At 37.5% G+C, this 72,089-nt stretch overlaps 5 protein-coding genes across 5 annotated transcripts in view; 3 read left to right on the forward strand and 2 right to left on the reverse strand.

Annotated features, from left to right (window-relative positions):
* The window catches only part of LOC145766956 (uncharacterized), a 5,114-nt gene extending 3,894 nt beyond the window's left edge, over positions 1-1,220 (forward strand). The window contains exon 4 of the mRNA XM_082578675.1: positions 1-1,220. This exon is cut by the window's left edge and continues 1,190 nt beyond it. The gene's annotated coding sequence lies outside the window, so the exon portion shown is untranslated.
* Positions 1,221-14,168: 12,948 nt separating this feature from the next.
* LOC145767282 (WW domain-containing oxidoreductase-like) lies at positions 14,169-41,724 on the reverse strand. The gene is made up of 10 exons (XM_082579071.1): positions 41,587-41,724; positions 39,363-39,427; positions 38,526-38,583; positions 37,322-37,503; positions 35,850-35,956; positions 35,295-35,383; positions 26,977-27,162; positions 25,777-25,887; positions 21,182-21,326; positions 14,169-15,540 (listed from the first exon to the last, which is right to left on the reverse strand). Exons 1-10 carry the CDS (start codon positions 41,679-41,681, stop codon positions 15,343-15,345), a joined length of 1,236 nt encoding a protein of 411 aa, XP_082435197.1. The 5' UTR covers positions 41,682-41,724; the 3' UTR covers positions 14,169-15,342.
* On the forward strand, positions 29,274-35,559 carry LOC145767283 (uncharacterized). Its single transcript, XM_082579072.1, has 7 exons — positions 29,274-29,357; positions 30,184-30,417; positions 31,728-31,858; positions 32,230-32,406; positions 32,993-33,108; positions 33,660-33,768; positions 34,345-35,559. The coding sequence occupies exons 2-7, from the start codon at positions 30,219-30,221 to the stop codon at positions 34,636-34,638; spliced, it is 1,026 nt and encodes a 341-aa protein (XP_082435198.1). The 5' UTR covers positions 29,274-29,357; positions 30,184-30,218; the 3' UTR covers positions 34,639-35,559.
* Positions 41,725-44,336: 2,612 nt separating the features above from the next.
* Positions 44,337-47,259, reverse strand: LOC145767281 (dynamin-like GTPase OPA1, mitochondrial). Its single transcript, XM_082579070.1, has one exon. It carries the CDS (start codon positions 47,202-47,204, stop codon positions 44,337-44,339), a length of 2,868 nt encoding a protein of 955 aa, XP_082435196.1. The 5' UTR covers positions 47,205-47,259.
* A 410-nt stretch (positions 47,260-47,669) lies between these two features.
* LOC145766800 (protein FAM200C-like) lies at positions 47,670-48,899 on the forward strand. The gene has a single exon (XM_082578506.1). It carries the CDS (start codon positions 47,670-47,672, stop codon positions 48,897-48,899), a length of 1,230 nt encoding a protein of 409 aa, XP_082434632.1.
* Positions 48,900-72,089: the final 23,190 nt, after the last annotated feature.

The raw sequence follows: 72,089 nt of genomic DNA on the forward strand, positions 1-72,089 counted from the left end.
AAGTGCTGTGGGTCTACTTAGCGGTGCTATCTAATAGCCCACTGCAATCAATCCAATTTTTCTTTTATGCGTACAGATAGCGAAGACAATTGAATTATGCGTAGCTACAAACAGTAGCGTTGACAGGGGTGTTCTGGATACTTTTGCACCCGAGAAGGGGATGAATTAAGGGGTGATAACTTTTTTAAGGGACCCAGAAGTTTTAAGAAGCTACTGCACATTCTTTAAACAAAGTGTGTTTTTTTAGAAGTGTCGTGATTTAAGGGGCTTAGAAGGGGCCCGGGGATCGCATTGGTACCGGGCCCAGATTATCTCCTTAACGGCCCTGGATATGAACAATCTTAATTCCATGACATGTTCCGATAGTTTTAAAACTGGAAAAATAGCTCAGTATAAATTTAGTGCCTTGAAAACCCGTGATAGCCGTCAAACAGTTTATCGGTGCATTTAATAATGTGGTAGCTTAGCGGGCTACAATAAATTAGACACATTTTAACAGGACTGCGCTTTTGAAATTTCACTCTGTCGTTATTTTTACTGAATTAAAAAAATTCTAAACTGTGCTTTCCTCTTTGCTAAAATCAAAATAGACATTCACGGAAAATCGACGAACTTAAAAGCTGACGAAAAATCTTCAAAATGAAGGCTTAGACTTGAAAAGCTAAACAGGGTGGGCGTAAGGTCACAATCCCCATCTTTATTATTATTATTGTAACTGTCTCCGCCGCCAGTGTAGCCAAATCGTTTGGCATCCGCTGGCTTCGATCAGTCTTTCAACAAGGTTGATAGGATCTCCATTCTGTTTTGTCCTTTGCGATGTTTTGCAATCGATGGAGATGTGGTGTGCTGAGCAGGGATCCCAGGCCAGCTTTTCTGATGTCAGATCTCAGCAGTTGTAATAAATTGGTACGGTGACGTCCGGTTCGGCCTTGGTACTTTTTGCTGCCAATTATTGCAAATTCAAGGGCTTTCTGGGGAGGTGAAAGCCCTTGAATTTGCAATAATTGGGTATCTTATTGTTGTAACTTATCTTTGGGTATCTTATTGTTGTAGTTTATAACCTTCAACCTGCATTCGAATAAAATTCGACCAAAATCGCAGTCCTGAGGTTTCAATTCTGTTCTTTGCCAATGTTTGCTTTTGAATATGTACGAACTGTAATGTATACGCTTTTTGCTGCTCAACTTGAGTATTTGTGATCAAATAAATATTTGCTTAATTTACAATAATCCAACATTTTGACGTTTCAAGATCGATCTATGAAAAGTTGCAGTGTCGAACACTTTTTATCTACAGACTCAACAGACTTAAATTTTACCCCACCAAGTAACATTACGAAATGAATTTTTTTTTTGCGTTTCATTACGGATTAGTAAGACGCAATCAATCTATTAACAAAGATTTAGTAGTAAGTGAATATAGTATTATAGTGTAGGACACCAGTACCACTAATCAGGGCCGTGTGAGCACCCCTCCCTGAAAACCACTAGTGGACCCCTGTGTTTAGTAATGGTTCTTAAAATTAGGACAAGAAAGTGTTGGGTTATGGACACAAACTCTTTGAATGAAGGAAAAAAATTCGCATTTATCATATCAGCAAAGTCAGCAAAGAGAAAACAATTAAAAAAGGAAATATGCAGACAATGCAGTACCGGACCTGAAAGAAAGTTGGAAAGGACAAAATTTTGACAAAGCAAATGTTATAAGATAAATGGACATTCCAAAACTTAATGTCTGCAAAAGTAAAATTGGATAAGCACTTGCCACCCGCAAAATGTTGACACATATAATTTTGTTTAGGTCACTTTTTAGGCATGTTTTGGCGCAATGATGTTTTGTTTTATCAAGATACACACTTTGTGTGTAACCATAAGTCGCTTTGTGTGTAATCAAATTTATCAAAATATAATTAGATATAGGTAGAAAAAAGGTGAGTCCCATGCTTGATATAAGCATCGGAGGATGAGAAGATAAGGTTCGCGCTATACTAATCCGTCGGCACTAACTAACAGTTCCTTTCTCTCGGCCGCCTTTCCGTCAGCAACTACAATACTACACTCACCCAATTAATTAGGTACACTCTGGGTAGAGGTAAGCGGTAGTTTTCAACAACCAGCTGAAGTCAGAAATCAAACCAAGATTGCATGATTGGAAAGCAAGCGCCTTATCCGCTGCGCCAGGCCATCGCCTACGTGGTTAAAAGGTTTCGTTTAAATTTAAGTTACCATTTCAAAAAAACTTTATTATTCACGATTGGAGGAACAATGACAACAATTTATTTCTTGAAAATTTGCAGTGTGTAGCATGGTGTATGTATAGGCTTTTTGAAGTTTAACTATGTTTTTAGTGTAGACTTTTGCTTATTGAGAGACTCAAGACAAGCCTACATGTATGGCTTTCCAGCAGCTATAGCTTCGAAAATCTATCTGAAGTGTCCTCGCCTTCGCTTCATTTGTTGCACTTTCACGCACATTTTACTTTATAATAGGGGTGGGCAACCTACGGCCGGTGGGTCGGATTCGACTCGCGTGCAGGTTTAGTGTGGCCCGGGACAACATTAAAACCCGCTTCATGCATCCGGCCCATGACCGTATTAAAAATTGTCATTTTTTTCCTGGTAGGGGGGATGTAATTTATGCTGTTTATTCCTTTCATGTAGGCTATCAACGAGTTTTAAAGATTATGCAGACTACAAAAAGAGTTTTTGAATTAACCACTATAGACTCACAGACATAGGCCTAGTAGTTAGTCATATGAACGTGTTCAGAACAAAGACAAAATTGCTGTGCGTGTGTGTCATGTCCTTAGGCAGCATTGGAACTGTGCCATGGCGTTGTGTTGAAGTTTGCAGTGTGACTGCGTTTGATTATATTAGTAGCCATAGCAAACTTTCCCATGGAAAAAGGAAGAATAACCTCAGAAAGAATAACCTCATTTTCAGGGCTTTCTACTGGGAGGAAGCACTTTTTACTGTGATTATCCTAGTCGCTTGGGGGCTTCGACTCTAAGACTCCCCAACACTTTTTCAGAAATCCAATTCGAGTTACATTTTACCTAAAAAGTGGTTTGGTACAGATAGTTTAACTTTTGTGGTAACGTGTGAAATAACTTATTCACCGGCCCGCTAACAATATTCAACTTGTCAAACTGGACCTTTGTTAAGATTAGTTGAGTAACCCTGGCCCAGGCCCTATTACGTAACTCGACAAGAATTAATTAAAAGTAGGTTGAAAGCATTGTCAGCTGCGTAGGCTATAGTGACGATATTACAAAAAACAATTACTGGCATAATTGGCATGTTATCAACCTTGTGTTCACCGCAGAACGTGGTTTAGCTTATGGCCTACAACAATCTCTGCAAAAGGGATGTTTGTTCTTGCTGCAAGTCTTTTGCTACCAGCTGTCACTCAAAGTAATCCGAGAAATCACAAATTAATAAAGAATGTTTAGTAAAATACGCACAAACATTGGTATTCGAGGAAACACAAAGCCTATTCGTTGCATTGCAATAAGCTAATTGCTATTTGAAATTCTGCAGACTTAGAAACTTGGCAGCCCAAAATTGGAAAATTACTTTGTAAACTTGTTTCTCTCTTGCTATGACAGAGGACTGGGCAGTTCAAAAATGTTCTGAAAATCTTATTAGGCTACTTTGGTTCATGTAACCCAGTTGTTATCGAACTGTACGTCCCGACGCCTTGGTTTGTTGCTTAAAATTTGTTGGAGGCGCCTCGCAATAATTTCATGTCGACTTAACTAAACCGAGCAACCAATACGCCTAAAAGATTTTGCGGTTTCAATTCAGTGAAATGTTTGAGGCCATAGCCTACTAAAAAACATACAGATTTTAATACATACAATAACTTTATTTTTTATCCAATTCTTGAAAAAATTGTTTCGTGTAGTGGGTCATCTCAGTAGGCCTATGGATTTGATTGAATCTTTTATCTTCGGACTAGGAAAGCTTCTTGCAGAGCTTAATCCTGGCAGTTTCGCATAATTGTAGAGGCTTTGAATCACTGACGCAGGCCCGGTCACCGAGATTGACAGAGTGAAGTTTCCGATTGTTGAAGTCTTGTTGCCGGGGAATTATTCCATCCATTAGATGCCGCTGAATGAAGAGCAGTCCTTAACGTGCGTTGCTCAAGCGCACACCCTGAGAGTCGAACCAGCGCAGCTTGATCTTGAAGCTTCTTCGTACCAAAAGTGACGCGCTAACCAATTGAGCTATCGGGGCGAGCATTTATTGATATAGAGAAGACTGAACCCATTATGTTTCATTTGACAGCGTGTGATTTATTCAAAATAAGCTTAAGACATTTGCACAATTTGTTAGAATGTCGCATCAAACAACCTCAGAAGATACCGATGGAATTTTCCCAAGAGTCACAAGGCAGGCACTAGGTTGCCAACAAAACTTCCACGCATAATTGTTTACTGTTTATAATACTAATACAAATAGTTTTGTTCACACAAGTCATCAAATATAACTCTTTTTCTGCTGTCATGTCACGAGCTCACGAGCCAGTTATGCGTAGCCAACTTATCAACTCGCCCAAAGCAGAAGTGTTGCCAAAACGTTGGAAATAGGCTAGTGGTTCACGAAACAAAATCATTAAATACATTTTTTAACATCTTAAAGCCGACATTGTAGATATAGCCTACAGCAGCCTACTGGAATTTAAGATACTGCATTTATCGAGTCGTCTAAATAAAATAATTCTATTTCATTTTGCGCACATTAGCCTACTGTGACAACACAGAATACCTCAAAACTTCTAGGGCAAGCGTTCGGGCCCCAACCGAATTATTCTTTTTTCTGAACCTCAAATGTTAAATTTTTATGCAAAAGTTTTGATTTTTCGGAACTTTGGTGTCCCCCGCCAATTTATTGTCTAGATCCGCCACTGTAGACTAGTTGCTGGGCTATAATATAATAGGTTATGTAGGCTAACTTCTACTGCAATGGCACCAAAGCATGTTTAGGATTTTTGTTTTTGAACTTTTAACAATCAGAACAAGAACAACATTGGATGGCTGGTTTCTGTACTAACAACAATAACAAATAAAGTGCATAGCCTAATTGATGATACCATCTGACAGCCAAAGTAACGCAATTAGAAATTTGTAGCCTAAAATGTGCGAAAGCTCTAATTCGCATAGTGCTCTCTTGGCGTAAGGTCACAAATGATCGCACTTGTTATTATTTTTTATCCATGATAAGGCTGCCGTGGTGTAGTTTGGTTACTTACCTTTCGAATTGTTGTACTCGACCATTTCAGCATTAGCTTTGGTGGGATTACTGCATAACCACTTAAAAAAAAGCAGTGGTGCGTTCCCCGTGAACCATACATTCTTCATGAATCCAAGGCATGCACTGCACCGTCTGCACGCATGCCTTTATCAAATCCTACAAAAGCGAAATCAACTTTTTCACTACAGAGTATAAACAATTTGATCCTTACCAAATAGTAGAAACAGAAACAAATTTTTGTGTGAAATTAAGATTCTTGTAGAATTAACCTAGTTTAATGATAGAACTTTTTTTGTGTGTGCAGTTGAAGAATTGAAACAACTTGACATCGCTGCATGCAAAAAACCTTCAAACATTGTCAGCAGATTTTTGACGATAAAACGCTAGAAGTGAGCCAGCAGGCGAATTTTATTTGCATGTGGGTGTCCAAGGTTTTTCAAAACCGTTCATTCGTTTTTACAAAATGTGGCTTGAAATCGGTTTTGGTATTTACAATAACACAATGTTGTTAAAGGTAGATGGGCATGCAATTTTGGAACGGCCCCTAAAATTAGGCCTACCATATTTCCATCATCCAAAAAGACGACATGTTTAGTAAGCAAGTAAAATGCAGTGCATTTTTACATCTTCTTAGATGTCGTCGTATCCAGGCTTAGGTTTAAACCTGGTGGTTGAAGATTTAGATTAGGCTAAGTGTAGCCTACGGGAAGGCAAGGAAGCCAATCTTCATGTCCACCTTCAGGCATGCCTTTAAGTGTCCTGCCAAAGACACAGCTGCCTGCTCATGAGCGGTGTCGAACCGACGCATTTTCGATTGCCGTTCCAGCGCTCTCACCACTCGGCTATGCAGCCGACGTGATTATAGGTTTATGTAGCAAAAGTTCGTTCGTCGTATCCAGGCTTAGCCTACACCCGGTAGTTGAAGATTTAGATTAAGTGGACGGAAGACAAGGAAGCCAATCTTCGTGTCCACCTTCAGGTATGCCTTTAATTGTCCTGCCAAAGACACAGCCGCATGCTCCTGAGCAGTAGTCTATGTCGAACAGGCGCCCTTTCGATTGCCGTTCCAGGACTCTCACCACTCAGCTATGCTGCCGATGTGACAACTAAAAAACAACAGCAAAAGTGACAACTAAAAAACATAACATATTTATTTGTCAGATTCAGTCGATGAACATTTTGCTGTTCATTTGATTTTCCCCACGGAAAACATGCGATTTGCATTTTGAGCCATAGTCTGTTGCAGACGAAGAATTGCTCGATTTTTAACAATTCATTAAAAAAATCTATAGTTCTGCAAGGTTTGAACTATTCTGTCCATTTTCTAATGTGCCATCATTTAAAAAAGCTAATGCAAGCTAGCTATCACGTTTAAGACACCTTTGCACTAGCTTTGGTGTAGATCGAACAGTTTAGCATCATCAATGCCAACATTTTTCTCTGACAGATACTTCTACACACCGCTGAAAAGTGTTTTCCTATTTTTTGGTGTAAGATAGAATAAGCATCCAATCAAAGGATGTGAACTCGGAAAATGAAATTGTGGTCTATTCATTCTAATAGGCAACACAAGAGTCGAACAATAAAAATACATCTGACGGTCATCGAGTATAGCACTATACCTTTGTTTGCCAATTGCCACATAAATAAATGTGACCACCATATCCACAGCAAGTAATGTATTGTCAACTTCAAAGTCAATAAACACTTTTCTTAAACAAGGAGAGCCTACTTCAGCTTCAGCTCACAGAAAACATACTTTTCATACGGTAGCCTACTTCCTTTTTTTTCTATTTGAATAGGCTTAATTGAAGATGATCTAGCTACCAGCTGATGGAAATCGATTTTTAGCTATTTATGATTGAACTGACTCGTGCAGGGCTTACTATATTAGCCTAATATACCGTAGGCTACATATTAATATAGTATTACTATTAGTAAGCCATGGACTCGTGTGAAAATAAATTTTTGTAGGCTATTTTCCTTTTTGGTATCGTTGCTTATCCTTATTTAGCTTTCGTCAAAGGCCACATAAAAATAAAACCCTGTTGAAAATAATAGCAATGCAAAAAAGAAGACATTTGAGCATTTTCAAGTGTCCTCGGAGGACAATTCAGTTTTTATGAAAAAAGAGGACAAATCCTCCTAAAAGAGGGCATATGGTAGCCCTACTAAAATTGTCTTCTGTACCCCCATGTCAACACTACTGTTCACAACCCCACCATAAGTAGGCTAACTATTTTTACGTAGCCTTAGGAGTCTATTTTTCGATGATGTGCAAATGCAAGCCAAAATAGAATTAAAAATAGGAACGGCTAAAAATGAATGTGTGAGTTTTTTATTGCTACAGTAGTTTTGTTTTCGAGAAGTGCACTTTTCTCATGCAGCGTAGGCCTAGTAGGCTAAGTCATAGGCTACGGTAAACTACAGAAGCGACACCAATAAGCAGCTGTGTGTAGGATGATGAATTGATGACGCGGCTGATGTGTAGCATTATGCACTAGCGTTGCTAAATTGCAAGCCTTCGCAGATCAACCAGCACACGCCACCGCTGTGTTTATTTTAATTTTGCAAAAAAACTTTTAAAATTCTTCATTAAATTTAAAGGAAACCCAACTCGTGCATCTTTAATAACTTAGTTAAACCCGCTGAATAAACGCTTTTTTGACAATAAATCCAAGCAGTAGGCGGGGCTACTTTGAAATTTGCAATTTTACAAATTTTCTGTAACTGAATCACTGAGTTAGAAATGAGAGATAAGCAGCTTTTAATTAAAACCAGCAGTGCTTTTTTGCACAAAGCAAACATAAAATAATATATTCAGCCTAATATTGCGGGACTTGTCCACTACGCGATTATAAATTGCACAAAGCAAGAAAAGTCGGTTTAGATTATATTGTGGTTTAAAATGTGGTTCCTGTTTTCGTGTTTTACGTAAAATACATATGCAATGGCAAGAGATATAAAAATGGTCTGCAGTTTTTAGGTCACTTTATGCAAACAAAAATTGTTTAAGTAGTAGTTAGGAAGATTATGTTAAGTAAAAGCAATCAAGATAACTTGTTGTCACTGCACAGCGTCAAAAAAGCTTTGCTAAGGAAATTTTTCGTCGTGTAAGCGACTTTGACCTACATTTTCAAAATTGCCTGACAAACGCTTTTTCAAGATTAGCTATCTTACATCGAAAAATAAGTCAATTTCAAAGTTTTCTATTTTGCGTAGTGGTCCAAAAACTTTTAACTTCTACATACTTTTCTCATAGGCTCAGGGCCGGATTTAGCTGATGGGGGGCCCGGGGCACTTTTAGATCGGGGGGCCCCCATACAAAAAATTTTTCAAGCCTACGGCGCGAAAAACGATCTCTACGTCTACAGTAGCATCACTCCAGTACTGCACAGCATTTTGCAGAAACTTTAAAGACCAAAAGGAAAAAAAATAACACAAAATCACATTTTAACCACATGGGGGGGGCCTTCAAAAGTCGGGGGGCCCGGGGCAACTGCTCCCTCTGCCCCCCCTAAATCCGGGCCTGCATAGGCTATAGATAGTTCAGTTGGTTGGGCGCCTGACTTTACAAACAAAGAAACTACAAGATCAACCGACGCTGGTTCTACACCATGGGAGTGCGCTTGAGCAACACATTTCAAGGATAGCTCCCCATTTAGCGGCACCTGGTGGATAGATATAACTTAAGAGACAATAATTCTGAATTGTTCAAAATGTCGTGAAGCCCTGGATGTGGAGTTTCGAGACGTTTCACTGCATTAGGCAATCATACTGATTGCAAAAACGTCATCATTGGATTCGCATGATAAGGAACATCTCATACAAAAATTGGCAACTCTGATAACTTGCATAAAACTTTACTATATCAGCCCTTGCCCCTTGTCCTTTAGTCTAGTCTAATTTGTGAACATGGCCACGCACTTGTAGGCTCCGTATGACGAAACGACATTACTAGAATTTCAAAACGAATTTCTTTACTGAGCGACTTAATTCAGAATCAAGCCAAAACAAAAGAATTTTGTGTCACAGCGAAAAACTACAGATTTCTAACATAGGCCTAATCTTAGCTGTTAAACCAAGTTATTTAAATAAAGTGGAGCGTAACACTTCAACGCAGGTAGAAAAAAAAATTACAAATGAGATCTTTTGTCAAGATTGTCATATTTCAACAATTCCGTAGAGATCGCTTAAATCAGGGGTGGAGAATATTTTTATTAAATGGGCCAGATAGGAAATTTGATGGTTGGAGTGCAAGTAAGCAGTGATTTATGTTTGCAGCTGTTATTCAAACATTACTAAAGATGTGAAATACTATCATCGCAAATATATTCACATGTGAATGAAGATATGAACGTGTAAAGGTTACCTGGAGAAGGAATGGTCGAGCATAAAGTGGAAAAGGGCCGCCTCGCACGTTGCCAACCCCTGACTTAGACTCAAATTATGGGGTGGGATGATTAGCTGTGCACACAGCACAAACACTTAGTGAATTTAGCCTCTTAAAAAAACGGATTGAAAAATAAAACATAAATACAATGCACAAGTGGCATAATGCACTTCGTGACATAGTTAGTGAAACGGTTTAGTTCCGAGAGCATTTAACAATCAACCAGTCGGGATGAGATCATGCAGGATCAGATACAGGATATCAGTCTTACTTTCAGTTGAATAGGTGATCATCTGACTAAAATTTAGCACGTGAAAGAGACTATTGAAGATACCCGAGTTGAGCAGGGATAACAGGAAATTAGCAACAATTACCGAATGCGATTGTTTTTCAACAAAAAAACTCTTCCTTGTGTTTCTATCCGCATAACTATGAAATATCACGTGACAGGAAACGGCGTGTACACAATAGCTGGCTCGAGAAGTTGAATTGTGATAATTCAGTGATAGAATCAGTCATGTGACTGGGAATATTGACTACTGCTTTTTCTGGAAAATGCACAAACTCACTCTGAATCAAAGTCACTAGATACTTTTAAATTTCCAGCCCAACTGCCAATAAAAAGTAGCACAAACATTTACAAGTTCAAAAAAATACAGAAGTAGTCCAAAATTTGTGTAAATTAAAGTAAAAAAAACAAAGTTTTCAGCTAGAAATTATATTCTTTTGTAACATTACTTCTGAAATGAAACCAAACGAAATCAACCAACACACAACCAGCGGCTGGTAAAATCTTCCCTCGACTACAAAATAAAACTAGTCCAGTTCCGCGAGAAAACCGCATAACTGGCAACCCTGCTCTAAGCCAAGTCAAAAAGAAATTCTCAAATGGTTGTGAACACACGTACCTTCAAAACTAGAAGCCGAGATACCAATTGGCAAGCTAAACAACGAAATTTGCAGATTACAATAACTAATTGTGGAGAATTGGTTGCTGATCTCTTACAAAGTTTTTCCGACTAAACAAAAAGTAGTAAGAGCACCAGCACATTATTTATATTGAGGTGTGCCTTGAGCAAAACGACACAACTCCAAGTAAAAAATTCGTGAATTAACATTACTTGTGGTCTTACAATACAGAGTTAGTCAATGAGCTTTGCTAATTGAACATGTGATAATATTCAACTTAGGCATGGCGGATCAAATATCCACATCTTTGATAACAATTGTTAGAAGACAAATCGAGGCAATTTATCAAAACTATCAGCACAGCCTGCTCAGTGCTCAGCCCCAGCATACTTTATCAAGAATTAAGAGGAAATTATTAAAACATAAGTAATGATTTTAGTTGGTGCGAAGTCGAGATACTTTTCCAAAACGAAAAATGCGCCGGCAATGATAAAGTATTAGTCTATCAGAGGTTAGAAGTTCAACAGCGTAAGCACATTAATTAGAAAAAAGTTGTAGGTCGTATGCATATTCTAAAATCAAAATTCTTCGAACTTTTCTGCCTAAAATTTAATGTTTATGGCTGCAGGCGAAAATTGACCTCGCCATCATTAACGACATAAAATTGTTAAGATTCTTCAGGCTTTTTAAGCAAGATTAGCTTTTGCGGTGTCTCACAATAAAAAAAAATGTGACTGATAACACAATTCAATAGTGGAATGTGGTTTATAGCCTACATCACGCTGATGCTTAAGTTAAAAAGCACACACACAAATATATGACGGGTCTGCTTGTACGAACACATTCCACTCGTCGATCTCTTACTCTCCGCCTCCAAGAAATCCTTCAGATAACAAACAAGCAAAAGTATTTTTGATTGCAGTTTTAATAAGTTATAGGTTACTACTTTTTACTTTTGCCTGCCAAAAACATACTTTTGTCTCTCATTTCTGCGTTTGCAACAAGCTAACTTTCAAACCTCTTGGCAAAGAAGGTTTATGTAATCACGTTCCAATAACTACAAAAAAAAAAGTTAATTTTGAGTAGAGATCAAAAACGAGCTGTGTTGCATTGGTCCCCTTGTATCATTGGTCCCACATCTCCCCTATAGGCTGCACATGAAGGAGATGGTGAACTAATAAGGAACAAAATGTTATAACTTATTTGCTAAGTTAACAAATGTGTTTCTAAAGGGTCATGCCACTAAGAATAGTGGATGAATGAGACCGATAGTATGTAGAAATCCCAAGCAATTGGGAAAGTGTCCGTTAACTAAATTTCTACAAAACACTCAATGTGTCAAGAAAGTTGACACTTAGCACATAGATGGTCCTTTCTATTTCTATAGTGGTGGGATTAAAACCTGGGATATAACTTATGACATTCCATTCTTCCTGCCTGGGAAAACCATTTCAAGGCTGTGTTCTCACGAAAAAGAATTTAGGGGCTAAAAGAAGAAGTTAACAATCATCGAACTAGTGTAGGCTACTGATGAGATCCTACATGTCAAAATAAATGCGTGTCGTTTCCTTTTTTATTCGTTCGATCGTCCTAACGCATAGCCCATGCCCTGCAGTTGCCATCTATCATGAGCAGTGACGTAAAATCAGTTTTAGACTTAAAGGAAAATCGTTAAAAAGATAAAGCTAAAAACGTTAAGGAAGTTGCATTTTGTCACTTTTGAAAGACCGTGTCTTTGATGCATGAAGATAAATGTTAAACTAAAAAATGTAAATAGAATACACACGATCTGTTAGTCAGTACTCAGAAGATTAATTAATTCTTTTGTAGCACATGATTAACAGGCGAGCTTCCATATTCAACAAAACCAGACCTACTGTACAATCTCCCAACGCATAAAAATGCGTTACCTCAATAAAAATACTGCTGTTTTGTCCGAGACCTGCTATTGGAGATACTTTGATCGCGTTTTTAAGAAAACGAAGAGCACTGAAATCTTCTTTAGTGAGGTTGTTGAAACTTTCAAAAATTATATTTGAAACAGCAATCCCCATCTACTGAAGCTGATGGAGTACGTTCAACATTATGTTATTTTTGTTCAACCCTAGATGGAGAAATATATTGCTTTGTAAAAAAAGGACTTTTACTTCAGAAAGCTAAATCAAATTATCTACAAACCTAACCTACGATTGACCACGCAAGTCGTATCGGCCGAGAGCTTACTTTAAACACTGAGCATCAAATACAAACAAAATGTCAATAATAACTTTGAAAGGTATTTGCAGACCGGGAAGAATATGAGACCGACGCAACGGGGAAGTGGAAAAGGCGCTTGACTCACTATGATGCGTCCGGTCTAAATCGTACGACAAAACACCGGCCACCTTTATCCGGTACGCAATGATTTGGCTAAGTGCGGTTGCTGAAGAGGATTGAAAGAAAACGATCGCCCAGACAGTCTCAGAGATGCAACACAATGAAAACTTTCTTCTCACTAGAAGCAATCAACAAGAAACGTTGAATCAACGTAACAAAACCAAAATGCGGTATATAAATGGTTACCATTGTGTGGACGATAGAACAACAGCGAAAAGATTTTAAAGGAATAACATGCAGGAGCACATGACTTCATTTAAGTACGACAGCAGGCGATTAGATATATTCTACTAACGCTGGTGAATAATGTAACTACTGAATCACTCACAATCATCATACATGTGGACGGGGTCAATTTAAATGTAACAATGACTGAACATGAAAAGGTGACAGTGAACCCGATGTTCAAAAAGAAATCAAGCTTTCATACAAAAACAGCACAAGTGGTTAAAGTTAAACACACATTCTCTTATGGTTGTAAGCACGAACAGCAGGTCATCCGCGGAATAACAAAATAAGCTGTTTAAACAGATTAATCTGCCAACTATTTTTTTTATGTACTACCAACCATAATCCACTGATTAGAAATGTCGATTACTGATCCACAGAAGAACTTTGCGCAAACTGGTTATCCATTATCTAATCAGACAATTAATTTAATTGGCAGCTTAAAAGACCCGTTCCTGGTGTGTCCTACCTTTAGAGGCATAAATAGAAATTTTGTCGCAAGGGACCAGTTGGCAATATTGGTCAAGAAAATTTCGAAAAACAATGGCTCGAGTGTTCTGATTTAGCAGATGAGTGAGGAGGCTGGCCCTACTCCTCAATTATGAATGCCCCTTCCTTCCATTCAAAAAGCTGTATGCGACCGTATCAATAAAAAACAAAAAAAAGTTTTTTAAGACTTCTCACTTGTGGCAGAGCATGTTGCGGATAAAAAGTAAAGCAGTGTGCAAGTTTAGTTACGTTTTCTAGTTCTCGTTTGTTTTGATTCGTCTCAGTCAAGTTCACTTAATTTTCCCATGTTTAATCAAACTAGCCACTTCATCGGACCATTTTTTTAACTTGACTTAAACAGCTGATTGGGCTTGATTCAATGCAGTTCGATTGCGCAATGATGACTGGATTCAAATTTGGATCACTTAAAGTTCAAAACGAAACGAAAAAAGATTGAATAGAAACAAAGATAATAGTTTGGCCTGAATTTAATGCAACAGTTCATGCAAGTTGTTTGATAGATTTCTTTATTACAACATTGCTGGACGAAACAAAAACACAAAAGCAGTAAAAATCATGCCAAATAAATAAACAAAATGTCGCAATCAAATAACTTTTAAGGTCAATTTCCTGTGAACATATAATAACGAATAACAACATGGTTAGCACTGATCAAAAGAGCATAAAAATCTCAATGTCATTTTCGTTGGCAGCCATTTCATGCGTACTAAAACACTATAATCGGCGGATTACCTTAGAATAAAATATATACTAGAAAATCTGAGTTTTGAATTCAGTTTGTTGATAATTTAGAAACTGAAAACTTTTCGCTCAGCAAGCAACGACATTTCTTGCAATACGTTTTTTGGTGTCAAATGGGTTCCCTTCTTATTATTAACATTAGAGCAAACCAAGCTAGCCAAACGGTCCAATGTTGCATCGTTTCAGCGTCCGGAGATGTTTATACAGAAGTAAAATGAATGTTTTCCCAATAGGGATTATTCCTTAAATATTGATAATCCTGTGTGGTGTTATTTGGAGACTTACCTTAACTATAAACAGCTGAAAATATTCAAACTGATTAGCAACACTTTCTACTTAAATTTAAGGCTAAAACCGCAAAAAACAAACAACTCTTTCGCTACTGTTCACACTGCACTCAGTTGACCAAAAAATACAAGGAAAATATAAAGATTATAAATCCTTACATTTTTACCATTGGTTCATTAGAATTCAGATGAAGTATAGTTTGACTTTTAAGGGAAATTTTCTGTTAATTGCTGTTTGTTTGCAATTACAACAAAAGAAATTTAATGGAGTGAAAGATGTAATTTCATCGACTCAAACTTTCAACAAACACGTTGGATCAAGTTTACAACCATTTGCATAATAATCTGAGTCAAATCATGCAACAAAATTAAGGGTTTGAAAATTCGAATAATAATAATCGATTGTTAAATTTTGAATAAATAAATTCTGCTCTGAAGCTCAGTAAAGAGAAAACAAGAGTCATTAAAAATCATTTCCGCAAACAAGTTCATCGCTAAATTTAAGAGAAAACTTAGTTTCGTGACTTTGTTTGCATAAGATACAGCAAAAAACCAAGGTACCTAGTGTACATTACAAAGATGAATCCTGCATCATGATTTTGACAATGTCACAACATTGATTGCAAAAAGTTTGAAATAAGGATTCATTTCTTATCAATAGGTTCAGTAGAAATTTTTTCTTTAATAAGCTTATCTGTGAGTGTCCATAAGTTCTTGGCTTCAGCTCGATTCGCAGCCAAGAGAGAAGTTTCACAAGGAAAACAGTTGTTAAGGTAGAGACCACCTTTCCCTATGAGTTCAGGTGCAAAAGCAGCAAACACAGTGCAAGCAGCGCCTTGTTTCTGTAACAAGGCAAAACCAAAGTTATTGAACGAAAAAAAAATGAATGAAAAAATGTCGATGCGAGTTCTTCACCACGTTTTGCGCACAATGCCTCAACCGCTCTTCCTCCACCGTTGCGCATTGTGCGTTTGAAACAAACAAATTAAAATGTTGCCCCAGCACCTAACCAAGGTTTGGCTGAGTGGACAAATGGTAAAAATGTCAAATTCAACGATCAAAAGGACGTTGGTTCGAAACCAACCTCGGGCACACTTTGTAAGCTTGCAAAGCATCGTCAGAATGGCCAAGTAGTGAACATTGTCTACTCCAAAGTTGTATATGTAGCAACACAGTTCATGAAAGTGAACTGTCAGATGAGTTTCTTCGTCTTTCTGCCGCTTTATGTAAACTCTTCTCGATCAGACACAAATATACCATAAAAAAAAAAAATTGACTGGTCCGAAATAACCTAATGTAAAACTGCTAAAACGGTGTGTCACAAAAGCACAAAATGAAAGCATGGACTAAGTGGAAACACAATTACTATATAAGTCTGTTTATAGCTAAATAACGACATCAGCTTATTGCCAGATAAATCGAATTGTAAAGGTGAAACTAGTACGGCAATTAGAGAAAGTGATTTTGACCAGTTCAAACCGGCGCATGTGGAGCTCTTTGACGATTTCCCTGAAATCAGTACACTTTTAAAGCTAAAAGGGCGAAAAACATGAACCTCATTAAACTATCGAAGATAAACAATTTCTGGTTTGCGCTTAACATTAAGCCTTGTATGTTGAAAATTCGGATTGAGGAAAAAGAAAAATAAGTCCACTTTCTACATTAAGCATCGCTTAAGTTAAAATCTTGTTGAAAATACTAACGCCCTTGTCAAAAACCCTACTAAAATTTGGCAAGACGCACGAGATCGATCAAACTGGAACATCATTGTACATCGAGGGCTGTATGAGCCATGATACCTACAGAGAGAGAGAAAATCTTGTTCAGACACAACTATACGCTCTCACTGGGCGTCGAACCAATGACCGTCCGAGCCTGAACTATCACGATCTATCTAAGCAGCCGACATGGAGTTTACATACGTTTTTGTGAATTTTGTTAAAACTTGATAGAAGAAAATCTGTTGACTTGATGCTGCAGAAAACCAATGCTGCAATATCTGCAAACACCTTACTGGACTTTTGAGAGGTATATGAGCATAAATATAACATCAAAGGTCAATTTCAGCATGGCTTTCAACCGACAACTAATTTCAACCGATATTGAGTTTACATACGTTTTTGTAAATTTTGTCAAAAATTGTTATGTTTATTTTGTAAAAAGTTGATAGAAGTGCTGTAGAACCAAACTGCAGAAAAAATGAATAAATGTAACACGAGAGATCAATTTCACCAAGAGCGAAACTTTGGCAAAAACTTTAAAGTTACGGTCGGAGCTTCTGTTTGAATGCGGTAAAAACTTTAACTTAATTGTTAATTCGTCGGCTGCATAGCCGAGTACGTGCTGAGAGCCCTAGAACTTCACTCAAAAGAGCATCGGTTCGACACTGCTCAAAAGCATGCAGCTGTGTTTTTGACAAGACACTGTAAGACGTACGTGTCTTAAGGTGGATACGAGGATTGGCTTCCTTGCCTTCTCGTCTACTTAATCTAAATCTTCAACCACCGGGTGTAAGCCTGGATACGACAAAAAACTTACTTGTATTATTTGACCAGAAAAAAAGAAAACGTTTGGTTAAAATATAAATTGAAAGAGTAGCCATCGTTCCAAAAGTTATGCAGTCAAAAATTAAACAGTGGATAAAACCACTTGAATTTAGTTGCTATGGTAGCGAAAGGTGAAATGGTTGGGAGCGACGCACTAAAATAAACCCAGAAAGTAAGATGACGCAAGAAAAGACATTTTAAAACCTCATTCTTGTTGGAGGTTCCAGTTGCGTACTATCGAAAAATGAGTGATTTCAACATTAATATAACGTTTGCAGACGTAGCTTTGCTCGCCGGAGCTTGACATATTGAAGCATCTGACGGTCTGATACCCGACATGGAATTGACGAAAAAAAAATTTCAAATCTCAAGTAAACAAGGCATGAAATTTTCAAGACGCCAATCAGAAAACGAAAAACAAAGAAAGATCTGCAAGAAATAGCTGTGAGCATTCATTTCGTTACAGTGTGTAGAAAACATGTTATCATCTTTATTTCTTTACTTGTGAGTCAAAAACCGAAACGCCCCTTTCATGAAAGAGAAAAAACACAAGATATCTAAATATTTATCATCAATATTTTGCAGTGATGGTAAAAACGTATGTTGACAAAGTGTTTGTAATGTTTTTCGAAAATAAATATGTTCCAGCTTACCAAAGTATTGGGTGCACAGCAAGGAAGCTGTAAGAATGAAAAAAAAATGACACAAAAGTCCAGTTTGAATAACCTAATGACAACGTCATGTTATTGTTGCCCAACAGCAGCAACATCTTAACAACCAACTGCTTTCAATATAAGGCTAGCTTTGCCGCTATACGCATTGTGTGCGCACATGACTATACGCTGGCTAACAGAACTAGACAGCAAGGAATACATTCGGAAAATTATGAAGTGATGCGAGCTATAAATATGTTCCTCCTTATCGAAACCGGCAAGGAAGTATCGTTGATTGCCTGTGATAGCGCAAGAGGTTAAGTGGTTTAAACCGGTTTGGGGCAGTTTAAAAGCATGCCAGTGGTGTGCAGAAAAAGCGAAAAACGATTCGACTGTCGAAATGAAACGAAATTGCTGCCAAAGTGAATGTAAAATTAATGAAAACGTGGGATTGTAAGAATTCTTTAAAATCAATTAGAAATCACTATCTTCACTTCGCAAACTTGACACAGAATTTAGTGCTTAGCGTTCCGAGAAAATTTGACTAGCGAAAAAGAAGTCTTTCACTACTTTTCATGCCATCGCTTAAATTCTCAGATGAGATAATAAAAGTTCGTTTTGGCGTTTCTACAGTTGACCCGCACCTAGAAAAAGATGGTTAACCCCCTGGTTCAAACTAAGTGGGTGAGATACGGAAGCCAGACTATAAAAAAAGTTTTAATACATCACTGAGCCATTAACAATAGCTTGATATTGTAGATTAATTATAACTAATGTTGTTTTACCAATAATAGATCACACTAATTTATATTTGAATGCATTATCTATCTTTATCCTGAAGCTGAGATCAGCCTAGCTGGCGGCAGTTTGAAATAAACCTACCGTACTTAAAATGACAAAATGGCGGACAAGAGATACAGAAAAAACAACGAGCCTACGAATGCTACGAGCCGGTGGACGTACGCTTGATCTCCGTCGCGCAATGAATGTCGCCACAAGCGTAGGCGTGCGAGATAACCTGCATGAATTGCTTAGTCTGTTTTCATGTGCTGGTAGTGCTTTCAGAAAGCCCCTGATACAGCATAACAATGTATGTTTTTGTATCGCGGACCGAATTTGTCTGTACAATGCGGACAATTTCGGTGCAATCGTATAGAGACGCAGCTAAGTTTTTTATTGGAGAAAATCTATTTCCAAATGTGTGTTGAGTGATAAGTGAAAACAAGACTTGGTTACATTTTACAAGTTTTTGGCATGACCCGACAAGGTACCAATCCCATGTTACCAACTCAAAGACAGTCAAGCTCACTAAGCCATCGAGTAAAATATAATAGCTACCAGGCTCCGGCATCTAAAGAAAAAAAATTACTTTGTTCTCTAAAAAGGTAAAGGTGGTCCCATACTTGATTCAAGTGTCAGGTATGAGAAGATAAGGTTCTCATAGTAGGCTAAGCCTTTGGCACTAAAGAGAGTAGGGTGGCCAGTTCCTTTCTCTCGGTCGTCTTTCCTGCAGTAATTATGTCCATCCAATTTATTACACCCTAGGTACAGGCATGGCCACCTAAAGATACGGCCTGATTTGTCACATTTTGCAGAAATTTTCAGGTTTTTCTAACTTTGGGCGAACGTTTAAATAAATTTTTCTAAAAATTAAATTTTTACGCTTTATTTACTCTTTTCCCCAGATGACACAATAGGTTTTAACATCCTCACATGCAGAAAAACAAAGAAAATTTGATTTCGAAGATTTTAGTCAGACTGCTAATTTTTCAATAACAGTGATTTAGCGTTTTTCAACTTACTTTTTCTCATTTGCTACTGCTTCCCCAAGGCAACAAAAAAGTTTTATGTCATTAGGAAACCGCAAAAAGTAAAAACATCTCAAAAAATGTCAGTCAAGCATTAGCAGTAGCTGTAATCAAAATTTGCAAAATGTGACAAATCAGGCCGCATTTCCAGGTGGCCATGGTACAGGTGAGCGGTGTTTTTAACAACCAGCTGAAGCCGGGTATCGAACCAGGTTTGCATAATTGGAAAGCCAACGCCTTATCCGTTGCGCCATCCCACTTTGTTCTCTAGAGGTGGAAAATTTGGATTAAGTAATTAGCATTCATTGGACTTACTCAAACAGCAGGCTGCAATCACAGGAATAAGTTTACACACAACAAGCTAAATCAATTGGTGGTGATTTTAGCAAAAAGCTGCTTTCATGGCGTTTGTTTATTCAAATTATACATTGATTGATTGTTTTAGCAAGTAAAACATTTATTAACGTCAGGATGGGTTGTTGATAATTTGCTTGCATTTAGCAAAATAGCAAAGAATTTCACCCAGATCTAAGGAAATAAACGTGCAATTGTTATGTAAGCATTTTGCATGACCAAGCAATGAATTTTTGTGGCCGCTCTGATCTCCGGTAGGCCACCACGAAGATATCCGCAAAGACATAAGCTGATAGCGTTAACAGTTAAATAGTAAACACCCGTTCTCAAAAAACAAACGCAGAAGATGGTCTCCTGGCAGTCCTCCATAACAACAAGAATTACTTATTATTGAAATATGAAACCTTTTTGAATCTTGCATCAGGACCACATTTACGATCTTACCGCTACAATAAAGCAAACTAATCCCAGTGGTACGCAAGAACAAAATCGATGCTGTTTTTAACCACGATCAATGTTTTGTTTTATGTTTATCGAGCTAAGTTCTATGGGGGATTCAAGGGGCAATCACACCTTAAAACACAAGAAAATAACTTTATTCACCGATATAATTTTTGTTTGACAAGTGTAGCAATGCGACGGTGCACGGGAAGTGTGAACGTAAGGGCTTTATGTGTTGAGAGAGGGAGAAAGGGAGGATGGGAAGTAATTGAATAAAAGGGAGAGATTTTATTAGTAGTCTTTCAAGTACAGTATACCGTAAGTCAAAAAAGAATGGAAGATAAATACACAAAAAATATCAATAGAAAAGACTGGCAGCATCAACCAGCCTTGCGGTTTTCTGGTCAAGACGCTACCTATGCTGCCTTAGTATAATCAAAAAGAATGCCTTGTTCTTTGTCACGTGACTCTATTTAGCAAAAAGTTTTCAAACAGATGCCGTGACGTAAGAATAAACACAATTAGAAAAGATGTCCTGTCAAAATAAAAATACTGTGACGACATTTTTCTAGAATTTTTTCAAATCCTTCTGAAGTCGCGTATGACACAACTGAATTTCCGGTAAACGTAAAATAAATGAATTTGCAATCCCGGTAAGCCCAACTTGCAAGGAACACTCACCAGTGACTTCGTGAATGGTCGCGCTAAAAACATGAGGGATTTATAAAACCATGATGGATTCGCTAACGACGTATAGATCATGTTTCCCGGATGTACAGCAAAAGAACTGACTCCAAGGCCCTCAAGACGACGATTGAGCTCATTGCTAAACATAAAAGCAAAATAAAATTAAAGAAATTTTAACAATACAAAGTTAAACAAGTGCAAGACATTCAAGCACTTAACGACTTGCTTAAATGCCAGGCCTCTAAGCTCCTTTATTTGTCCGGCGACCAAGCATGGCCTACCAGTGCTTCTTCCCGGCGGCCAAATTCTGGTACTCGGCAGCCAAAATGAAAAAATCCGTTAAAAATTTGTGTCTTTAAAAGTTCGTTAATTAATATCGTGTTTTTGCGTTCACTCAGGTAAGAATAACGAAAACAAGGCCCTGAAACATATTTGCAGTTAAAAAATGCACTGCTTCTCAAGGAGTAGGTGTAGAGTCAGTCCTCGAGTTTTTATCCGTCGACACTCAGACTTGCGAAACTTTCAGCAGCAATATTTCTCGTCGGTGTGTGAGGATGAAGAATACACCGCTTTCCAGGCGGGCTCTGGCTTGTATCAATGGCGACGGTTGCCGTACGGTTTAACCAATGCCGCTCCCGAATTTCAACGAGTCATTGACTGGTTTATCAAAAGCGACAATTTAAAGGGCTGCTTTCCTCACCTCGATGACATCACGATTGCTGGGAAGAACCAAGCTGATCACGATCGGAACTTGGAAGAATTTTTTAAAGCCGCGTCGAAAGCCAACTTAACTATAAACGAGAAGAAGACACAGCACTCTCAATCAAAGGTTTCTTTATTAGGATATCAAATCGAACATCAGTCAATCAAACCAGATCCAGACAGAGTGCAACCACTTCTCGATTTACCAGTACCCAAAACGCACAAAGAGCTCCAGCGCCTGGTTGGACTATTTGCTTATTATGCACGCTGGATTCCTAACTATTCGGACAGAATACATCCGCTTATCAAAGCTTCATTGCCTCTGCCAGAAAGCGCCAATCAAGCCATTCAAGAAATCAAGTCAGTGCTGGCTACAGCTTCGTTGCATCCTATCGACAACTCCCTACCCTTGACCGTGGAAACTGACGCTTCCAATTTTGCTATTGCGGCGACTCTTAATCAAGATGGACCCCCAGTTGCCTTTCACTCACGAACCCTGTCGACGGGTGAACAGCGTCATTCTGCTGTGGAGAAGGAGGCATATGCTATCGCGGAGGCTTTGCGCAAATGGAGACACCTATTAATCGGACGTCACTTCACATTAATCACAGACCAAAAGAGTGTATCGTATATGTTCGACGTCAAACACGCAAGTAAAATAAAAAACGAAAAGATAGCTAGATGGCGAATTGAACTCTCTCAATTTAGTTACACGGTCTTACACAGACCAGGGAAGGAAAATGTAGGTCCCGATGCACTTACACGTGCATTCTGTGGTGCAATTAGTAAAGAAAATTTGCGTGAGCTTCATGTTGCTCTGTGTCATCCTGGCATTACTAGAATGACTCACTTCGTGCGAAACAAGAATCTTCCTTATTCCGTAGCAGAAATACGAGACATGGTTTCCAAGTGCTCCGTATGTGCTGAAGTCAAACCACGCTTTGTCAGATCGGACCAATCTCAATTAATAAAGGCTACCCAAGTATTCGAAAGACTCAACTTGGATTTTAAAGGACCTCTTCCCAACGCAACGAAAAATAAATATATTTTGACCATCGTCGATGAATATTCCCGATTTCCATTTGCTTTCCCATGTGCCGACATGACGCCAACAACAGTAATCAAGTGTTTAACGGAACTGTTTGCTACTTTCGGAATGTGTTCATATATTCACTCGGATCGCTGGTCTTCCTTTCAATCTCAAGAATTAAAATCTTGGCTGCACTCTCATGGGGTAGCTGCCAGTCGAACGACCAGCTACAATCCTAGAGGAAATGGACAGTGTGAAAGATACAATGGAATTATATGGAAGGCGGTCCAATGTGCGTTAAAATCTCGTCAGTTGCCACCTTCCCATTGGGAAGACGTTTTGACCGATGCCCTGCATTCAATCCGTTCATTATTATGCACGTCGATCAACTGCACACCTCATCAACGATTCTTCCAGCATGCTCGACGCTCGGTCAACGGAACTACTATTCCGTCGTGGCTTAAACCAGGTCCAATTCACGTCAAAAGACACGTGCGTAATAAGAATGATCCTTTAGTGGACGAAGCGGAACTGCTTGAAGCAAACCCAGGTTATGCTCACGTTCGTTTAAGCAATGGAAATGAAACCACCGTGTCTATTAGAGATCTCTCACCATGCAACAGGTCTGCCGACGACGCTGCTGTAAATCCGGCGTGTAATTCTGAAAACGAATCTTTCGCCGAACCTGATGCTACTACTCCAGAATTCTTGTCCATCGTACCTCGAGAAAGTAACACTTCCGAACCGTCGTCTTCAGAAACGTTGCAGCCTGATGATGGACCAAGCGAAACTAATGAGAACAGCGTTGTCACTCCAAAGCTGCGCCGCTCTGAACGGAGACGCAAACCTGTCGATTACTACGGTGCTGTGCCTTACGTTTGATACAATTTGTGATCGACTTCATGCTATGGCATATGTAAACAATAGATGTTGTAATAACGGTGTATCTTCAATTGCAATTTTAAGTTCCATTTGTTCTCTTTGTTTTTTTCAATTCTTGGTGTTGTTCAATTTTTATATGGGGGAGAATAAGCTGTAATTGAACAAGTGCTCTGATGCCTAAAGCTTGTGCCTGAAGCCGACGTGTTGATTCACCGTTCACTGTTGGTGAAATTGAATTTCTGTTCGCAGTTTTAGTTTGTGCAAGTTGGAGTGAAGGGTGTTGATTTAGCTGGTCTGCTGTTAGCTTGAGTTGTGTTATAGAATGATTATTTATTTTGCAGATTCGAGTTTTAAGTTTAATAAAGCCAAATAACGGTTACAACAAGACGTTGACTTTGCTTGTGATAAAAGGTTGCGAATGCGAGTAAAGAGAAAAAGGTTTCACACACAACCGCGAGTGAAAAAAAAATGCAAGTATAGGCTACGAAAGGAGTGGAGAAACGTTGCCTTGCGGCCGGCGACGAATATGGCCTACCGCGCGGTAGTTATGGAGGCCATGACCACCGGGAGCTTAGAGGCTTGAATACGCAGTTTGTCATGATAAAATTTTCATTTCGTATTGCAATGCTAAAAATCTGAGTTATTTAGACCAAGTAAACGCAATTTTGAGGAATAATTTCATTTAAAAATTCAGAAAAAAGGTTATCTGTAGCAGGGATTGAAATTTCAAAAATATGAAATAAACACCAAGAGATAATGACCAAACAGAGCCCAAATGTTTTGAAAATTTCATCTCGTTTGCTATATTCCCACAAGAATCTATTAAAATTGAAAAAAAAAGATTAACAAAAATAATATGCTTTTCAACGGAAACCAAAAACTATGCCATGAGATGACATCAGAGAATACAATGCAGTCAGCGTTTCTGGAACACTGGCAGAAGAAATTTTGTGCTACAAATACACAACTGATCAATCAAGCTTTTCTAAATCGTCGAAATACACGAGTTTTTACGAAGACTGTTGTGCAAATTCCAACACAAGAAATTCCACGTCGACTTTGCAAATAACTAACCAAATGCGGAAATGAATTTTTCTCTCTCCTTCTAACGTGGCGGCCAAAAATAGATAACATTTTTGGCAAATTTGAAGAGGTTACAAAGAAAAGTCGAACGATTTATTTGCGCACTATGTCAAAATATATTTTTCTACAATTAAAATGATGAAGTACAAAAGGCCGCTTACGGCATACGTTTAATATTTGGGCTATTGGCATTTACTCTTTACGTGAGTCTTCAACAATAACATTCCTTATCTGAGATGAACTTGTGTGGCAAATGTTTGAAATAGGGATTAATACAATACTGGATTTCAGAAAATACGTCATTTTTTGACATTGATTCAACGTTTGCAGACTGGAACAATGTCCACTGTCCAGTATAAAAAACATCTTTATTTTAAAACCTTTATTTTACCTTATTTACTCTGAGGACAACAACAGACAGAGAGCACAAAAAAACTTGTAAACATTTTTTTACTGTGGTTACTCGTATTATAAAGAAGAGATTGTTTAAAAACAAGCAATGCAAGTATCAAGAAAATAACAACCTCTAGACTGAAAGTACTTTTCTACCACTAGCTGCGGTGTTTATTCGATGAATGTGAAAGTACGTACAAGAACAAGACATATTTTCAGATTCCTGATGAGGGTTTAAGTTTAGCCGAAAACGTTCGATTGTTTAAATTATTTATAAATACGAGAAATATATTCTTATAATGTTCAATCCTGTTGTGTTACTGTGCCTTGCCTGTCTGTAGTAAAAAAAAAACAAAACATATAACCATTCCGTTAGTGAAGTAACAAAAATGGCTGTTGTGTTTGTACCATAATTTGTCGCACGAACGTTGCAGCAAGTGAAAAAAAAGTAAGTAACCTTGATTCCATGGAACCTGCCAGTGTTTAACCTTTACTGTACCTGAATAAGATGTTGCATAATTTAGACCTGTTGTATTGTATCATTGGCCAGAACTGCGACTTCGGAGGGGAAAGAGAACTTAAAGTCAGCTGGTCTTGACCCATCAGAAACCTTGCATAATAAAAAAAGGAATTATATCATAAGCTACTCGCTGAGAAGTGGCAACATGTAGATATAGGACATGAAAAGGCATATTTATGTTAAGTCAGTGGTTTCCAACTTGGAGTCCCTAAAGGGTCAGTGTAAAGTCTTAAGAGGATTCATAAACACATTGGTTTTAAAAGAAAGTACCCAAGTTTAAGCTCAACAATTAATATTTTAAAGTGTAATTTTTCAAATTGAAACACGACAACAAAGCAAATATGTTCTATGCTTGTTTCTAAATATCAAGAAATTTCCTGAGGTGCGTTTTAATTTAGAAAGCAGAAAACCTCAAAGTTAGTCATTGTTCCTTAATCAGTTTTAACATATTTAAGTTTATTTTACATAAAACAAAAATACATTGTTTAGATATAGACAAAATTACTGTATGCTATGCCTGAAAAGGACATCATGTGATGTCGAAAACGTTCGAAATTTGTTTCATATAGTAGTTTTTTTTTGTTTTCTGAAACATTGTAATAAACTTAAATACCTACGATATATCTGATTAAGTTACTTGGTTTGGTATGCCTATGGTTCAACAAGACAAACTCTCCACCAAAGCCCTAACCATTGTTCATAAAACAAAGAAATATGCCCATTGCTTTAACGGCATTATTAAATCAACAACAAACTAACTTGTTCACTTCAATTCTACTTTTGACAGCAGAACCAAAGCAGAGGTTAGTAAAGTGCTATTTCACTCGAAACCAGTGGACAACTGGACATAGGTTAAGGTGAGTTTGAGTAACCTAACAAAAGGCACTCTAATTTCAACTATTATTATCACTATAGTACGTATCAGACTAAATAAACACGGTTGCTGAATAAATGCATTGCAACAGCCTTGGGTGAGTGACTGAGTGTGTAAATGAAATACTAGACCTACACCATTGTAGCGGATTAGAAAAAAAGCAGACTATCGAGAGTAAAAGGTTTATGCGAAGAAATATTCAACCCATCAGCAAAGCAAGCGCGCTTATTTATTGAATCGAACACACAAGATGTTTCGTTGTAAGACAAAAAATAAAGCGTAGCTTAATAGCACATTAGCGTCACCTGTGTGATTCAGAAGAAAGTACAACTACTCGCGCGGGAGCGCTCTTCAGCAAAAGCGGCGTGAGAAGCTTGGTGAGGAAAAAATGGCCGACGTGGTTGATTGCAAAGGTTTGTTCAATGTCGTCTTCTGTCAGTTTCCATGGCAATTGGAAAACACCAGCGTTTAATATCAGAAGGTGAAGGGGCCTATAAAGTAAAAAGTGTTGGCTTTCAAACCTTCTTTTCAAAATGTGTCAAAACTGATTTAAAGATAAAAAAACGATTTGCTACACACTCATGCTTGTGAGTGTTTCTAAGAAATGTATTTTGTTGTTTCTGTCATGAATTTCGTTTCATTTCGTTTTAAACAAGAAACCCATCTAAATTCGTTTAGATCAGCTCATGTTAAAATACATTTGCAACGTGGTACAACGACACGCCTTGTGTGCCTGTTTCAATCCTACGTCACAAAGCAAACTTCCAGCAAGACAATGGACCTGAAAGTAGCATACAGCAAACGTTGGCATTCGTCAAGAAATCTAAAGACACATGGATTGTACCCGGGTTGGGGTCATGGTCGTGTCAAATGACAAAATAAATGAAAATTTGTAATGCTTGCCATAATAGGGGCAAAAATATTAGCAAACAACAAATCATCGGCAAGACCTTTGTTGTTCAAGTCCTCAGCTAGTTAAAAGCAGTGAATTATGTGATAGGATTTACGTCATATATCATAACCAAGTGTATTTTTTCATCCAAAACATAGAGCGAAAATACGAGAGGGATGGAATTAATAACCAACAACTCCTACTGATTGAAAAGGAGACAGCGATACAAATGGTTTGTGTCAGAGCAGCGGTATACTTCTTCAAAAAATTCACAATATGAGCTTGCATCTTTGTCGTCATAAACTTTATCAACGCTGAGAGAAGGCATCCACAGATCTTCCCACATCATCCGATCTTTCGCTTTTCTCATTCAAACATTGTCGGTGTGTTCTTTAATACTATTCCATTAACTCCTCAGTTTCCTTCTTTAGTCTTCATGGAATCCATTCAGGGTTATTTGAGGCATTCTTGCCTTCCCATTTTTGCAAATACCGAAATCGAACCACAACTTTTCTATATAAGTTCATCTGCTCTGAAAAACTGTTTTTCCTTGAACACGCTTTCCACCGCCAAAAAAAGGATCTGAATATTCACAAACATGATGACATTCCTTCAGTAGTATGAAAAAAAAAAACGATAAAAATACGGAATGTAACGTTTGTTTCGCAAAAATGGCGCGATTTTTATTTACTTCAACCTGATTACATATCTCTTCTGTCACAATAATCAACGATGGAATTAATCTTGTCACAATTACCTTCGTAATCTAGTACGCGTTAGAATCATAGGTCGCAAAAGCACAAAGAAATAGAGGCAAGGCTACAGTCACACTCGTTGCTTTCAATCAAAATACTGGAAACAAGCTACCGCGGGTCACTGGCTTTTGCTATTTAACTCCATTGCGCCGTGGCGGTGCGATGATGTATCGCATGACATCTCTTTGTTTTTGCAAGGGAGAGTAAACTACTTTCAGTGCCATTCAAATCATATGAGAAATTTTAAGGAGTACTTTACGTTTGTTGTTTGGTAAATGGATTAGAATAGTTATGTAAAGCTGTGTGCAGTAATGTGGCATTACCAGTGAGATATTTCATAGCAAACGAGGAAGATGAAAAATTCACCAATTAACTGACTGGAGTTGAAATTTTCTTAGGTGGATGCAATAGAAAGGGGTTGTTAAGGTAGTAATTTTACAAGTGTGAAGATTAGGAAATAAGATAACGTGGATAAGAAAACAAAATACAGTTTCTCTGATGACCCAATTTACAGTTTATGCCAGCACATTGCTAGGTACTATACTACTATAACCTTTGCCACAAATCTTTCCTAAAAGTGCGTGCAGTCAACCACACTTGGTCGGCCCACACTAAATCGGGCCAACTGCAAAAACTGTTCTTCACTGGTCCATGAAATTTAAAAAAACATTTTGCGAGGGTATGAGAAATCTTCGCTCTGAAATCAGAAACATTTTTAGGGTGGACATTTCTCATAAAGCTGCAAAATTAGTTCACGCAGCAGTAAAGTTCCTAAAGTGCTCATGAAGATTATTTGAAAGAAAAATCGCAGAAAAAAATACAAAAGTCTCATACTAGAGATCTGGAAATGACATTTTGAAATTGTTACTAGCTCTCAAACAGATCAACTGAAACCGTGCCACAGTATTTTGAAAACATGCTAGAGCTCTCCGATTGCCGGGAAGAATACCTTACATATTGCTACCACAACTCTTGTTAAAATGTAGTCTTGCACAGTCGTATTGTAGTACAAACACACAACGCTCGGTGACGCTACTCGGTAGGTCTATGTAATATTTACCAACATATAAGTATATAAGTTGTATAAGTATATGATTATAAGTATATAAACTTATATAAGTACGGTATATAAGTTATATAAGTTATACCAACATATAAGTATACCAATATATAAGTTGGCTTATATGGCGTTGGCTTTCCAACAATGCAAACCTGATTTGACTCCAGTCTTAAGCTGGTTGTTGAAAACACTGATCACCTCTACCCAGGGTGTAATATATTGAGTGGGCATAACTGCCGAGGAAAGGCGGCCAGAGAGAAAGGAACTGGCCACCCTACTCTCCTTAGTGCCGAAGGCTTAGTACAATGAGACCATATCTTATCGGAACCAACGAGTACGAATGAGTACAACGAGAACCTTATCCCCGACACTTGAAATCAAGTATGGGATCACCTTTACCTTAAGTGATTTGCACCAGCGGCAGCTGCAACATTTTGACCCCAGCTTTTTCATCAAAATTAAAATAACAGCCTTACAAGGATTATATTCTTCTACATCAGAATATGTTTGATCTTAAATACATTTTGCATTGATTTTGACTTATTGGTAGTGTTACTAAATCTTACACATGATGTTGGGTGATGTTTTGGTTTAAACCCACGAAAGAAATTGTTTAATGCAACTCTTGCTTAGGGGTGGGAAAATTTAACCTATGTACACCAGCCCTGGAACCCATGCAAATTGGTTTCTGACAATAGGCTTTTTATAAGACATGAAACATTCAAAACCATATCAGCGTTTAATGCTTTTGATTTAATTTTTGGTGATACGTTGTTAAGTATTTCATGTAGTCTTTTCATTGAAGGCTATAAATTCAATACTGCAACAGTTTGGATTGAAATGTCGAGTACCAAATCCAAATCAACAGATGGAAGAAAAACCGGTTCAGTGTCATCTCAGTTTAACGCCGAGAGCTTGTCCGAGAGTGACATAGAAAATATTTGGAAAAACTTGGTCAAAAACTCCACCGGAAAGAAAACTAATTCCATCGACAAAAGCAAAGTATCTGCAACGTCCATTGACACAACTCCGACTACAGGTGAGAGAGAATGATGATTATTACACTTGAAACCGTTTTGTGAATCTCTCTTTGGCATCATGGGCCAATCCTACAGATGTTTACAGTTGCATCGCCTCTTTTTCTTACAACTTAATAAAACCCTCTTAACAAAAACCAGCGCGCTAACTAGCAAATTCTCGAATATACTCAAAAAAGTTCATTTTATTTAAACGTGTATTTTAATCAACCAGTGTAATCAATCCTTTAAGTTTTAAAATAAATAAACCAAAACGTCAATAAAGTTTTAAAGTGAATATGAACACAATAGCAATCCACTGAGACCTCAACAACAGGATAGGCCACTTCATATGCTATCGAAAAGGACGCTTAAGCGCAAATGCTTTGTTAGTCCGCGCATATTCAATAAACAAAACGAAACTCTTCACTATAACTGCTTCATAAACACCGTTCAATAATCATATGACCCCCAGTGTTGATTAAGGTGGCAGCAGAGAAATGAGCTAACGCATAATTAATAATTATGCAGTTAAGATACAGAATGGCAAAAGCGTATAGATGTCCGAAGTTAGATTAAAGTAAGCAAATATTATAAAGGTAAACTGTCGTCTCCGAAATGTGTTGTAAGTTATTAAATTTAATTTTAACTAACTGGAATCAATAACCTTTATGCTGTCGAAATGAACATGTAATGAATTCTACAATTTTTAAAATCTTGGCTTTAACATTCACTTTGTTTAACAAATAGGCTACATAAAACTAAGAGCCACAAGGTTTAGATTTATTTTCAATTGGCCCTAAACGAATCAACTAAATCGAAAGTTTTGGGTTTTACAATTTGATGGAGAAACGGTCACGAAAGGTGTAATTGATAAATTTAATTATGCTTGCAAAAACCACCTTCACAATGAATAATGCGTACAAGTGCAAAGGCTGAAGCCGTTATCTTTGTGGGCCAATTCAGAACTACTGTATACGTTAGGAAAAAAATCTAAATTTCAATCTGAAATCTTTGAAGTTCTACAAACCAAACACAATCAACCCTCGCTGGGCAAGCAACAACTCCCAGACAGCAAATCAATCGTTTTTTTTTTACATTTACATAACGGCTACATGTAAACAACGGCTGCGTTGCTGTCTGGAAATGCGCATGCGTACTTCTTCGTTGTGTGGGGTCGCATATTCTCTAACGACGATCAGCTTCAGAAATATTTGCTTGTAGTTGAAACTTTTATTGAGATTTACATGTTGTTTGTGGTACAAATTAAAAAAGTAGAATGTCTTTGATTCATTTTTTACTATAGATTTAATAAGATGATGTTTTCAATCAGATTACAGTGAAAATTTAATTCCTTTGCATCCGGAAACGGAAGAAGAAGCTCTTGAACAAGACAAACAGTTAGTACGAATGAACAAAGTCCTAAGAACAAAGAAATTACAACCCAAGTCTCATTTACCCCAGGTAGGCAAAATAGTGTTGCCATGAAAAAAAATAAAGGCGAGTTGTGTACAAATAACTAAAAAGTATTCTTCCTTCTGTACGCAGAATGTAGTCGTAGTGCTTCCAGATGTTCAAGAAATGAGATAAGCGCAGTTTTAATTTTTAAATTACTTTTAAGGTTTTGAGATAAAATTTTAATCGTGAAATTTAACATTGGCAACCACAAAAAACAAGCAACAAGAAAAATGCCCGTACATCAACATTATAAAAAGCTGAGTGAACTTTGTTAACCCCTTGAATAATTTGCGGCGGCCAGGCAATGGTCAATAGAGAACGTCATTTATTTGCAAGATTTTGGAAGTCGTCAGGCTGATAAGATCTTACCCATGCAGGTGATTTTGTGCGATAATGTAAGCCATGATAGACTTCTTGCCATGCGACTGGAAGAAATTAAACACGCACATGAAGTAGCAGAAAAAAGAGCCAAGCGAAGAGAAGAGACTTTCGTGAAATCGCTAGAGCGAAAACAGAAGGAATGGATAAAACGAGACGCGAGAACACTAGCCAAGGTAACAAAACGATCTGAAACTTTATATACCTACCGGTAGTTTCATTGCTAGTTAACGGTTCGAAAATTCTCAAAAATCAAATTCGGAAACTTGCCTGCCAAAACGAATGCAATAGGGCCAGTGATGCTTAACCCCTTCCCATGTTGGCATTACTTTGAAATGAGCAGCCATTTCTCGCACCCCCTTCTAAAATAATTAAAAGCAATAATGACCCACAATCCAGAATGTGGAATATAATTCCAGCAACCAAGGCACAGCTTCCCACGTCAATTTGAACTAGCTGCACCCCTTAGGAACACGTCTCGCACACTTTAATGGTGCGAGCACATCTGGTTAAAAACCCTTTATTAGACAATGGCAAGTGTTAACTTAACCAATGTACTTAAATTTTAAACATTTTATTATGTATTTACTGTACATAAAGTTGAAGCAAAAATAACAACTCTAAGAACTGTCCAGTGATTTAATTTTTACAACGAGTATTAACACGAGTCGGAAGGAAGGCTAAGCAATTAACGTAAAATGTTGACTACGAAAAGAACAACTTATCTTTCATTAATATTTTCTTACATAACTTCACTTTCAGCTGGAACCCGAAAACTTATCCGAGTTCAACTTCGCGTTCGGGCGATTATACAACAGGCCAGACTACCCATACCAAGCAGTGATACAGACATTGAACAGCGTACATCCACCAGCTAGGTAGTAATCCACGTACATGTGAATAAATGAACGAGGGAGGCAGTAACACCAGCACTTGGCAACGTAATTTTACAACTAGATTCTATTTGAATAAGAACCTTCTGATAATCCCAACTAAGAGTGGAACAACCTGTGAAGGTTTTTAGAGACTAATAACAGCATTTGATGTAATTTTACAACCTTGTTGATTTTGTGGCAGTAGTCCAGCCAATACTATCAATCACATTGAAATGGTGTAGCTTTTTGAGTTCCACAATACACCTGCTCGTATATTGATTGACAATAGACACTCGACTGCCGAGAAACACAATAGGCGTTTAGACATTAAGACAAGGTGGCTAACCTTTGCACGATTATTAAGCATGTCGGAACCTTACCAATACACCTCCATGAGCTTCGGACAGAGGCCATTTGAGGCCTTTAATCAGATGCTTATTCCACTCGACAACCAAACTGACGCCTTCAGTCGAAGCCAGTCTCGACTCTTGTCACAAGTTGAAAATCATATTGAAGGCTTGCAAACTTTACAACAAAATTTTTACTTAACGCAGAACATTGGACCATGCGAGACGGAGACCAACCCTTCTTCCTCAAGTAACAAACAAGGCAATATTTGATGACGAAGAAGAAGACAAAACTTTCATCACCAAATTGCCAAGGGTAACTACAATAGCTGTATCCACATAAAACTTAAGTAAATCTATTTTTATCACCTTTAATTCTTCATTTCTTTGAAAGGCTGATGTTTTTTTAAATCGTATTTAACCTTTTTAAAGGTTTTTAATATTCAGAAAGTAATATTAACAAAAATATCACCCGCAGTCACTGACGCGCCACAAAAAAAACACGACATTTTCGAAAGATTTCTGTGACTTTGTTAAAACAATTTATTCTAGAAAGTTAAGAAAGATAGAGCTTCGGTAGAGAGTTTGTCTTCGGTTTGTCTTCGCTTCGGTAGAGAGCTTCGTATGCCTATGGTTCAAACTTAAGAAATATTGAGAAAAAATGTAAAGTGTGTTTTATGTTAAATCTGGTGAAAAAAAAGCACTTTTCAAAGACATTTTTCAGTCATACATTAAACAAACCGCTTTCTGCATTGAAGATTCTTTTTGAATAAGATTATTTACTGACGAAGCCACACATGTGTGACGAAAGCAACTTAATAAACTTGAATTTTCCAAGTTAGTGTGATATTGTTTACTTTATTACTTTCTGTAAACTTTTTTTTCTGCACAGCTGAAAGATACCTACACAACACTGCCACCTAGCGACGTTGCAAACGCATCAAGGGCTTTGGAGGCGGTCAGCTCACATTTTCCAAAGAGATTAGAGACAATAAATAAAACCAGGAAAGGAAGAAAAAGGAGAGAGCCAAGAAAAAAGGAAAAACTGCAAAAGAGAGCCAAAGATTGGACAGAGGACATGCGATTCCACACATTAACCAATTTACTAGGAGAGCGATATAGCCCACATTCAACAATGAAAGACGTAGCTGCGGACAAACCGGTGGCATTATCTGGAATAATATAAGACACGATATATGCTTCTGTAAGGCGTGTCTCAAGTCAATAGTATAAGCACAACTTACCTCAAGTGACAACTGTGAGGTATCGGTAAACTTGACGTTTTTCAACACAGCGTTATGGTTTGTTTCAACATCGTATTTAAATACAGTAGCCTATCCGATTTTTGTCATCACTGTGAAAACTGTTCAAAAAGTCTTGCGGAAAGCCGGGTTTCAAAAAGTAGAAAACATTTCTTTTTTTAAAGAATTCTCATATGAATAAATGTAAAATAAAAAAGGAACTCTCTCAATAGTTATGCTGAATCACCGTTTGAATGAACACCATTTGCTGTTTTAAGCAACAAAAGGTGGTTCGAATCACTGCTACCGAATGTCTCATGACTGCTCTGACAGCTTGCACAATCCCTCAACACAGACGATGTTAACTCTTTGAGGTACCCAGAGAGGAGATAAAAATTTCGTAAGAATTTCGTTTAATCTTTATCAGTTTTGTGCACAAATTCAGTAACATGGTTGTTGTTTTTTCATACTTAAAAAATAAAGTTATACTTAAGATAAAAAGTTGTTATCTAATTCATTAAATTACCTCCCCACCATTGTTTTGTGCATTAAAGTAAAGTGTTATTAAAATAGGTCAAAAACTATATCGCCTACTACTTACCACCCAGTCGCAATATATTGATCGGAAAAGTTTTTGACACTTTTCAGAGAAGACAAGTCCAACTCCATCGTCGTCATGTCCACGTCATCCTGTAAAACCACAGAAGTTCATCTCGTTGTATCTACGTGTAATAAATACATTTCACTAGCTACTCTTTGTATTTGTAGTTGAAATAGTTACATTGCTACTGAAAATGGACATTTTTTAAACATATGTTTAATGAATCTAACAAGTTCAGATTATGTCAATGGTTACGCAAGCATAGTCAGCATAATGTTTACGGTGTTCACTCAAAAACTTTAAAAAAATATTTAAGGTTTCGACATCGATAAGGCTTAGACTTTTTGGCGTTCTGTTGTAAAGTTTAAACTTTAGTTATCACCTTTTAAAGATTAGGCATAATTCAAAATATGAATGTTGGAAAATATAGCTTTTCTTTGAAAGCTTGGTCATTTTGCTGTCTCCCACTTTCAGTTCAGATCAGTTTATTGTGCTTTCAGTAAAGATAAATGTGACAAAAAGAATTTAATACAAAAATAAAATGCCTAACATTACCCGTTCTTCTTTGATTGTGGATATAACTTTTTTGGCTTTAGCAATATTTCTGCATGCTAGGACTACCTTTGCGCCATGGCAAGCTAATGCCCTGGCTGTTTCCAAGCCTAAAAAAAAATCATCTAGTATCATGGCAATGTAAAAATATTGCTTACACAGAATCTGATCCAAAATAAAAATTCGGCTTTGATGTATTTCAACTTATGCAAGAAGGTAAGATAGACATAGTTGGGATACCATGCTTGGTTATCGAGTATCAAGAACAAGATAAAGTTTTTGGTGTGGCAAGACTACAGGACCTAGTGGTCGACACAATTTGCAGCTAACAACACTTCAACAACAAATATAACATTTACATTGATGACTTCGACGACCTGGCTTGAGCCAGTGTGTCATAGCATCCACAAGCATATGAAACCGCCAGGACTAAGCTTCCAAAGAGTTTCTCAGTCCCAGATGAGCATAAAAATCATTGAGCCTTTGGATGGGAGAGCAGTGTTTTTTCAACATCAGGTTTAGCTGGGATCGAACCAGGGTAGCATGGTTGAAAGCCAAGTGCCAATCCTCAACCAATAATAATTAATCAAAAGTATAAAGCTTCTATGGGCAGCAGATTATTCCATCAACGTACAGAACAAGCACAAGGCATTGTCATTATGTTTTATTGATTTTCTTTTATTTTTTAACGCTTCACTGCGTTATAATAATATATTGCATCATGGCCACCTAAAGATATGGCCTGATTTGTCACATTTTGCAGAAATTTTCAGGTTTTTTTAACTTTGGGCAAACGTTTAAATAAATTTTTCCAAAAATTAGATTTTTACGCTTTCTTTACTTTTTTCCCCAGATGACACAATAAGTTTTAACATCCTCACATGTTAAAAAACAAAGAAAATTTGATTTTGAAGATTTTAGTCAGACTGTTAATTTTTCAATAACAGTCTGATTTTGCGTTTTTTAACTTACTTTTTCTCATTTGCTACTGCTTCCCCAAGGCCACAAAAAGTTTTATAACATTAGGAAATCGCAAAAAGTAAAAACATCTCAAAAAATGTCAGTCAAACACTAGCAGTAGCTGTAATCAAAATCTGCAAAATGTGTCAAACTAGGCCGCATCTCCAGGTGGTCATGATTGCATTTATACATGCATAACGCATTACGCACATAAAATGTATATTACGTTACAATACTAGAATTTCGTCAGCTGGGTGCACAAATAGTAAACTCTGACTGACACTCCCTCGAATCAATGCTAATCGAGAGTAGTTGGTTTGCGTATTGGCAAGACAGCTAACACCATGCTAGATGGTGGACACGAGGACTGATTTTTTTCCTTTCTGTCTACTTAGGCTAATAAAAGTATAATAAGTTAGCATAAACCTGATAATTAAGATTTGAAAAGGTAATAAGTGTAACGTGGTGCTAGTATAATTTCATCACCAAGATTTTCCACTGCTGAATGTTCTCACCTATGCCTGAAGAAGCGCCGGTTACTATGGCAACTCGACCTCTCAGATCAGACCCTTGCAGCACTTGATCAGCTGAGCTGTTGGCGTCAAACCTTTGGCGTATAGCTTCTCCACGGTTAAGGTTGACGTCAAACGCAAACGCTAGTCGAGGGTCCGTGTAAGTTGTCTTCTTGTTTTGATGACTGAAAAATCACAATATTAAGCACAGTTGTAGTATAAAACATCTTTTTTCCAGACTATTTAAGCATTCTATTTAAATATCCATTTTGTATAAATTTGTATTCAGCTAACATTATTCAAATAGAATTAACAATCGAAAACATTCGAACGAAAACAAATGAAATGGACCACTGGCAGCTTTGACATGCTGTCACGAACGCTTCCTAAAGCGCCAGAGAAGCCAACAACAAAGCAAGAGGCATATTTTCTTGAAAAAAGTGGTTTTTCAGCAATGTGCGATCGCTCCAGGCGAGCAATGTCGAATTTTAATTTATAATAATTGTCACAACTGAAATGTGTTTTCTGTCCCACAGTTTTAAACATCTCTGAACTGCATTAGAGATTGGTCGTGTAACTTTTAGGTCAGCAGCCACATGTTATTTTAATTCAACTTTTAACTAAAACGTTGAGTTTAGAATAGCATTGTTTAAGAACTGTAAAAATTTCTTAATAAAACATGGTAAACACTGTCCAAAATGTTAATCGTTTCTTGTATAAAAAAAAACAAGGTTGGGGATAGCGTTTTCACCTTGCTTTATTTGAAACAAATTGTAAGTATTCTAAACGTGAGTGAATTATGCTAAGAAAATGTGGAAATATCAAAGACATAGTTTGTCGGCCGAATGGGCGACCAACTCAGTTCTCCGAAAGTAGAGTGATTTGCAGTGTTGGTAGACATTCCTATTGTAAGTTATTTTCCGCTTGTTTTCATTATTGTAAGTGGTACAGAATGAGTAAAGGATGAATGGCAATTCTTTATCATGTTTAGGATCAGAACTCCGCCAATGCAAACGATATTGATATATCCAACATAAAAAAATTAAACTATATCTAACTCTCAAGACGACCACTTGTTTACATTTAAATCTTCAAATCCAAGCGACGACATTATTGAAATAAGATTCGCTAATGAATAATTAACAAAACACAATCACGCAGCAAATGATATACGAAGGTCATCTGAGTCAATAATCATGAAACTTACTCGATATAATAGATTCTTCCCTCCTCATCTTCATACCGTTCCCACCCATATGGAAGATCTGTTTGAAGATCAGGATTTTTTTGATTGTATCCAGGCTTATAGTTGAACATTTAGTAAAGTGGACAAGAAGGTAAGGAAACCAATTTTTGTGTCTATTTTCAAGCATATCATTAATTATCTTCCTAAAGACAGCGGTGACAAACTGGCAGCTTTTCGAGAAACGTACAAAGACTATGACTATGAATTTGACTATGCCCCCGACAATACACGAAAAAAACTAAGTGACGTACTTGAAGATTATTATAAAGTTTGAACGTACCATTGTAAAACTAAACCAAAAGAAGCTATTTTTTTTTCATAAAAACTAAGAGTTAATTCTTGAAATGGAAAAATATAGTTTTGTGTGAAAAAAGCATTGTTCAACATAGTGCAGTCTACTAGAATAAGAGCACTCAACAAGAGTCTAAGTTCAGGAAGTGATTCAAACTCAAAAGAAGATCCTGTTCATCATTAAGAAGAAACTGTGGGATCCGGACGTTACAGGAATTTATCTAAAGTTTCCACTGGATTGCCGAGTGGTGAGAGCCCTAGTTCGACGTTCGATAGGGCACCGGTTCGACACCACTCAAAATCATGTGGCTGGGTCTTTGGCAAAACACTGAAAGGCATGCCGTCGATTGTGGAGTGGCGCCCCTTCGACTACAGCCATTGATTTCTCTCATGATTATGAAGTACGAGGCTATACCTACGGCACTTCCCAAGGCTATGACATGCTGAAATAGATCTACAATGTCACATTTCAACATTTAAAACCGGGCAATGACACAATGAGAATACCTTTTGGAACTTTGCGACGCTTGTTGGTCTTCGGATGTTCCCACTTTGTTGTTTGGCTCAAATGGCTTGAAAATATAACACAATAAATTTATGATGAGTGTACTGATGTACTCATGTACTGTATATTATAACTAATCCAGAAAAGATTATATTTATTACAGCAACTGCAACCTTTGCTAGCTGGGAAAAATCAACAGTTCAACACAGATCACAACTGTTTCATTGGTGGTATCTTTTTAACATCTCATTGTTCATTATCTTAATATTGAATTGCACCAAGTAGTAGGCAACTTGAAACTGCAGACAAGGTTATGTTATTAATAACAGGCTTGGATCTCACTCGCATTAGGTTTAGGTTTCTAAATGCATCCGTTTACAGGCCTTTAAGCTCCTGTATTTTTCCGGCGACCAAGCATGGCCTACCAGAGCTTCTCGGCGGCCAAATTCTAGCACTCGCCAGCCAAAATGAAAAATCCGTGCTTTCAAAAATCTGTTAATTAATATCGTGTGTTCGCGTTCATTCAGGTAAGAACAACGCAAACAAGGCCCTGAAACATATTTGCAGTTATGTTTAAATGTACTGCTTCACGAGTAAGTTAAGCGCTAGTCTACAAGTTTTTATCGGTCGATGTTCAAACGTTTTGCGAAACTTTTATCAGCAATATTTCTCGTCGGCGTGTGAGAGACTTTGCCTTGTTTGTGACAAAAGGTTGCGAATGTGAGTGAAAAGAAAAAGGTTTTACGCACAAACGCGAGAGGAGATAAAAGTTTGAAATTCGAACGGATTGGAGAAATGTTGGCTCGTGGAAGCGGGCGACCAAACAGGGCCTACCATCGCGGTAGGTTCGGAGGCCATTTAATGACCTCTCGGCGGCCATGGCCGCAGGGAGTTAACGTACTAACCTCAGTATGACAAGCAAAACTCGTGGATTTTATGTTGATGCAATGTCGGTATCGGCTAAATCAATATAAAAAGAACATTTTGGAGCAGGAAAACAACTTCTAAAGGAAGGTACAGCACTTCTGTTTACCACAGAATACTTTTAAGTACAGCGAAAAACCAGAATATGGTATTCCATCGGGTTGAGAATGTACGACACCAATGTCTGACAAACAATTTTGCCTCCATGTCTTGTGATTACCGATAGTGCACCTCAGCTGTTGCTCAGACTGCAATACTGTACACATTGTAACTGATCGTGAACTTGCTAAACGTTTGATTCCAAGGAAACGTTTGCTTTGTGTTATATGGACTAATCTCATTAAACGGTATGTTTTATGAGCAGCGAAAACCTACAAGTTACATGGCCAGTATGGCACGCTGTTGGAAGCACAGCAAGCAAGGAGAAACTAATACACAAAGTGAGAGGCACCGAGCAAGCATCGAACACTCGGCCGTTAATCTAGGAGCGCCACGCGTTTCTCCTGCGGTACGGTGCGAATCAACCAAGATCTTTAAAACAGCCTTACCATAACGTACAGTACCGTATCCGTACGACGTACATAGTACTCCATGAGGTAACACTTGCCACAAAATATGCTTTGACTTCTTACACCTCATATAAAGAAAAACCGCTACTATTTTCTCCAGTGAATATTTTCAGCAAAACCGATGATAGTTCATAAAACTAAATCTTGCCGATTTTAAGGTTCAGTCATCCACGCATGGCTTCATCAACTGGCACACCTCCAGTTGCTTTGGATATGTGGAGCCAACTGGTTATTTCAACTATATAATTCATCTATTTTAAACTGTTAGGTTTGATGGCCGTGCTTAATTTACTTTTCATCTACGTAACCTTTAAATCTGCATCGCATGCACGTCTTAAACTTCTGTGGTTTTGCCACCTTTTCTTTTTGTTGGTTTTGTCCCCGTTCACTATTTGTAACTGTATCATTGCTGTGGTTTTCCGACAAAGAAAAAATATACTGAATTGAAATTTGAATTTAACTGTTTCCTCAAACCATGATGAACGCTTTTCTAACCAACTTAAATATTATCGCAATTAAAAAATAACCACTGACGTTTTTTTAGGAAAGGTTCTTAAATATAACAGCAAACCTGAAACATGTTCAAGCATTTAAAACAGAGTGAAAAACTTCGCCGCTTTTAAAACACGTCTTGCATTTATTCAAAATTATGTGAAGTTTATATATATAGACATTAGTTCAAATCTAAAGCACTAACTACATTTTTGAGGAAATAGACTAGAAACTTTCATACTTGGCATAATACACCCATCCTTCATCAGTGGTTCTTTCCTCCCATCCATGAGGAAGTTCATCTTCGCTATCCGTATCAGCAAACGGGTTGTCCATTAAAAACACGTTTTTTTGGTTTCAAGCACGTTTTGGGTTGTTCATTGACCATCAGTTTCACAAATACGATTGTAATTAACGTTTGTTACTCAGAGAATCTTTCTTATAGTGTTGTTCCTGTGATTACATAAACGACCATAAGTAACTCATAACAAACCACAGTAAGTGATACATGACATATATTAGTTTATTAAACATTGTACTAACCAATCTTTCGATAATAACAACATTCATTGGTAATAAAGCTGGATTTTGTGACACGAAAGGCATGAACGTCGGGATGTTCACTCTTGGTGCTTGCATTACTGACATGCATACACCATTACAACTTCGTAACAAGTGATTTTATTCCTTAATACAAGGAAGCAGAGCTGATGAAACCGTGCGGTAAAATAACTGTAACAGTGTGGGTAACACAAACTTTGTATCAATGCTTAATACTATTAGAAAGCATACGAAAAGAGATGAATGCACAACAGCATGAACAACCAGGCAAATTTCCACAAAGAAATTAATGTTGCAAGAAAATAAGTCCTTTGGAAAGAGCAAGGAGCCTTTTAGCGAAATAAGCGAAGCATTTGAATGGCAGAAATCAAAGCAGGAAGCAGGCCAATAAAAATACGAATGCCAAGAGTTAAGCTAAGACAAAAAAATCACTGCGACAATTATAAAGAACCTTCTTTTATAAACAAATGTATAAATGAGTTGAAGAGTGACCAATTTCACAACAATTATTTTGCACAAATTTTATAACATTGACAGATCCAATGGTGAGGTCTAAGTATTAACTTCATATAACAATAAAATAATTAATGCAACAAAAACAGATTTATGTCATAGATAAATGCGATCTATAGCCATTTGCGATTTACTAGTCGTTGAGGTGAAGTGAGACACATACAGTATTTTACAGTATCATATAGTTAATATTCTACTGCATTTTTTTCACAAATTTTGACGGATCATTGTGTCGTGTTAAAACAACTCATCATGAGCAAAAGGAAACCATATCACTACATTAACACTGAGAGAAATACAGTCAACTGTTTGCAAGTTGAAAATTCTAGGTCGAAGCGGTTAAAATGTACAAGAAACGCTTCATCATTCCATGCAGGTGAGCGTGCAATACTCGGCGGAAAAACTCGAAATATACAGCTGAGACAATCAAGAAACTGAAACCAAATATGAAAATTCATGGACTACCGTACTTTACAGTTACGTATTGAAACTATCACGAAAACAAGCAATACACGGCAAACGTTTTCATGTTGACACCCAACAGAATAATATGATTTAAACAAAAATTCATGCTTGTCCTGAAAGTAGGGGCTTTCTTATCGTTTCTTTTATGTAGGCCAAACACGCACCTACTTTAGAATAAACTGCACTGGTAATCAGTTTTGACACAAAATAATTTGCCAGAAAGAAATGGATCTGGGAGAGAAATGGGCATATTGTTAAACAAGCAATCTCTACTAAACATTAATCACTAAGAAAACTGTTCTGCAGCAAAATATTTTCAAGCTAGACAGCTACAAATAAAATGCAATTTTCCAGCATACTATCTTCCACTATGCAAATAACAATCGCTTTGTTTTGCACTTGCTACAATTTATTCTTAGAATACCGTATATCAGTGAAGTACTTTAAGAAACAAGACAGCATGTTTTTTTCGTATCAAACAAAGCAGTGGCAACATTAAAAGCAAAATTATTACATATTTTGTACAACACATACATATATACCAAATCAATCCGCAAGAAATCAAAAATGCACCTAACTTAGTGTAGACTTCTTTAGTAATTATAGCTTATGAACAATTATTATTTTAAGAATTCATCAAATGCACATAAATCCAATCACTATTACATAAACATACAAATCTACCTAAAAACGTTGTATCTGAGAGCCTCATGGCAGACACTAATATAACCAATTAATCAGGGTTCAAGATTTGTTGACCAATGCCAAGTTAGCGTTCTCATCACATTGTCATAAAGCTATTTTGTCCACGGTTAGTATTTTGACATCATGTCTCAACTTTTTCGAGTGAAGGTTATTATAACCTGTGGATAGTCAAATACACCGACAGCAAAAATTAATGAAAGAATAGGCAAGTAGACATATTCCAAACCCCCTACATCAACACAACGTCTTTTTCACGGAATGGCCCGTTTCGGCGAGTCCGATTCGGCGAGTCCAATTCGGCTAGTCCGATTCGGCGAGTGCCCTATTTGGCGAGAGCCCTTTTCGGTGAGTTCCCTATTTTTTTGAATTTTTTTTTAAATTATCAGGTACTGTAGCCTAATTATCATTGCCGTTTTAGGGTTAGGGGTTAGGATTAAAGGTTAGGAGTTAAGGTCTTATTTCAACGTTTAGCGACGTTAAAATGATGTAAAAGCAATGATAATTAGGCTACGGTATCTAATAATTTTAAAAAAAATTCAAAAAAATCGCCGAATAGGGAACTCGCCGAAAAGGGCACTCGCCGAATCGGACTAGCCGAATAGTAGCAGACCCTGTTTTTCATACAATGTGAGTGCATGTACAAATAAAGAACAGTTCATTCACAAACAAAATTAATGAACAAGGCGCACGGAGTTAAAAGTAAGTAAATTATAAAGACAGACGATCAGAAAATACATTTTAACTACATTATCTTTCTTTCCGCAAACAGACAATAAATTCATCAAGTTTTTGTTGGATTTCTCGAACTTGTTTGAGTTTTTCTGCAAGTTCAACACGTCTACCTGTTAATAGATTTTGCATTAGTTCATAGTTTTGTCCAAAATCTTCAAGAACTTCTTTAACTTCCTTTTCTAGTCTATGTGCTTCTGTGTTCATCACCTGCTGCCGTAATGCATTGCTTGTTGTGGACAGCATACGCTGAATGCGCCAAAATAAAACAACATCACTGCAGTCAACAGCTTCTTCATCATCACAATTGGTCTGCGACATGGCGGAAACATTGTGACGATAAAACTCTCGCTTGCAACCGCTGCATCTTCTCAACGCATCTCGAAGGAAATGATCCCGATACATTGACGCCCAAGTGTCAAGTATTAAATCAGAAGACACTTCGATGTCTTTTGCTTCCAAATTAAATCGAATAGTGGTGATTTCGTCATTGGCTAAGTAGGGCACTCTGTGCTTCTGGGAATGAAACAAAGTCTGCAATTGATTCTTTATTTCGTTTCTTTGGTGTTGTTCAAATGAACGAGTTGTCCAATGTGTCCATCGCTGCAACCAGTCATGGCCAACCAACTCTTGGATTTTGTTTTCATTTTTTCTTAACAGTTTTCCAAGATTGACTTCAATAAACCTTATTGCATTTTCCCACTGCGTTTTATCTGAAATAGAACGATCCTCTAAAGCATTTAGCTGAACTACTCGCAGAGTGTCTTCAAAACCCTCGTTCCATGCATGACGAGACTCTGTTTCTTCTCGTACAGCTGTTTTTAATTTAGCAAATATTTTGTCTGGTGAAGAATTTGACCGCTTTCCATCTACATCACAATCACCTTGATCTAGCACTTTTGCAAATTGTTCGAGCAACGCTTTCTTTGCTACTTTTATTGATTCTTTAGGAAGAGTTTTATCAGCCCATTGCTTGAGCTTAATATCGACAGTTGTGTTAAAAGTGCCAGGATTTCCAGACTGCGCTGCAGGGAGATAGATGTTTTCTATGACATGGTCACAAACTGCATCCCACAACTTTTCTTGGAGAGTCTTTTCCCAATCATGATGAGGGATGTTAACAAGAGTTAGCATTTCATCAAGAATTTCATATTTTGCTTTTTCAAACAATTCTTGTCGATCAAGCTCACGAATTCTCGGAAAATTGTTTTTCCATTCAGTTTCAAGATTAAATCTGGTTGCTTTAAAGAAATCAGCTTGCTGTTCAACAGAGCCTCGAACCATTTTCCAAAAGCAGTTGGAAACAGCATGACTTAAATTGGCAGTAGTCAATTGACCTGCTTTCAGTAAACCGGATTTAAATACTTTGGAGTGGGAAAAGAAATGTTCTTCATACTCTTTAATGTCACTTATACTGCTGTTTGCATAGCCTTGTCCAGTCACAACAGCAAAATAACCCAATGCTTTCATGGGAAAAAGCTTTCCTTCTAAAATTTCTTGAATTCTGCTTGGATTAGCAATATTCTTTTCAGCTAAATCAACTTTTGTGAGTACAAAAATTGTTCGTTTTCCTGAAGGATCCATTTGACTGACCAAATCAGTCACAATACTTCTTTCAGCATCAACAGACCCATCTTGAATGCAAAGTATGATAGCATTAGGATTCTGCATGTAGTGTTTGCTCATGTTGCAAATTGCATCTTTTGTGTCTGGTGCCATACCACTGGTAACAGTGTTAATCATGCCAGGTAAATCAACTAATACCATTCTTTGAATTCCAGGACCTTTAACACTTAAAGAAATGGCATCAGTGCTTACAGTTTTTCCCTTAGAGCAGCTTGCTCTCATTTTAAGCTCAATTTCATGCCGCAGTGCCTTCAATTCAGACTCCTTTGTCAGATCAAATTCTCTTAAACTGTCACGAAATTTGGCAACATGGTTGGGACCTTCACTTAAAGTAACTTTAACAGGGGATCGGGTCATCATTTCACCTGATCCTCGAGGAAAAATTCGGGCCTGAGCTATCATTTCAAGTACACTTGTTTTACCAGCACTCTGATCGCCAACAACGACAACACGTGGGAGGTGATCTTGTGCATTATAACTTGCATCATAATCAGCAAGCTCGTCTAAAACATCAGAATACATGTCAATGAGGGATTTTTTCACTTTTCTTCGATATATTTCTTTTTCATCCTTAGAAAGTAAAACCTTTCTTATACTTTTGTTTTCTCTTTCCAACTTTCCAATAATCTTTTGATATTTCAATTCTGTTTGAATGACTTCGTCTCTCAACTCTTCTATTGTTTCCTCATCATCTCTATTTTTATCTGAAGAAGTATTTGTTGAATCATGCTGTGATCTTTTTGCTTGTGATTCTTTCAAAAAATTTTCATTGGTTGAATTTGCTGACAGCAATGTTGAAGTTGTTGAAAGGTTGTTTCTCAAGCGAGGATACTTTTCTTTTAGATCAGGCAACTCATAATCTTTCCACTTCTTTAATGAATTTTTGAACCTTTCTGCAATGAAATCAAAAGAGTGGTCTAATCTTTCAATTCCATCCTTAAGCCAAGATACGTCAGGGATATTGGCAGTATACCATTCATTACAATATTTTTTAACATAAATTGTTCCACCAACAGCACTTCCAACCACCCAGTAGCGTAACTTAGTAGCTTGCTTCAACGTTCCTCTCAGAAGATATCCAACAAAGTGGCGCTTTACAAAATTCTGTGTTTGGTTCATGTTTGCTATCAAAAATATCCGTGGTTTACGTTGACAGTTGTTGTGATTCAAATGAGTATAGTATCTATACTTTTGCAGCAATGGCAATGATCCTGGGAATCGACGTAAAGTGACATGTCGTTCAATTTTTAAAAATTTCATATTTTAATTGTTTAAATTCACCAACCTAGTAACTTTTTGCATAAAATTTATGAAAGTTATCCATTACGGCAATAGTCTAAAAATACAAAAAAATTAAACAACTATTTACTGGGGGTAGAATCTTTTTGCAAAAAAATTAAGCCTACCTTACAGCTCAATAACAATTGTAGCACAAACAAACCAAATTTAACAAAATGTTCTAATCTTATATAGTCCAATACTCTATACCAGTGGTTCTTAACCTGGGCGCTACCGCCCCCTAGTGGGCGCTGTTAACTTTTAGAGGGGCGGAAATATTCAGGGGGCGTTATAGGGGGCGCTACATTCAGAAGGTGTAACGTTATTTTCCTCACTGCAAATTTGCTTTAGTAGTTCTGCTGGGGGTACGAGAATTAGAGCTGTAAAGAAACACAGTTTTCTTTACAGCTTGACGAGACAACACTACGTGACAATGAGGCTTTGATCATGGCTTATGTGCGCTATATAAATACCAGTCGTAAAGTTATTGAGGAGTTTCTGTTTGCTGAACAATTAGAGGTCGACACTAAAGGCTCAACGGTTTATAAGGCAGTTGAACAATTCTTTAAACGGAAAGGAATTCCACTTTCGAATGTTATTGCATGTGCCACCGATGGAGCACCATCAATGGTTGGACGCCATCGTGGATTTATAGCACATTTGAAAAGAGAAGTTCCGGACGTATTTACAATTCACTGTGTCATTCACAGACAACATTTAGCTGCAAAGCATCTCAGCGACAGATTACATAGTACCCTGCAAGTTGTTATCAGTGCAGTGAATAAGATCAAAGCCCATTCATTGAATGACCGCATATTTCGCCAACTTTGTCATGAAAATGAAGAAGAATTTGAACGGCTCTTGCTACATACACAAGTCCGGTGGCTTTCAAAAGGAAAATGTCTACAACGCTTTTATGATCTCTATGATTCTGTTATTGATTTCTTTAGGTTTAAATTATTGGATCAGAAAGTGAGTTCAGATTTGGAAAGCAGAAGAGCAGACGTTGCTTATTTGTCTGATATTTTCAACAAATTAAATGAGGTCAACATTAAATTGCAAGGAACCAAAATGTGTCTCATCAAAGCAAAGGGAATAATAATGGCATTTATTAGCAAACTAGATTTCTACAAAAATTGTTTACTAAGGCTAGACTTAAATCAGTTTCCAAGCTTAAAAGCCTTACAGGAAAACCAAACCGATGATTCATGTTTGTCAGACACTGATCTAGACTGCTATTCCTCTCATCTTCAAGCATTGAAAGAAGATTTGGTGATCAGATTTAAAGATCTCAAAGAATTAAAAATACCAGAGTGGGTTGTGAATCCATTTCAGGCTGATGCAAACAATTCTGATCCAAATCTAGTTGAAGAACTTATAGACTTGCAAAACGACTTTGAAAGTGAAGTGTTGTTTCAGCAGATTGGCTATGAAGCTTTCTGGCCAAAGGAACACGTTAAATATCCTCATCTTTGGGAAAAAATCAAGTTATTGCTGTTAGCGTTTCCTTCATCATACCTGGTAGAAAAGGGATTCAGTTCAGTCTTGCAACTCTTAACTAAGCAGAGAAATAGACTGCAAATATGTAAAAGGGGTGATCTGAGGCTCTGTTTATCAAATATTGAACCTGATATAATTAAGTTAGCAAATTCTCACCAGGCCCAAGGTAGTCATTAAATACAATGTATTTAATACATTTTTCCTGCTTTTTCAAAGTGCATTTTTTTATATATATCTTATTATTAGCCTACGGTTATTATTTTGAGTTTTTTGTTTGGGGCACATGCATGTTGTAAATGAGAACTGAGTGAAATACTGCCCCTATTTCCTTGAAGTAATAATAAATGTGAATGTGTTTCTTTAAGTAAATTTACCATATTCTCACAAGCTAAGTTTTCATTTTCTAATTGCACAGCGCTACAATGCAGAATCCGATATAGCTTCACTGTATCACGCATCATCTTTAGTAGGCTACAGCCCTTATATTATGGTGGGCGCCAGACTATGGAAATCTCTGAAAAGGGGCGCTGGGGAAAAAAAGTTTAAGAACCACTGCTCTATACCGTAATAAGCATGTTATATATTTTACCGAACAGAGAGAAAACTATTGTTATTTTGTTTGTTGTGAGAATAGTAGCATATGGTACAATTGTAAACAATAGAAATAAAATAGCACCATAACAAACTAGATTCCACAACAGACAGTTCAGTTTATTTTTGTTTTGTTGGCAAAAAAGAAAGAAAAAAACAAAAATATACAAAAACACAATAAACACAAATAATTCACACAAACAAGGATGGCAGCGAAAGACCAAAAGGTCACCAAAGTCAGCTGCCACCCAAACATTTAAACAAAAGATCCAAAATTAAGAACATTAACACATATAGCACAATACCAGCACTTTACAGAATACATTAATAGTGGAATAACACAGGGCAACATAAAAAAAAAAACTGTGCAGAGAAATAAACAGATGATATGTTTCAGGAATGATCATTGTACAAATTCTTTAATAAACATTTATATATATTTAAATTTAAAAGCATTATATATATATATATAAAACTTTTCTTGTATTTCTTTTGGTATTTGATTCCATAGTTTCACTCCATTAAAACATAGCATCTTCTTACCAGAGTTTGACGTTGCAAAGGGCAAATATAAATCATTTTGTTGGTTCTGACGGGTTTTATGATGGTGAATTTCGTTTACAAAAATAAAGCAGCCAGCAAAGGCCCGGGGCAGCATTTTGTGCACATATTTGTACATAAATTTTGCAGTCTCTAGTTTAATAATATTGTCAATTCTGAGCACATTAAATTGGTGATAAAGAACAGTTGTATTCGTTGACCTCAGCAAAAATAAGCAGGATCGGATGAACTTGTTTTGTAACATTTGAAGTGGAGCAGCAAAAGACTATATTGGTCGTCGAGTCAGCTGCTTCCAGTGTTATTGATGTAACAAATATGTCATACATCAACAAATTACGTTGAAACAAAATGAGCTGATGTTCAGTAACAATGACAAAATGAATTATTTTCTCTCCATGCACTGTCACATACATTTGTACAACATATAAAAAACATTGTTTGAATCATGAATGTGAAATTACACATTACACATTAGTTATAACATTAGTCATAACTAACAAGAAAAAAATTCTGAAATGAAACTATTGCAAAAATGCTTTAGCAAGCAATCCAGCTGGGGTACTATTCTTACACTAACATTTAAACTCCCTTTTTCTAGTTTCAAAATTTGTGCGTGAAAATTTTTGTTTCATCATAATCATAATCCATCGTCGGTTTGTTCCCCACTAGTGGGGGTGGCCGATTGTTTCCGCGCAGCAATTGTTTTAATCCCTTTTCTCCATTTCACTCTGTCCCAAGGTTGCATCTTCCTCCTTCAGTCCGACTTTTTTAAATTCATCCTTCACTTGTTGTTTCCACGTTCTTCTTGGACGACCGCGTTTCCTCTTCCCATCCATCTTTAGATCTAGTGCCTTTCTAAGAAAACTTCCTTCCTCCCTCCTTATCACATGTCCATACCATCTTACTCCATTTGCCCTTGCCAGTTGGTCTATGGTCTCTCTCATCTCTAGCATATCCAACAATTCTTCAGTCCTTTTTTCCCTTCTCGTTTTCACCCCACACATTGCTCTCACCATTGACCTTTCCGTTCTTCTCAGGATTGCCAGTTCACTCTCTCTCAATATCCATGTCTCGCTACCATATAGCATTGCAGGCCGCACACAGCTCCGATATATAGTCAATTGGGGTAATGCGCAGCCAATTTTAACAAACTTTGCTCTCATTTGGTCAAATTACACCTTAAACAAGCCAGTTTTAACTTTTTAAGTACCTTGCTACTTGTAGATCAATTGTATTAAGAAGTAGGTCAAGTGCGCCTTTTGTTTGCTTTCGAGCGAATTTTCGGCATCGCTTGCGCAATAATCGCTTAATTACGAATGCGCAGTGCGCGTTGGGCTAAAGCGCACCGCGCAATCGAATGCGCAGTTAGCCTGCATTATAACAGCTTTGTGCCCTTGCAGTGTACCACCAGGCAAAATCGGGAAAGGGAAATTTATCAGTGTTTAGTACACTACAGTACAAGCTTTACATGACAAGCACAGACCTCATTTATAGCTCGAAAAGAGAAATGATTCCTCATACACACAAAGGTACAAGCTGCCTTTGCCGGCGCAAGCTTCTAACTACGTTGATTCAATGTCAAGAAACACAGAGTCGACAAAATGTAAGATTTTGCTGACGCATAAAATAAACGACTAAACGAAGCGGCGTTCACAAATAACAACACAACGTCGGGCATTATGTATATAGCTACTTTAGCATCAAAACAAATCAGTCAGTTGCCTAAAAAACTCTGTTTATAGCACAAATTATCATTATCAAAATAGCAGATAAAAATTATGGCTGTTTATGGCACAAATTATCAACAGGGGTTATTGTAACATCCGCTTTGTCTATTTTATTGCAACGTTACAGTGATGTATTTTGTTTATCGTTGTTGACCTTTGCTCTATTTGAACTGTCTGGATTGCTAACAACAACACAACATATATATAAGTTTTAATTGAGTTTCACGTGTTCTTATTGTGCGTTTTTAGACAATCTTTTAAACACAGGTAACTTTGAGATTTCTTAAATTTGCGACCGTCTAGAGAAAAGCAATTTTGTCGAATGAAACAAAACGATTTACAGTACAATTACGAATTCCCTTTCTCAAGGATTGGCAATTATTGAAAAACGAATAGGTCATAATGGTTGTATAATTCGATGTAAACTGACGTTACATCGTTGATTAATAAGTTATTGATTTAACGAAAACAAACCACAGGTGCAAACACAAACGCGACAGAGGCCAAAACATTATAAAAGAAAAAACAAAAACAGGTGGCTTTTTTAGTACAGTAGACTTGCAAAGGAGAAAAAAGCCAAATAATTAACAAACGAGTCACAAATGAATGCAGAGGGCTTAACTAAGAAATTAGGCAGTAACAGTTATCAATCAGTGGGGACATTCTCTTTAAATGCTCGAAACAGAAAATAATTTGTTTTCCTTGCTATGACTCGAACAGTGAACGTAACACAAACAATGTGATATTGTAGGAAGATTTAGATAGCCTGGAAAATATGAAGTTATATCTTCCGTAGTTCATCTTAACGCTGAATACCATACTAAACTGTTTTTTGTTTTCTTTAACATTTTTCTCCTCTGGAGTGGGAAAGCGAAATGTATCGCTATACTTCGCATTAAGCTGCACCCCCGTGGAGCCGCTGGGATCACTGTTTCCGGTTGATTTACGACTAATTTTTGCTGTAGTTGTTGTTGTCTAAAACTTCAACATCTTAATAACACCGGTAAATTTTTAATTCTGTGCTGTAACTGTCCAAGCCGAGATGCTTAGCTAAGCACGCTTTTACTGCACTGGACAGCAAATCACATGTTTTTTATATTGATTCAACGTCAGCAAACGTTGAAGCAACATCAAAAATGACTTATTTGCTGCCTGGGGAAACACAACAGACCGAGCCGCCATTTTGTATCACCGTCTGGCTCTCAATTTCAAAGCCTCACGTGGTTGCCACGCATTCACCGCGTGACTGTTGTTGCGGCCAAATGCGTATTTTTCAATTTTCTTAAAGAAACAAAATTACTTCTCTATCATCTTTTAGTTTAAATAAAGGCTTGTGTGTGCATGATCGCTACACGTTGGAGCCGTTTCGATACAAGCGCTCTTCTCTTTGCAGCAGCGAAGTTAGAAATCCGACTTTCAAAGTTAAAATGAAGAGAAAATAGGTGACGTATGAAAAGAAAGATTTTAGCCTGGATGCCATCCAATCCTTCTTTTGACTTGGTTTCCACTAAACAGCTGGATAGTTTAGCTGTAAATAACCAACTTTTAAATAATAAATTTCTTTGTTTGTTTCTTATAAAGCGCACCGCTGCGCATTATCGCTATTTCTCCTGCGCTGCGCATTACCCAAATTGACTATACTTTCCCTTTCATCCTTAGTGAAAATTTTCTGCCATACAACATTTCCCCACATTCCCTGAACTTTGCCCAGCCCAATCTTGCCCTTGTTGTCACCGCTGCTTCACATCCACCACTTCCATTTATCCGATCACCCAGATAACAGAAGTCTGTCACTGTTTCGATTATCCGATCACCCAGATAACAGAAGTCTGTCACTGTTTCGATGCCATGGCAGAACTCATCATCATGGCTTTCCACTTCATTCCTTCCTTTACTGCATTTCCCACAAACAAAACACTTCGCCAATCTTGTTGCGACTCTCTTGACATTAGCACATCTTGCATGTACCCACTTTCCACAATCCTTGCATTGCATTGAATTTCTCATCACTCTCTTGCCACATATTCCACAGGGATCTACTTTGCTCTCAACAACTGTTCCTTCTGCTCCACTCACCATCACTTTTGTTTTTTCAAGATTCACCTTCATACCCTTGGTTTCAAATGCTTCTTTCCATTTCTCAAACTTTCTCTCCAGTCCCTCCATACTATTACTTGTCAAGCATAGGCGCCGACTTTTCAAAAAACCTTGGGGGGCGAGAAAGGTGATGACGTCATAACCATATCGCTATTTTTGCTCAATTAAAATAGTCTTTGATTAAGCTTAGTGTCTTGTTTATATTGACACCTAGGTCGCAAACCGAATTTATTAGAACAGCTGCTTGAAACGATTAGTTTTACGCATGCAAAACGCCTAGTCGTAAAAATTTTCATATTAGCTCATAATTGGAACAGTTGGAAAACAAGCCGATTCATTTCCTTTTTGTGCGAGTGAATAACAACGATCAAGACAGTGAAGTTATCGAAATAAAACGCAAAAAATCATGATCTCAAGCAGAGTGAAAACCCGCTATCAGTGTTATTAACCTCGTTTCGCTCGTTTTGCTAATTACTTACCTTCAAAGCGTTAACAACGGCGAAGTGTTTTCTCTTCTGTTTTTTATCGAAAATCTTTATAGTCTTTTATTGAATGCAGTAGGCTATATACTCGAGTATAGGTCGAGATGTTCACAAGTGATTTTCACCTCAAAAAGACAAGTTCAACTAACACAGGACAAGCTGTTGTCTCCAGCTCGGCAGTTTTCAAAATGAACGCACTTAAAATCATTGTCGACGTAGATTACGGAGTGTGAAATCGCGTCGGCCTCAGTAAAAGTTTTGAATTCGTTTATTTGCAGTGATTCAAACTTAATTTTCAAATTTAAAGATTTCTTGTCAATTCTAAACTTTATACATTTGTTGAGCAATACGCAAAGCTCACGAGACAAAACAGCAGAAAAAGCTGTTTTAAGATATCATATTATATTTTAATTTTTGCGTGAAAGTTGTAATCGTTCTTATTACGTAACATTCCATCAGGGATATCTATAACTACGGGATTGGAAACTCTGTGGAACTGAAAACCATTTTATACACCAGTAGGGTCACTTTTCTTTGTGCGCTGCTGTGATAAGTAATCACATAAATTGACCTCAAAGGGCAGCAAGTATTAGGCTAAACGAACAACCAAAAGTGTAACAATCAATTCACCTGCTGTAAATTGTAAGGTCTACGCTTGCCTGGTTTGTTTATTTGTTTGTATTCCATTAGTGCAGTCATGTTGTATTTTGTTTGCTGCTTAAAAAATTTCCAGAATGACTATTGGTTTTAGTTCTGATGACATCGTAAACGGATTAGTTTCGTACTAGATTGGTCTGTGAACAAGTTGATGATACAACAGCATATTTCACTGATTGCTGAACACTCCTCGTTTACTTCTGATCCGATTTGCAGCACGCAAAATGCTAAAGAACAAGAGTAGGCGGTTTTTGGACTCGTTGTATTCATTCATTTTTTGGATTCATCGCTTTTTTTCTAGCAGCGTAAATGTACTTTTATAATCAATTAAGTTTTACTGTGAGTGTACATTTTGTATTATTATTGTAAAATCGAATTTTGTGTATCTTTTAGTCGGTATTTTGTTTTGTTAATCTCTCTGTAATCGTAGTATGTGATGACCCTACTGATGTATAGCACTGGATAGAGTTTCCAATCCCGTAGTTATAGATATCCCTGCATTCCATGATCGTTAAAGTCGATGGCAAACCTTAGCGGCCGCATAAAACAATGATGTCAGGTTGGCTAGGTGATAATAGCGGTAAGAGACGTCGTTAATGCAGGCAATATCTGCGACCAAGACCATTAAACACCTTTTCTTTTATCGGTTTTCGATTTAATTCTCACGCATTGCTAAGAAAACAATGCGTTCTGTTGAATCGTAATTGTCTCACAGCGGGAAGACCTCGTTGAAAATAGCGCGTCTAATTTAGCTGGTTAACTTAATATTGCAATGAATAGTTACGTGACTATTCCAGCAGCGTAAGTTACTCTACGATCTACTTTGAAATTTCCATACCGTATGAGAAAGCCATGCGATCAGCTGCTGTTTTGCGGGCAAGAGCAAAGTAAGCTGTTTTTTTGCTTTCGGCATTCTTTAAGTCCGTTTAAATTATCTAAATCTCTTTCGCGAAGTGTTTTATCTTCGAAACACCACTTGTAATAACCATTTTTGTTGCCCCTCAACCATAAATTTACGGGGGGCGCCGCCCCCCGGCCCCCCCGGAAGTCGGCGCGTATGTTGTCAAGACCAGGTCGTCTGCATACAAAATTTCACTCAATAAGCCCTCCCTCACTCCTTCAGTTACAACGTCAACCACAATAGCAAATATCAGAGGTGACAAAACTGATCCTTGGTGTACACCAACCTTCACAAAAAACTCGTTTGAATAATTTGATCCAACTCTCACTTTTGTTCTTGCATCCTCATACATAGACATCACAGCTCTCACTAATACCTCCGGTATATAATACCTCTTTTCGTCATTGCCCACTCCATCACTTTCCTTGGTACTCTGCAAAATGTTTGCAAGTTGAATTTCATTTTGCTTGTTTAGTTGATTTTTTTCTCTCGATCTTTTCAGGGTACAAACTGTTCAGGGTACGAACTAAGTTGCATCCCTTTAAGCCACACAACTTGTAAAAAACAGCAAGTTTATCACATTATGCGTACCAGTACCAGCATCTTAATATTTTCTATACTGATAAATTGATATTTGTCATTAAAGCAGTCAATGTTCTGCCAGAATATTGTCATTTAAAAATATTTATCAAAATGCAATTAGTAATCTAACTTCATAAAAACGTTTGCTGTACAGTAGGCCTATTTAACCTGCTCCATTACGCCATTGCATTCGTCAAAGCGTCTGTAACTATTCTGAGCTTGTTTAGTTATTACTACACCATTCAAAACAAATGCAAAATTAAACTAGAAGAAAACTTTGCATGAAATTAGCATACCATAGGCAGGGGCGCCGGAACAATTTTTGGAGCTGGTATACAAGTCTCCCCCCCCCCCCCCCCCCCCCCCCTTGGTAACTCATGACAAAGACAGGACTCAACCAAACATATATATAGGGTGAAACTACTTTACCTTTGCTTTACTGTTCACACACTTCCACATGTTTTGGTCAATTCCTCTTTGTTATGAGTTGCCAAGGGGAGGGGGGGCTTGTATACCAGCTCTCAGAAATTGTTATATTGCAAAATGTGCAGTAGCTTACATGACCTCAAAAGGACACTATTCGCTCCCAACTACAGAAAAATTGAGCGCCTCCCTGCCCCCCGCTTCCGGCGCCCCTGACCCTAGGATAGGGTTGCCATACCGTCCGGAAAGTTCCGGACATGTCCGGAATTTAGTGTTAAATTTTGCGTCTGGGAGGAATTTTAAAAAATGCTTAAATGTCCGGAATTTTATGATGGGCGTTTTGGGGGAATTAGAAATTTTTTTTCTAGAAAATTCGCTCAGCCAGCTCATTTTACTGCATGTGCAATCGTACTGTGCAACACTGCCATTTTTTTTCTACGAGGTTGTACGGAATTATGATGTAACAGAGCGTTTTCCTTATCAATGATGCTTACCACTTAGAACTTTCTGGAGCTTTGGAACTTTCTTGAACTTATTGACCGTTGTGCTGAATCAAAATTGGTTAGATATAGATCACATGCTGCGAAAATTACTAGAACATTCCAACAGTCTATAAAAGCAGGCGATTTCGCACATATAATCAGAGATTTACTTGAAATGTCATAGAGGAGGAAGCCTAGTGAATTTTTGATATAGAATCCTTGAATAATTCTAATGGCTAATAGTAATGACTAATAGTTCGGTAGCGCATATATGGTCTCATGAAAATAGTCATGCACTGTCCGGAATTTTGCTTTTTCAAATATGGTAACCCTACCCTAGGACCGTCTACGATAAGACGCAGTGAAATGTATGCTCACCATTTTCAATAAAAAAACATGAAACCAAACCATACGCAATCCAAAAAACAGCCCAAAAACCACAAGCAAATTAAAACTAGTTTTAAAACCAGCAACCTGCGACTGAAAGTTTGGGTTGGGTGTTCGTGTTCATCAGGACAATTATTGTTTTTAGCACTAGTTGCAACGTTCATCTGATGAAAGTGAAAGCAAGTACCCGTAAGCAACGACAAACAGTTAGATTTATTCGGCAACTTCGAAACAAAACTTGCTCCATTCCGCGGAAAAGTGCGAAACTGGCAAGTGGCAACTCTGAAAGTTATTCATAAATGACGCAATCGTCGCAAAGTATCCATCCTGTCTCTTTTTCGCCGCGCTACAAACCCCAACCACTTTCTCCCCCGACGACTGAAATCGAGACACCCATTTGTACGTGCCCCACAACTCCAAATGAAAAGCACTGAATTCAATTTAATTTACTTTTCTTTGTCAGAATGCAAAAGAAATGATTTTATAAAAAAGAAATACAGTAACAAAACCAACTAAAGGAAAAGATGGCAAAACCTTAATGGTTTTTAAGACGCGCATGAAAAGAATAAATATTGGATGCAACCTAGTTCGTACCATGAACAGTTCGGACCGTCAGTTCGTACCTTGAAAAGATCGAGAGAAAAAATTAAAAAAAGCCGAAGTTGCTGATCGCAGTTTCCGCAATCATTTTAAAATTTTCTCCCTGAAAAGATCGAGAGAAAAAATAGCTCAAAACCGAAGTCCGCTGATCACAGTTTCCGCAAAAATTTTTCCGCAGTTTCCACTAACCCTAACCATAAAGTAATCTATGCTCTAACCCTCCTTGATCGCAGTTTCCGCAAAAATTTTTCCGCAGTTTTCGTTAACCCTTACCCTAATTCTAACCATAGAGCAATCTATGCTCTAACCCTAACCCTCGCTGATCGCAGTTTCCGCAAACATTTTTCCGCTGTTTCCGCAAACATTTTTCCGTAGTTTCCGCTAACCTTTACCCTAACCATAGAGTAATCTATACAGGGATATCTAGAGAAGGGGATATGAAGGCTCGCAGCGATTGCCTCATTCTCATGACACTACCAGGGCGGTAGTTTGTAGTGCTTTAAACATGTGGTTCTTTTTAAAATTATAGAAAGTTTTGTAGAGCAGCTGATACAGTAAGCTACAGAAGACAGTTAGCAAATGTTACGTGGAGCATATTTAAAGAATACCTGTTTGGAAAGACAGTTGAAAAGTTACATGTAAGCTGTTTTTTTTAACAAAGCCTTTGCAGTAGGCTAGATGTAAAGCAAGTATATTGGTAGTTGAATTAACAAGCAACCATGAGCATGCTGTGAATATCCAGGCCTGATGCTAATAGCGCAATGCAAGTTATCATAACAAGATCTATTAAACTACTATCGGTGCCAATTGTCATTTTACGATCAACTCAGATTATTTACGATAAACGAAAGCCCTTCTATTGTCAGACGTAGGCTAATAAAAGCCTTCGTATCCCCTTCTTTAGATATCCCTGAATCTATACTCTAACCTTCGCTGATCGCAGTTTCCGCAAACATTTTTCCGCAGTTTCCGCTAACCGCAGTTTCCGCTTACCCCAACTCTAACCATAGAGTAATCTATGCTCTAACCCCCGCTGATCGCAGTTTTCGCAAACATTTTCCCGCAGTTTTGCAGTTTCCGCTAACCGCAGTTTCCGCTAACCTTAACCCTCGAGTTTGTTTCAAATTGTTTGGGGAAACTCCGATCAGCGACTTCGGCTTTGTGCTATTAAACTGCGATCAGCGACTTCGGCTTTTTTTATTTTTTCTCTCGATCTTTTCAGGGTACGAACTGACTGTACGAATGGTTCAAGGTACGAACTAGGTTGCACCCTTAAATATTGCGGTATATACATCGATAAATATAGTAACGTACGGGCACCAAACCTGATACAAGTAGATAGGCTAAATTAGTTAAGAATCAGTCGTCTCCTCGTTCCAACTGGAGCGCCAATTCTTGAAGCAATGGAGAACACGACTGAAGACCAATCAATCAGTGCGACTACATGGGCGGACCACCAATGCGAGCTCGGAGTGGAAGGAGAACTCTTCAAGATCGCAAAGCTTCATCTCTTACACCGGCCTCCACCCAACCAGAATGCATTTGCCAAGGAAGGCCTGGGAGCGACTCCACTGTCTGCCTACTGGTATCGGACTATTCCCCACAAGTCACAACATATGCAACCCGCCCCGATAGCTCCAAGGGTCGAACCAGCGCCGCTTGATCTTGAAGCTTTTTTTCGTTCACGAAGTCACCCGCTAACCAACTGAGCTATCGGGGTAGACTAAGACTAGAGGCTTTGAACCACTGACACAGATCCTGTCATCGAGATTGAAGGAGTGAAGAGTTTCCGATTGTTGAAGTGTTGATGCTTGGGAATTATTCCATCCATTAGATGCCGCTGGATCGAGAGCAGTTCTGATATGCGTTGCTCAAGCGCACACCCCGAGAGTTGAACCAGCGCTGTTAAATCTTAAGTCTGGATCGAGCATAGGCTATAGGCCAGGGATGGCGAACCACTGACCCGCGGGTCACGAAGTGACCCATCACAGATTTTCAGTGACCCACTTGTCTTTTTTAAAATAATAAAATTTAAACAAATCTTTCAGCAAAGAATAAATGTTTCACTAAAGCTAAAGCTTTAGTTGCCATATAGCAGTCTGACACAACTAAAGCTAATTGTTGGAAGAAGTAGCCTACAACTTTTTTTAGCTGAAAAAAATCAAAAATATCCAGAGTTAGGCGAAAGTACGTGGTTGAATGATTTACATTTTTTCGCTGATTTCACAATGCGTGGTACAATAAGTTAAATACTAAATTGCAAGGCTGTGGAAATATTGTATTATCCATGTTTGGGCGCATTAAAGCATTTGAGAAGAAACTCGCTATTTTTTCTGTAGACCTTGAACAAGATCAGCTGAAATATTTTCCTCAGTTGTTGAAGCACTTTACCAGCACCAATTTAACTTACGAACAAAAGCAAACTGCACTCAACAAATATGTTTTACTGACGAAAGAAGCCAAAACTGTAATGTCAGAAAGGTTTACCCAGTTCCGAAAGCTAAATACTACATTGCAGTTCATTCTTTTCCCGCATGCAATTCAATTTGAAAATCTTGAATTATCAAACTTCGAATGGCTTCGTCTTTACAACTTGGAAATGGAAATGATAGACTTTCAAGAAAGTGCAGTTTAGAAAACAAAATTTGTAGACTTAAATCATATCCTACAAAAAATTGAAATGAAAACGGATATGGATGGCTGTGACTTTCCTGCTGTTGATAACCATGCTTAAAATATAATTCTACAGAGTGGAACTCCCTGCCAAATTCGTTTGAAAATATGAAAAGATTTGCGATAGCTCTGTTAACGTTGTTTGGTTCTTCATATTCGTGCAAATCTTTATTTTCGCACATGAATTTTATACAATCAACCACACGGAATCGTCTCAGCTCAGACATGAGTGCTGCATGTGTGAAGCTAAAAACTACGGATTACCAACCAAGGATAATAAGACTTGCAGAAAAGATGCAGCAGCAAGTTTCGCATTAACATGTAATTAAATGTATGACCCACTTTTTCTTTTTCAAGGATTAAGGTCTCTTTTGTGACCCATGCACTAAAAAAGGTTCGCCATCCCTGCTATAGGCTATAACCATTAAGCTGACCTTAGGGGTGCGAAACTTCATCCGCTTTTGGCTTATCCGCAACACTAGAAGGGTTACGTTTTTTTCTAATTTACAAAATACTTTACTTTTTATGGGTTATATAAGAAGAGTTAAGTTGGTTTTAAAGTAATTTAAGGTTTTTAGTTGAAAGCAAGCCTGCAGTAAAGCGTAAAAAAATGTCAAATTGGCAATTGACCCTTCTAATGTTGAAGGAACAACGGAGTTGCGCGTCCCGTAATGTATCGTCCCTAAGCTGACCTGTTTTGATGAGACATAGAGAACTCCACATAGCATCATTTCCGACTCTGCCCCCCTCAAACGGAAAGCTTTTGCAAAGAAGCGGCTGAATCGCCTGCGCACTGCTTCAAGCTCCAAGAAGCTTTAAGCGGCGCTGGTTCGACTCTCGGGGTGTGCGCTTGAGCAACGCATATTAAGGATTGCTCTCCATTCAGCGGCATCTTATGGATGGAATAATTTTATCAGTCAATCAATCAATCAATCGATCAGTCAATCAGTTTATTTATTTGTCACAAACACAAACATGAAAATAATACAAAATATCCAATAATCTGTTGCGTGTCATAGGCTATGACGAGGAGACTGCGAAAAGATCAAGCGGTCATCTATAGTCAGCAGTCACCTCAAGCTAAGTGATGTAGCCTAGGTCTAAATAACATACACAGTAAATACACAATCATACAAAAAGTCAAGCATTTGCTGATACAGATACATATGTTTTCATTAGGCAAAAAATAAAATAAGCAGGTTTAGGCCGACTACCGTTCTACTGAATGAATTAATTGTGAGCGCAGCTTAAGAGATATCAATAATTGACAATTTTAATAGTAACGTACGTATACCAAAGAGAATTTCAATTCCCAATTCCCCGGCAACAAGACTTCAACAATCGGAATCTTCACTTTGTCAATCCCGCTGACCGGGCCTGCGTCAGTGATTCAAAGCCTCTACAAGTATGCAAAACTGTCAGGATTAGGCTCTGCAAGAAGCTTTCCCAGTCCGAGGATAAAGATTCAATCAATCAATCACTGGCTTCGTAGGCCTACTATTCCGCTCAAACATGCACAAATGAGGGATGGCACCATCCGCGATTTGTGAGTGTGGAAAGGAGAAACATACCGCAGACCACAAAAAACGTTCAAACGAAGAAGTTGTTCTTTATTTATTTTTAAGTCTTCAAAAGGACCACTTTCCTGAGCAGCTGGTAACCACAAAGCTAAGAAATAGCCAAACGGTTGATTTTATAGGCTGCATTACATTTGATTCTAGATGAAATAGGCTACAGTAGCCTACCGGGGAGATGTGAGACCAATGCACCAGTGCCAGAAGGACCAATGCACCAACACCATATTTCCACCTCTTCAAATTCTTTTAAATAATTATGTGATTACGTTTTTGGAGTCGAGTTTTTGCCAAAACTGGAAATAAGAAGTTTCATGACAGGTGTTTCTTGATTTGGCAGCTAGCACAGCAGATGTAAAAAAATGTGAGGCTAAAAGTAACTACTGTATTTGCATTCTTCTTCAGTGTGGGTTAGGATCTCATCGTGGTTACGTAGCAAGAAACCTTAGTTAGGTGATTACGTTTACCATGGACATACTTTAAAAAATTGACTAGGTTATTCAAATCGGACCTGACAGATTTTCTTGTGCCATGCAAAAATTCAAAAAAGCCGAGAAGGGACCTATGCACCAGTGCTTGCCGGGACCTATGCACCACTGATGCATAGATCCCACTATTGAAATTATCATGTTGTTTCATTGAAAATGCCTACATTTAAAGTCACACACTCTATTGAGCTCTGAGAGTGATATCGAAATGTCATTGCAGTCAGATGTCGATGTTTCTGAGGCTTTTACCTCAGAATCTGAGGAAAATACAAGGCCAGAAACAAATAGCACTGTTCCTACCACAATTGAAATTGAGGCCTTTGCCGTTGTGCTGGTATGCATCGCCAAACAGACTTAAGAACTTAACAGCTAAAGTTATTGCTGGGCCTGATTCTGATAATGACTATGAGGTGAAGTTTTTGAAAAGGTCTGAAAAAGTTAAAAACTCTTTTGTGCATCCCCAACAAGGAGACTTAGCGTTTGTAGCTTACAGAGACTTTGTTTGTCTGCTGCTACCACCTTCACCTGTGGCACAGACCAAACGTCTATCCGGAATCTTGAAATTTTCTATTAATTTGTCGTTTTATGATATTTAAAAATGCGCATTAAAGGTGTGCCCACTGACCAGAAAATAGCCCAAGAGAGAGGCGAAAGTAGTTGCTTTTTTTGCATAATTTTTGTTGTAAATTTACAAAAAAAGTGTTTTAGAAATGTGAAAATCAAGTGTGGGTCATGGGGAGGTGCACTAGATTTGTTTTGAGTAACTTTTTTCTCTTTTGAGCAACTGGTACATAGGTCCCTTAAAGTGGTGTATTGGTCCTAAAGGTGTGGGTCCAATGCACAACTATCACAGAAAATTTCAAATGCCTAAAAAATGTTGAAAAAATATTTCAATGTGATTGTTCTTTGCGTATGTGATGCACTTCGGTAAACTGTAGGCTACATATTGTGATATTTTCAATGCAATGCATGGTAAAATAAATTATACAGACCAAAAAAGTAGAAATTGGTGTATTGGTCCCACATCCTACTTATTGCGCAATATTCTTTGATTTATGTCCCATGACCTGCTATGAAAATAGTAATCGCATTATGGAAGTCAAGAATAGGGTAAACTAAACAAACGATGGCCGCCAGTAGGCCTATAATGTTCTGATCCACCAAATGTGTAGTCCACTCTAGGTGAATGCCGAAAGTTGCATTGAAGAAAGAGGATCCGAAACCATGAATAAAAAACAATAACAGTCCAGGCATGGATCAATGCCGGACGCCGGTCTTTGGGGTGTGCAAACCGTGCGATCGCACAGGGCCCGCAATTTACTCAGAAAATGCAGTAATTTTTGTCATTTCCAATGAAACATTCAAACATCTCAGCCAGGAATTACCAACAAGAAAACACACAGACTTAGCTTTATTTCCGAAAAATGCCAAAGAAAACATGACCTTATCCTTTTGCTATGCCACCGGACAGCACCATTTTACAGTAATATTCATACCCAAATTTTTGTTGAACATGCTCTCAGAATGCACCAAAATCAAAGTAATTTTTCAAAAATTTCTGAAGGAGGACTCCCAGACCCCCCGCTGCTGGGTGTCACCTTTGGAAAACACCCCGTCAGGCTTCGCCCGCCGGCCGTCAAAACCCCCTCCTACCCTTTCAAATACCTAGCTAGGCTACTGAATGAGATCATTGTCATTGGGGCCCGCAAAGCATATTCCGCACAGGGCCCAAAATACCCTAAGACCGGCACTGCATGGATGAAAAACAATCAAACTTTCTCGTATTAAAGAATTACCTTTAATTGGAAAACAATCTTGCTTTTAATAAAAAGAAAATAGAAAACATACTTGAGCAACGTGTTTCAGGGCTGTTCTCCATTCAGTCGCACCTGGTGGATGGAAATCATGGAATAGTTCCCTCTTCCCTGGCAACAACATCTCAATAATAGGTAACTTCACTCGGTTAAAATCGATGACCGGGCCTGTGTCAGTGGTTCAAAGCCTCTAAAAGTATGCGAAACTGCCAAGAATAATTTACCAAAGGCTTTCTCAGTCCGAGGATAAAAATTCAAAACCAAACCAATTAGAAATTCAAACGGCAGTAGCCAGAATTTATTTATCTGTTCGTGACGTTGTTTTTCCGTAGGCTATAGAGCCTCAGATTGGTTAAGTTCAAGAAATATTATTCATTTTACGACATCATATAACGTTGAAATTTGAAAACCAATTTGAAATGGCGACATCAAGCTTTGCAAAATAATGTCTACGCTCTACACATTCTTTGCTGTGGCTGCTTCGTGACCGCAGTTTGCCGCGTAAAGGAAATGGATATAGCCTACAGTAGTCTCACATGACTAGTCTTGGCTGAAATACTTCAGTCCAGCAGTGGGGAATTTACTGAAAGGTTAGTTAGAGCAGGCCCGCAACCAGCAAATATTTTCGGGAGGGGCATTTAATTTTTATCAAAGAACAAACATTAAAATGATGCATTGTGACATTTTTATGTTAATGTCCACGCCCATTGATAAAATGTGTGGCACTACCATGTTACGGTTCAGTGGTCATAACTTATGTCAATCACGTTTTTGTTTAGTACAGCAGTAAAAGAAACTAGCCTTTGTAACCTTTTCTCATTTAGCTATGACTACCCAAGGAAGAAAGTTACGACATTACAGTAATGTGTTCAGTCGATTAGGCTACAAATAAAATACAACATCTGCAGGCTACGAACTGCATTGGCACGACTGGAGTCATAAATTAATCAATAAAATATATTTACATCAACATAAACAAACAGATACATATGAATAAACTCAACACGGTAATTACAAATTACAATCCTGAAACATTTTGTTGGCTCAACAAGTTTTTATGTTTGTAGACCCAAAAAAGTTGACTTTGCAAATGCAAAATGACATTTTAATTTAGAGCATAATGTCTAACTTTCTACTTGATTTGGCAAGTTCGTTTAACACCAATTCCGCGCTTGGAATTTGAGTACGATGGATTTGCATGAGACCTAGTCCAGAAAGCCTGTCCTGCCCCATAGTGCTTCTAAGGTAACTTTTCAAGCGTCGTAGACCGCTAAATGCTCTTTCTGCAGAAGCAGTTGTGATTGGAAGTGTAGCCAAAATTATCAAGAGTTTGTAAATGTTTGGATAAAACTCTTGTTGGGATTCTATTGCTGACACCGCATCAATCGTACTTGCCGGCCTTTCACTTTCAAGAATTGCTTAATTGCTGCATAGAACGCTTAAAATTTTTTCAAAAAATGTCGGGGGGGGCAAATGCCTCCAATGCCCCCCCCTGGTTGCGGGCTTGAGTTAGAGCAATAGGTTCCAGATCAAAAAGCATGACTTTCTCTGTTGTTTTGTTTTACACTTGCGTCCACCTTCACTTGCAGTTGCAGAAGTGAAATTTCCACTAAATTGGTAACAGATTGCAGTACGTTCAAATGTGTTTTAGCTACACATTTCTAAGCTTAGTTGAAAAGAAGTGAAAAAAGTCGATAGACTACAGCTACTTTGTTTTGACACACTTAATTCCTAATCGTAGTGTGTTACATGACACTTATGTGAAATTGAGATCAGTCAAGTCTGGTGTCATTACATTCATCTACGTAGGTCGTAGGCTATAACATGTTCTAATCATAGCATTTTAAGTGGAAAAGTAAGATGTTTTGTATGGGCCTAATTTAAGTTGAACGACAGTGGAAACAAGTTATTTTACAGAATTGAGATTTAAAGAGTTGAAGGCCAATTCTGGATTATGAAAACACATTTAGGCCTACTGTAAATCTGCAGATTAAGGGTTTGTTGTTTTGTAGACTGTAATTTTCTTGTGACCAAGCAAGCAGTCAAATCGCATCCTCGTTTACGTTGCCTTTTTTTTTCTGCAATGTTTTTCTCAATGTTTTTCTCAATGTGCTGAGTTTCATTTAATTTTGTGCAAGAAATTGCTGCTGTCAATAATAGTTTTGAAATTGATATTTGATTACAAAGTATTTTCCAAAAACAATTATCCTCCCAAAATATTTGGGTTACAAAGATTTAGAAAAGAGGAAACGTTCATTTCGTCATTCGTCTGTTGCGAGAATTAATTTATAATTATTTTTTAAAGTCGCGCCAACAAGTATTTGTGGACCCCTGCTAAAGTGGACTAATTATTCTATTACAAAGGCTTGTACCTCAATTACTACGGCCTTGTGTTATGTCTACAAACTACAGCTTTCGCAAGTCACTTGTTGTCAGGGTAATAGGCTACAGTATGTTAAAATGTTTGGGATATTGAAATAATGCGTTTTATAAAATTTGACCAAAATACCAAAGCCATTGTAAGAATTTTTACGAGTTAAAGTTTTTGCTAAAACAAAATAATTTTATGCTTTTTAGCAACAGTAGCCTACGCTTGCTTTATTTGTTGATATAATTATTTTAATTTTAACAAATAAATTTTGTCTGGCAACACTTTATAGATCATTTCAGCGAGAGTACAAAACCCTAAACCTAAAGGCTAAATCAGTGTTTCTCAAACTTTTTTAGTCCATCGCCCCTTTTTCGTTATTGAAATAAAATTTCGCCCCCCTGATTTAGTCAAGTAAAATAAACATTAATAATGGAGTGATAGACAAATTTTAGTTTTGGGAATTTAATCAACGAAATTGACAGTAACATGATAATGTTCAATGGAATGGATGAGCTTGGCGACTTTTACAAAGTTTTGAAATGTTTGGCGACATCTTTGTAAGATAAAGTCGAAGATCACCCCGTTTATGAACTAGCAAGCGATTTTTGTGCTTTGAAAGCATCCATGTCACAGCCGAAAACTCCTTTTCAACCATATATGAAGTATAGATATTTTCCTGAAGTAAGAAATTTTCCTGAAGAGGGCAGAAAGTTTTGCCGAAATCGTTTGAAATTATGTATCTATTTCATTTCTGTATTAATTTTGAATTATGCAATTCAATGTTATTAAGTTGTTATCGATTGTCTGTCTATGGTTTTTAAAAAGTACCTCTCTACCAAAGCTTTACTATTCTATCTGTAACAAGAGAGGATTATCGGTCAAGGATTTCAGAAATTTTGAAAATGCTGGAAGAAAGGTCACAAAGTTACGTCTAGATGTTCGTTTTTTCGAATCTTGCATCGAACTTGGAATCTGTCCAGAGTTCCTTAAATTCAAACCTCCAAATTTAAGCGTCTATAAACACTCGGATGACATTTATCGTTTTGTTCTCAACAAGAAATTGAAAGAGGTATGTAGAGCGCTTCGTATAGCAGAGCGGAAATATGAAGAGATCAAAAAACAAACACTGGCACAACTTTCCTTTTTAGAAAAGAACTGTTTGATACTGTTGCTCGGAAAATTATTTAAACAGATAGCTAAAGAAACTTATACTGTACATTATAAAAAATTGACTAATCTTTGGATCAGACAAAGAAAACGTAGTCCCAAGTGTATAATTAACCTTAGCAAAAAGAAATTAAGCCTATTGGAGGAAGATGCTTTACGACAAGGTTTGGACCACCACATTCTCCCAAAAAAAGTACGTTATGACAATGTTAAGGCCAATATTGAACAGCTCGTTTCTTCAATCAAACGAACCAACGACATTTGTTTAGATGATGACACAAAAGATGACATCAAGTTTATCGTTAGGCAATTCATGTCGGATGCTAAACGTGTATGTTCGTCTAGGAGAAATCAAGCTATACATAAAACCCTACTAAGTCTCTCCAAAGATCCTAACATTAAAGTTTGTCGATTTGACAAAGGAAAGGGAACTGCGATTCTGAATACAGAGGATTACCACTCAAAACTTGACTCTATTGTTGATGATCACTCTAAGTTCATTAAGATTGACGATACCGTTAGGACGCATCCTATCATCACAAAAGAAAGGTCTATCGCGTATTATATCCGCACGTATTTGAAACAATTTGATAAAGACTTGTGTAAAAAACTTATCCCATCCGGAAGCAACCCAGGAAAACTGTATGGTCTTATAAAAGTCCATAAAGATGGAAACCCAGTTAGGCCAGAAGTGTCAATGATTGGTACACCTGAATACCGATTAGCAAAATTTTTGGACTCGATAATTAAACCTTATATTCCTAATAAATATATGCTCGACTCTACCAACAAATTCTTAGAAAATGTAAATAACTTTCCGTGCCACAAAAATCAATTGATGGTGAGTTTTGATGTGTCTTCTTTGTTTACAAATGTACCGTTGGTTGAAACCATAAATATCATTGCTGAGTACATTTTTTCGGATTCCCAACCTAATCACCCTCGTATCAAGAAAGAAATTTTCATTAAACTCCTCACGTTAGCCACACAAGGCATGTTTTTGTACAAAAACAATTTATACAAACAAATCGATGGCGTAGCAATGGGGTCTCCATTAGGCCCTACCATTGCCAATTTTTTCCTAGCACATATTGAAACAAAAATCCTTGAAGAGTCTAAAGATTTCCATCCGAAACTTTATCTTAGGTATGTAGATGATATTTTTGCTGTTTTTGATGATGAAGATTCGTGCTCAACTTTTCTAAATGTGCTAAATTCCCAACATAAAAACATAAAATTCACAGTGGAAAAAGCTAGAGATACTATACCATTCTTGGATGTTGAACTAAAGATTAACGAAAGTACTTTTGACACATGGGTTTGGCGAAAACCTAGTAACACTGGATTATTATTAAATTTCAACGCAGTGTGTCCTATGAAATGAAAATTTGGGTTGGTGTTAGGTTTGCTTAATCGTGCTCGTTCTATCTGCTCAGACAAATACCACTACATGAATGAAATCGCCAAAATTAAATCTATGTTATGTGCGAATGGATATCCCGGGCAGTTTTTTGACAAGGTTTTACAACGTTTCAATTCAGTATCTTCACCGAACACTGACGTCATAAATTTCCAAAACTCTATATCCATACCTTTCCTAGGAAAGGAATCTCTCGTATACGCTAAAAAACTATCTAAACTCTTTAAGTGTAAATTTGATATCGACATTGTTCCTCTGTTCAAAACCTTTAAAATCAGTAGATATTTTTCGCTGAAATCTTCCGTTCCGCAGTCTCTTCGTTCCAACATTGTCTACAAATTCACTTGTTCGTGCGACACGAACATGACATACATAGGTATGTCCACAAGACACTTGGTAACAAGAGCAACGGAACACCTAAATTTAACAGACATCAATAAGCATAGTGCAATCAAAGACCACATTTATGACTGCAGTATTTGTTCCAACATCAAATTTACATTAGATTCATTCAAAATAATACGCAACTGTCAATCAGAGTTTGAATCTAAAATTCATGAGGCACTCCAAATAAAGCAGCACAACCCCAGGCTCAACAAACAATTATTCGCTGGAGGGGCATCTTTTTTGTTGAATTTGTATTAGCTTACGTTTATTTTATGTTATGTTGTCCGCTCACTATCTTGTCTCATGACCACACTTCCGCATAATTATGACAGATTGCTACCACCTTTTGTGTTTGTTCATCAGTTGTTGCTTGTACACAGGTCAGTGCAGTTGTATTGAATTTCAGTCATTTATTAGTAACTTTTCACGAATAATTGTTTTGTTTAGATGAATTAAGATATTTTCCTGAAGAGGGCAGAAAGTTTTGCCGAAAACGTTTGAAATTATGTATCTATTTCATTTCTGTATTAATTTTGAATTATGCAATTCAATGTTATTAAGTTGTTATCGATTGTCTGTCAATATATGAAGTAGGAAACGACAAAATCCACACTCTAGCTTCTTTCCAGAGAAGCTCATATTTGCCAGCAACCTGGCACCAAAACAAATTGTATCGATCATTTCTGAATTTCACTCTTGACTCATCATCTGTTTGCATATCAATGAACTGCTCTTGAAGTTCCACTTCTACAGTATAGGCCTATGTCTGTAGGTTCGGTAAAAAATGGTTGTGCCACCCAGTTTGGAAAATGGAGGTCCACGAGATCTGCAAAGCGAAGTTTCATGTCTTTATGAAGCATGTCTAAATGTGAGCAGTATTTTTGCCGTTATTCTTCTGTAATAACATTCTCGCTCAAATTGGGAAACTAAAGAGACATTTCGACCCAAATTTTGTTTGAATGAAGATAGCTTTGCAATGAATGAGGTAGGCTAATCACGCTTTTGCACTTGATGAGAGATCATTTCTCCTTGAAGCTTTTTGTTTACTTCGTTTATGGCATTGACAATGTCTGCCAAATATGCGATGTCATTCTTTAAGGGTATCACATCTTCAGCTAATGTCGCGTCAGTGCTTAATAGGAATTCGATAACTAAAACAAAAAGGGCATAAAAGCCGCTCAAACAAGCACCTTTTGAAAGCCATCTTACCGCGGTATGCAATAAAAGACGTTCAAATTGTTCATCATTTTGGCAACAAAGTGAATGAAATAATCTGCCGTTTAGAGCATGCGTTTTTATCTTGTTGACGGATTAATATACAGTGATTCATGCAGTTCAGGGCTGAGATTATGGGCAACCAAATGCTGACGGTGAATTACACAATGTATTGCAAAAAGTCCAGGAATTTATCTTTTCTTCAGTGCAATGAACCCTCGATGCTTTCCAACAATTGCCGGAGCACCATCAGTTGCGCATTGTAGAATATTCTTCAGTGGAATCCCTTTCTCTTCGTAGAAGTTTTTCACTGCATTAAAGATGCTTGATGCCCGAATATCTATAGAAAGACTGAGCGCAAAAATCATTTCTTCTTGTTCTCATATTATGAACAAAACGCACATATCCAAGCAGCAGTGATACATTGTCAGTCAAGGTGGATTCATCTATTTGCAGTGAATGGTTTACGCGTGGGACTGTTATTGGTGATTTGATAAATTCTCCCCCCGATCGCCCCCTTTGATTTTTTCGCCCCCCTGGCGCTCGATTTCGCCCACTTTGAGAAACGCTGGGCTAAGTCGTCTTTCCCTTGATCTTCGCTGGAGCATCAGCTTGAATCAGAGTTGCCAGATTTGTCATTGTACAACTTAAGTTTACAAATCTGGCTATTTACTTGCTTTTTAGAATTTTTACATGTAGCCTGCCACAGAGATTAGAGGTATCTCTGCTGTAGGCTACCAGCAGCTACTATGATTTGGTAAGTTAATT

The sequence above is a fragment of the Aplidium turbinatum genome, chromosome 3 (genome assembly GCF_918807975.1).
Source record: "Aplidium turbinatum chromosome 3, kaAplTurb1.1, whole genome shotgun sequence".
NCBI lineage: Eukaryota > Metazoa > Chordata > Ascidiacea > Aplousobranchia > Polyclinidae > Aplidium > Aplidium turbinatum.

What these genes read in the sequence shown, in the direction of transcription:
- LOC145767283 (XM_082579072.1), top strand. Translation starts at nt 30,219, where the DNA reads ATGTCGAGTACCAAATCCAAATCAACAGATGGAAGAAAAACCGGTTCA. An exon ending in ACGCGAGAACACTAGCCAAG is followed by an intron (nt 32,407 to 32,992) that starts GTAACAAAACGA and finishes CTTCACTTTCAG; the next exon opens with CTGGAACCCGAAAACTTATC. An exon ending in TCATCACCAAATTGCCAAGG is followed by an intron (nt 33,769 to 34,344) that starts GTAACTACAATA and finishes TTTTCTGCACAG; the next exon opens with CTGAAAGATACCTACACAAC.
- LOC145767282 (XM_082579071.1), bottom strand. Translation starts at nt 41,681, where the DNA reads ATGGACAACCCGTTTGCTGATACGGATAGCGAAGATGAACTTCCTCAT. An exon ending in GGATGGGTGTATTATGCCAA is followed by an intron (nt 39,428 to 41,586) that starts GTATGAAAGTTT and finishes TATATTTTCAAG; the next exon opens with CCATTTGAGCCAAACAACAA. An exon ending in CCACAATCAAAGAAGAACGG is followed by an intron (nt 35,384 to 35,849) that starts GTAATGTTAGGC and finishes GTGGTTTTACAG; the next exon opens with GATGACGTGGACATGACGAC.
- LOC145767281 (XM_082579070.1), bottom strand. Translation starts at nt 47,204, where the DNA reads ATGAAATTTTTAAAAATTGAACGACATGTCACTTTACGTCGATTCCCA.
- LOC145766800 (XM_082578506.1), top strand. Translation starts at nt 47,670, where the DNA reads ATGGCTTATGTGCGCTATATAAATACCAGTCGTAAAGTTATTGAGGAG.